The sequence below is a fragment of the Bufo gargarizans genome, chromosome 6 (assembly GCF_014858855.1).
Source record: "Bufo gargarizans isolate SCDJY-AF-19 chromosome 6, ASM1485885v1, whole genome shotgun sequence".
NCBI lineage: Eukaryota > Metazoa > Chordata > Amphibia > Anura > Bufonidae > Bufo > Bufo gargarizans.
In genome coordinates this window covers 3411842-3483930 of record NC_058085.1, presented here as the reverse complement: position 1 = coordinate 3483930, position 72089 = coordinate 3411842, and positions in this window count along the sequence as shown.

Sequence of the window (72089 nt, the reverse complement as noted above, 5' to 3'; positions counted from 1 at the left end):
TCCTATTGAGACTAGACTCTCCAGCAAACCAGTTTTAGACCTACTCGATGTAGAAGGCTGTATCTTATCTGATACTCTTCTTATGGAATCTCTGGGCCTTTCTTCTTCCAATAACTTACTCCTCAACTATGTAAAAAAAGAACTCCGCTTTTGGGCAAAGACATTAGACGCACAAAGACCCTCAGAATGGTTCGATAGCCTAATAACTTCCGCTAAGTATCCTCCCAAACTTATATCTACATCGTACAAAAAAATAAACCTTCCTTTAGTGGATGTCAAACCTGCTTTTATTGGTACATGGGAAAAGGACTTGAAGAGAACTTTTTCTCATAAAGAAACTATTAAACTATGTTCCATCCCTCATAAACTCTCTCGCTGTGTACGGGTACAGGAAAATGGATATAAGGTACTTTCTAGGTGGTACAAGACGCCAGACAAGATTTCCTTGTTCTATCCTAATGTACCAGATAACTGCTGGAGATGTGAAGCTTCGAAAGGCACGTTCATCCACATCTGGTGGGAATGTCCCAAGATTAATGAATGGTGGAAAAACATCTTCCAAATTAGTAACAAAATATGCAAATCTGCTATTGCATGCGCCCCTGAAACCGCGTTACTTTCATTTGGTATCCGAGGCAGAGACATACATAAAATGTCCTTGTTTTCTTCGATGATTTCAGCAGCTCGCCTACTGATTCCTTATCACTGGCGTTCAACTGAAACCCCGAAGATTGAAAATTGGATCAATAAAGTCGATCAGATCTATCGCCTAGAAGAACTTTCCCACTGGGAACTAAATACCAGACACACATTCTTATCCATCTGGTCCCTCTGGAAAGAATACAGACATTTCACATAGTATCCAAAATCTACAATACTCAGCATTTCAAAAAAAAAACAAAAAAAAAACATGACTGAACATACCTTCCCTTTTACCCCGTTCCCCCTTTCTCCCTCTTTCCCTCCCTCCTTCCACTGTTTTTGAACTGTTTAACTATATGTACTAATTGTACTACTTGATACATCATCAGTGGTACTTTAAGGATCCTTTTACTGTCCATAGGATTGTAATCTACTGATTCTCTTTTGTGTACTGCTTAAATAAAACAATAAAAAATTGTTAAAAAAAAAAAAAAAAAAAAAAAAAAGAAGGGGGGCTACTGTCATGCCCTGCTCTGACTATGTGCGGAGGTCGGACAGAATAGCAGCACATGTTTAGTGTTTGTTTTGGAGTCGTGCTGGATCCGCCTCCCTTCAGGTGCACTGGGTGGGTTAATTAGTTTAAATAGCTCTCAATTCAAGTGCTCTGGGCGGGTTATAGAAAACAGTCTGGCCTTGGAAGCAAGGAAGGAAGGTTGTCTGTTCCAGCTTAGAAAAGATAAGTGTGGTTTCAGTTTTTGTTGTTTGCTGTCTAGGTTGTGTTTGTGTCATCTCTCCCATCCAGGTTCTGTGCGAGCAGGCTGCTCCTATTTCCCCTTCTCACCATCTCAGGGAATCTAGGGTGTTTTAGCCCAGGCACGGGGACACATCATTCCTACCACCAAGGTCTGAATGTGGGCTGAGCAGTGCAGGGAGAGAAGTCAGGGATTAGTTAGGAGATGACCCTTCCCCTGCTTCTCGCCTAGAGCCTGGTTGTCGGTTTATCTGTGTGTCTGAATGCTCGTCCGCCGTGACACTCTCCTACCGTGCCCGCTTACCCTATCTACCAGAGTGAAACCCCACAGCACTAACACATCACAAAAGGCTTTACAAGAAATAACTGCACCGCAGAACGGCAAATGTATTTTTTTCTTTTTGCACTAATACACGTCACAAAAGTGTATACAATAAATAACTGCAGCGCAGAACGGCAAATGTATTTTTTCTTTTTGCTCTAAAACACCCCACAAAAGCCTTTACAACAGATTACTACACCGCAGAGCTGAATTTCTTTTATTTTTGTGCTAATACACGTCACAAAAGGCTTAAATAGAATTAGCTGCACCGCAGAGCGGCAAATGAATTTTTTATTTTTCCACTAAAACACCTCAGAAAAGCCTTTACAACAGATTACTGCACCGCAGAATGGCAAATGTATTTTTTCTTTTTGTGCTAAAACACCCAGCCACAAAAGCCCTTACAACAGATTACTGCACCACAGAGTGGCAAACACCTCAGAAAAGCCTTTACAACAGATTGCTGCACCGCAGAATGGCAAATGTATTTTTTCTTTTTGCGCTAAAACACCCAGCCACAAAAGCCCTTACAACAAATTACTGTACCGCAGAGTGGCAAATGTATTTTTTCTTTTTGCGCTAATACACGTCACAAAAGGTTTTACAAGAAATAACTACACTGCTGAACTACAAATATATTTTTCCACTAAAACACCCCACTTAAGCCTTTACTACAGATTACTGCACAGCAGAGCGGCAAATTTATTTTTTCTTTTTCCGCTAAAACACCCCACAAAAGCCTTTACTACAGTTTACGGCTCCGCAGAGCGACAAATGTATTCTTTTATTTTTTCGCTAAAACACCCCACAAAAGCCTTTACTACAGATTACTGCACTGCAGTGCAGCAAATGTATATATATATATTTTTTCCGCTAAAACACCCCACAAAAGCCTTTACTACAGATAAGTGCACTGCACAAGGGCAAATAGGACATAGAAATATTTCCTTGTAATAACCCCTGTTAATGCATGTATTAAACAGCACTTGCACCCTAATAAGAATGATTTTCTGGAATTACATAGCTGTATAATGGCAATTTGGGTGCCCAGTCAGTGCTGCAAGGTCTAATAGGAATATTCCCATTACCCAGGCTGTCACCTCCCCGAATGAACCCTGTTCAACAGAAATGCAGTAGAATTATTCCTTCCTAGCCTTTCCCTACACCTTGAATAATCTTTCCTTGCACTTGTAAATCAGTTTTTTTTTAGCACAATGACGATTTCACTGTCCCTAGGGCCTGCAGACACGTCTCTCCTTGCACTAAGTATGCTGGTGAATGGTAGAATCTAAGAAGGCTGCTGTATTTATAGGGCTGTGACATCACAGGGCTGGCTGGCTGCTGATTGGCTGCATGCATGTCATTCTGGGTGATTCTGCCTTACCAGACTTCCTTTATCCATGTCCTCACACGTGCAGCAGCCCTTTTAGGAAAAATGCAATTTGTTACTACGAAGCGCGAGGAAATTCGCATTCGGTGCAAATTAAATTTTTCCTGAAATTTGTAACAAATCTCACTTTGTCAGCTTTGATTAGCTCATCTCTACTTGAGACTGTAGTTTGAGATCAAAGTGTAATAAGTGGGCTCTTAGGTAAACCATATTAATACTTAAAATTATAATACATTAATTTAATTTTTTTAAAGGGTGGCATATTGAAATGTCAGCTCATTATTTTGATAGACAAATCACATGTTTGAAACTTTGTTCCTTTGAGGTCAATGAGCACAACTATTTGAAGCAGTCATTAAAAAAAAGTCAAACCTAATTAAGTAGATTAAGATGAGCAGTGACATTTTCCTAGTCCCAAATGGCAGCAAAATATTATTCATAAGACATTTTTATATACAAACAAAACGTAGTAAATAAAACACAAGGCAGAAGATAAATTCTGTATGTTGTTCAAAATCAGTGACATAGAAGTAATAACAATAGAAAGTTGTCTTTTGAAGTGCAAGTCCTCATGAGTTATTGAACTGTACATGCCTCATGTCTACCTATGGACATAAGATAAACAAAGAACAAGTGAAATGTTTTCAAACTACTTAAAAAGATTGCACACATTTGGGGGTGTCCCCCTGCTGGTTCTTGGCTTCTTCACTTCCCCGGCCTCTGCTGCTCTGCAGGACTCAGTGGATGTAAATTTCCTGTTTGACATAGCTGAAGCCAATTGCTTGCTGCAGCCATGACCTGCTCCCTCAAATCATGAAAAATGGTTATGTGACAAGATGGGAGCAGGTCACACCTATGACCAGCGATTTGCTGCAGCAGCATCAAACAGGAAGTTTGCATACAGAAAGTGTAGCCAATGAATGAAGGAACCAGGAAACAGCACCAGGAAGCAGATAAGTATGCTTTTCTTCACAGAACTGCCCAGGGAGGAGGTGTGCCAACACCCCCTCCCCAAAAAAGAAGTTGCATCACCCCTTTAAATAGGTTCTCCACCAAAAATGTATTAGTACAAAAGTATGGTGGATGTAGTAACAGTTAGAGAAATGTCTGGTTTTAGTTCACACTTTGCCATGTAAATGTCAAGTCACATATTCTTTATCTAAAGCTACAAGATATGATGCATATAGTATACCTTCCCCCCCCCCAATATTATATATATATATATATATATATATATATATATATATATATATATATATTAGTTATTGCAAAAAAGAAATGTTCTAAATTTTAGGACATACTGTTTTAGATAATTGGGTCTGATCCTTGTTGCTCAATGCTAGTATACTGATGATCAATCGCTAGTTAAAAACGAATAATGTAAAAAAATGTGGGAAAAACTTAGATGATGTGGGTAGGGCCTCCTTGTCCCTACACATTTACCATAATTTACACAACACACCTAACCAAATAAAATAAAATAAATAGGAGTCATTCCTTACCTTTACCGTTAGCTTAACATCCAATATTTTGAGATGTCTGGTGTAAGATGACTAGCTTTCTTTTTAAACTATGATACTGCATCATGAGATATCTATCCTATATAAATCTATGAGCAGCCTTCCAGTCATCATGATGTGAATTGAACTCTGTCAAGTCTTGCTAGCATGTAATTATATAATAATATATTTTTTTTTTTCATGAGAAGTTGGAGTTTTCCCCAGAATTTCACTATCCTGTCCACATTATGGCCTAAACCTGCATCACGACACCATATCTAATTTTATTTGGGAAATTATAGCATGGTCATTGGAGTTCTACATAGAAATGTTACTATAGAACTGCAATGTGTTCACTGCTTGACATTAAATATGCATTATATGACAGTGTTATATGTATGCGGCTGTTAAGCTCTATATTATAGAAGAAACCATTCATTGCTGGAGATATTTTTGGCAGTATTACTCCTTTTCCATCCTTTAAATAAAAGCCATACAGCCCCACAGACATTTGCCTAGGCATATCCACAGACCATGTTCTTGCTCTGTTAGACACTATTATAGTAATCTATTTAATTCTAGTGTGTATTGTTGAAATTTGCAATTTATTAACTTTCAAGGGCACAGTCATCAGGAAATCAATAAAGCAAAAAAGCAGCAATGTACAGAATGGATAAGAACCCAGTAATTATTCATGATAAACTTTAGTGTTATAATGATTTTGCTGTTGCAGAATAATATTTCTAAAGCCTTGAAATGCAAGTTCTTATATTTCTCGGCTACAGTTAATCGTGTATATTTTATATTATATCATTTGAAATTCTTACAGTAAATGCCAATTTAAACACTATTTAAGTGTAGCATTTTAAATTCAATTTATATACGGTATGTTATGAATTGCCACCTGATTCAACCTGATGGAAAGCGTTCTTAGAAACTGGATAGGAAATATGTCCTATTTCAAGAATGCACATCATAAATATATTTTATAATCCTGCTGTGTATGATGAAATTAATAAAGTGTGGGGTTTTGCTGTCCCTTGTTTCATGTACCATTGATCTTCTCTAACAATGTAATCAATAACTTTCACTTTAGGTTCACGTCTTGCTGCCAGTAACAGGAATTTCATAGTAAAAGACTATTTGGAGCTTAAAAATCCAGTAAGACAGGATGCATTCAAGCATTCAAGGTTTTGTCTTTCATCATATTTTGATAAATTATATTGTAAAATAATAATAAAAATATAATAATCATCATCATCATCATTATCACCATCATATTTGAACATAGTTTCAATATAATTACCAGTTATTTTACAATATAAATTTCATGATCATTTTTATGCTTTGAATTGTATTTTAAGGTCAATAAACTACTTTGGAACATTTATGCATTGCATAGACTTAGGCTATGCTCATATTTGTGTTGTATGCTCATAGCCTCCCTAATGAATTCTCTTAGATTCTATGGGAGGAATAGGTTTGCATATAGTACTTTTCTTCTAGTCAACATGAGGAACACAATGACAAAACTCAATAACCTCATTGTAAGCCAATGGGCTTCATCGGACACCGATGGTATCATTATTTGATATGTCAATCACTGCATTGTAGCTTCAGATGTGAATATAACCATATATGTATGTACCATAGCTTGAACCATATTACTGTGCTTCATTACTAATTCATATCCCATGGGTTCCACCCAATTTAGTGAGTTAATCAATGAAGGACTTGTATAAGGTAACATATGAGTATATCAATTAAATTCTTAAAAACAATTTGATTAAAACAGGTAAATTACTGTAGTTTTCTAATTGTTGAGAGTTATGAATAGAATTAATGCAATATGGTTCAAGAAATCCAGCTCCACTTCGGTAAAGGAAATAGTTTAATTTACTTGCGGTAAAATCACATCCAGTTTATAGTTACAGAGTCGTTGTCTACACGTTTCGGGCTACTGAAGACAATTCACACCCTTACTCATGACATGACATTAAAAAGTGGTAGTATTTATAGAGGGACTGCACCTGTTTTCACAAATTGTGGTCACATGACTGCAGACACCCTCTAATACTTGCCATCTCCTTTATTCTTGTTGTTTTTTTTTATGGCCAGTATTTGTTTTATGCATTTTTGTACAGGCTTTTTTATTGTCTAGTATGTGGTTTCTATTTTTCTTTATTTTTCTTTTTTTCTTATGAGAAGCCTTTGTTCATAGGTGTGGCAAGTATTAGAGGGTGTCTGCAGTCATGTGACCACAATTAGTGAAAGCAGGTGAAGTCCCTCTATAAATACTACCACTTTTTAATGTTGTGTTGTGTCATGAGAAAGGGCATGAATTGTCTTCAGTAGCCCGAAACGCGTAGACAATGACTCTGTAACTGTAAACTGGATGTGATTTTACCGCAAGTAAATTAACTATTTCCTTTACCGAAATGGAGTTGGATTTCTTGAACCACATTGCATTACGTTACCCGGGCCTGACATGGGTTATCCGTGCTCACAGGTGAAGGTGGGGCAGATGAGAGCTGCTGAACTTTCCTTTTTTTCTACATTGAATTTGTTGGGACTGCGAGCACTCCTTGCCCCATATAAGCGGTTGTTCACAAGGGTGCGTCATGGCACATGTCTGGCTGCGTCCTCTGGAGGATGATGAGGATAGACTACAGCGAATGAATGCCATTTATGACACACCAGATAAATCCATCCAGTAGAATTTACAACTAACTGTGTCAATGTCTTCGCTTGAGAAATTAATGTCTAGAGAGCTCCGTACATGGTGGGATCTCACCTCATTGAAAAAGTACACAGATAAAGGGATGATTCCCAGAGGGCTCAGACTAAAGAAAAAAATAACCACTATATATTCAGACATTTTTGTATAGGAGTGTATAGGCAATTTTATCTGAATGTTCCTTGAAACTAATGGACTTAATTATACGTAATGAAAGTCAAGCACTGGTGGAGTTCAGGGATAACATCAAGAAAACACAAGAAATCTTATATGTGCATATAAAAAATCCTGAATTCACCAAAATGGATAATAAATTAAAAGAATATCTGCAAAAAATGGAAGACAATCTTATAAAATTTAAACAGATGAAATATAATCGAGATTTGCTTGACTATGAGTCGAATCAAGTATATACATGGACGGATTCTAAACAACATACACCTTGTTCGATTTAAAAAAAGTTGTGCAACAAAAAGAATATAAAAAATTCTCAGAGGGTCTCATTTAGCTCGACAGACTTGGATTCTATCGACTCAGAACAGGAACCTGCTTCTTCTCTTGCACATATTCCTCAAGTAAAAGAGACTGATTCACACAAAGCGGCTTCAAAAAACGGAGGGCGGGTCGGAAACATAAAAAAAACGCAGGTATCCGGTGAGATACAAAAAGAACAGGATGAACTCCAAGTAATCAACTTGTCCGCCTCCACTTTATCATCAGATGATATCAATGTATTGAAAAGAGGACTAACTTTCTCTCCCACCTGCCAATTTGATTTAAATAGGACGCTCCTTGATGTTAACAGGCCGGCCCGCGCTCTCTCACTCTCCTGAGACATTTCCAGGTGAGTGATCTTGATGGTTGTGTTGCGGAGATGGGGATCGCGGATCACCCTGTAGCACCCACGAGTGAATCAACTCTGTGGCGGAACCCGCCTCGCCACTGGGCATTGGAGAGGCCTGGCTGGCCGCCTCCTACCTGCTGACTATGGCCCCTGGTGATTTGGTACGTTTGAATGCAATATTTGGGCATGTGGTATTTTATATTGCTGCTACTGGCCCTCTAATGGCCATCCGTGGACATGTCTGACTTTTAGGAACAATGCCCCTTTAAGACTGTGTAGCAGATTGCATTCAGGCTGTCTTAAATACTATGTATGTTATTATGTGTTCGGTTGAATTGTATATGTGTATGCCAGGGTTCAAGTTAGTCCATTACGTTTGATAATTGTATTTTGTGGATTGCGTCTGAGACAATGCTTATTGTGTTGGTTAATTACATCTCAGACAATGCTCATTGTGTTTTGTTTATTGCGTTACAGACAGAGGGAAGGGGATTTTGTGTACAATTGCTGGGAAGGTTTAAATACTGTAGATACATATGATTGGCTGTGGGTGGTACCTTGTTGGAAGATGTGTATAAATCAATGCTTGTGTTTAAATAAAGGGAGTTCCTGTTTTAAACCTCAAGGTGAAGTGTCGTCTCATTCTTGGGGGAGGATTTATGGTATGCTGTCCCAGTTTGACTGCTAGGAGTGAAAACCTATTCGTATGGTTCCTATTCAACTGCCTACAGCATTCATTGCTGGGAGAGGATTTATATGCTGGTTCGGTGATTGTGGTGTCTGCCAAAGTGCTTGGAAGCCTCAGGAAAACGCTAGGCGCATCCGTAAACGGAGGTACTCAGTCGGGGTGCCAGGTGATCCGTTACAAACTCTTTATGACAACATTAGCTCTCATAACACTGGAAATATGAGTTTTCTAGAAATGATGCATGCATGTGAGTTACAGGAGTCTAATACAGTCCTGGGTGATCTGGATTTGAATAATAGATCTGTGTATTTTCACACTGAAAATCTGGATTTTTATCACATTCAATCCAGATCCCCAGCACTGGATAGATACCAGGAGCTGGTAGAGCGAGATTTAGTCTCATTACATGATCAGACTAATGTGAATGGCACTAAAAATATTACCAAAAATGAGATGAAGGCCTTACAAAATATGAAATCGAGGGATGACATTGTCATCAAACAATCTGACAAAGGGGGTGGTGTTGTCGTATTAGATAGTGGTCTATACAAGACCCAAATTGAATCTATGCTGGGTGACACCACAGTTTATGTTACCCTCAGCGACAACCCCTGCCCTATTTTTAGAGGGAATTGAAAGATGTTTTGGATTTGGGAGTTAAATCAGGATTTCTGACTAACAGGGAATCTGAATACATATATGTCATATCCCCCGTTATCCCGGTATTCCATGCACTCCCCAAGACACATACAAATACTTTTCCACCTCCCCTCAGGCCTATTGTAGCAGGAATTGGGTCATTCTCAGAACAAATTTCCCAGTGGGTCGATTCTATACTTCAACCCCTGATACCGCGCATACAAGGTATCCTTAAAGACACGGCGTCCGTTTTACAAATAATTGAGAACATTGATTGGTCCTCAGATTATACGTGGATTAAAGCGGATGTTGTCTCTTTATATACTAACATCCCGCACGAACTGGCCATAAAATCACTAGCCTCGTTCCTTAATACCTATGGGAATATTACAGCAGGGCTGCAGGAATATGTACTTTTGCTGGTGGATTTTCTCCTCAAGCACACTTTTTTCATGTTTTTGCAGGTCTCGGGGGTGTCGATGGGGGCCAAGTTCTCTCCCTCCATAGCTAATATCTTCATGGCATGGTGGGAGAGGAGCTTTCTCCTCATCGACACCCATCCTTTTTGGTAATGCATTAGGTGGTATGGCCGTTACATTGATGACCTGATCCTTGTGATGTGACGGCCATAAGGCCTTTGGTTGCTACATCAATTCTTGTGTGGATACTATCTCTTTTAGTGTCCACCATGATTCACAGGAGATCTCTTTTCTGGATTTTTCCACCAAAAAAATTCACACGTGCACCTATAGAAAACCTCTGGCAGGGAACACGACCCTACATGCCACATCGTGTTATCCTAGATATGTTAAAGTGAACATACTGAGGGGTGAGATAATACGTGCAAGGAGGAGTTGCACGGATGATAAAAGCTTTGTGATTGAGGCTGAAAATATCGCCCATAGACTACATAAGTGAGCTTATGCTAGAAGTCAGGTTGAAGATGTAATACGGCAGGTGATTGAGATTGAAAGAAGGTCTCTGATCTATCCAGAACGGGAAGGTGTGCCTAGGGGGAATGAACTCTGTGGTATAGCTGCTGACAGAAACAAAATTAAAAGCAAAAACTCTAAAATCAATAGCAACAATAAAAGCAATTTGTTTGTTACACATATAGCACGGAGTTCACACAAATCTGTCATTTTGTCAAGAAGCATTTTCCTGTTCTTGCATATGATAAAGAATAGACAGACCTAGCTGCGGATGGGGTTAAATGTGCAGCCAGAAGAGCGCTTACCATCGCAAACTATGTCAGTCCGAGTCTGTTCTAGGACAAGACAAAATTGCAGCCTGTCTGGCTTACGACTAAAGGGAGTTATAGGTGCGGACACCACAGATGCATATGCTGCACCCACATGTCAATTTCTAACACTTTTGTCTCAGCTTCAAATGGCAGGATTTACCAAATAAAAACATACTTTAATTGTAATGCAACCTTTGCAGTTTACTTAATTACATGCAGACTGCATTATGTAGGTTGCACCACCAATGCCATCAAAAACCAGAATACGCAAACACATTTCTGATGTGCCCCACCATGGCAGTCGCAATGTATCTGCAGTAAGTCTGCATTTTGCTGTCTGCCATGGTGGTGACACATCAGATTTGGTGGCACAGGTCATACTGCCAAAAAGGGGAGGAGATTATAAAAGAAAGTTATTAAATAGAGAATCCTTTTGGATTTTCACATTGAACACGCGGCAACCTGATGGTCTGAACAGACGTCTAGATTTAATTTTGCAACAATAAACCTATATTGTCAGTGTTCTTGCATCCCCTAATTTTCTCTCTCTAAGAACCAGGGGCGTTGCTAGGGTCTCAAAAGATCCATGGCACAAACCCCAATAAATATGTTGCCCCCCCCCCCCTGCACTTTGCTGTACTTGCTATACAGCAGCACTTACCTGTCACATCCAGGGCCTCCAGGTGACGTCTCCTCTCTGTCATCATCTTCTCTGTAGATCTTCTCCACTCGGTCCGGACACTTCTCTCAGCCGCCTCGTCTCTGCAGAGTGTGACACACAGACATCTTAGCTTCCTCACATTCTATCATTATCCCCCAACTGGAGTCCCCACAGTCTTATCCTGCTGCTTGCTACGCCTCCCCCCACCAGGGGTGTAGCTATAGGGGGTGCAGAGCTAGCAGTCGCTACCGGGCCCAGGAGCCTGAAGGGGCCGAAAGACACTTGTGCCACATAAGAAGACACACAAAGCACTGAGGGAAGGGGAGCCCAAGCTGAACTCTTGCACCGGGGCCCATGAGCCTTTAGTTACACCCCTGCCACCCCCCAATACCCCCAAATACTATCCTGAGGAAACATTACTTCCCCCCATAGTAATAGTGCTCCTCATAGTCCCACCAATAGTAATTCCCTTCTAGAATGCCCTCATTAGTAACACTGCCCCAACCGTGATAATGCTCCTCAACAACGCCCCCATTATTAGAAGAGCCCTCCCATATTAATAATACCCTCACAGAGTCCCCAGTAGAAATAAGGCCCCTATTGTTCCCCCGGTGGTAATAAAGCTCCCTACAGACCCCTCAGTAGTAATCAGGCCCCCATAGTGTGCTTAGTAGAAATAAGGCGGATCTATAAGACCCTCCTATAGAGCCCCCAGTAGTAATAAGACCGCCTATAATGTCTCCTGGATCTGCAGTGCCCCCTGCAGTTGTAATCCTCGCTCCACCATACAGTCCCATGTAAATAACATCACCTCCTCCCCAGCCGCCTCCAACGCACAATCCCATCTAAACATCACCCCCTAAGGCTACTTTCACACTTGCGTTCGTTGGGATCTGTCCTGTACTTGTACAGGACGGATCTGCACTGATAATACAAACAAATGCATCCGTTCAGGACCGATTCGTTTGTACTAGATTTGAATTTCTAAGTCTCAATACGGATCCGTCCTGACTTACATTGAAAGTCAATGGGGGACGGATCCTTTTACAATTGCACCATTTTGTGTCAATGCAAAGGGATCCGTCTCCATTAACTTACATTGTAAGTCAGGACGGATCCGTTTGGCTCCGCAAGGCCATGCGGACACAATAACGCTGCGTGCAGCATTTTGGGGTCCGTCTCCAAAACGGAACGGGGGGCCGTACGGAGCCTAACGAATGCATTCTGAATGGATCCGCATCCATTGAGAATGCATTAGGATTAAACTGATGCATTTGGGGCTGCTTGAGAGAGCCTTGAAACAGATCTCACAAGCAGATCCCAAAACGCAAGTGTGAACGTAGCCTAAACATTAATTCCCATGTACATAAACATCATTCCCCCCCACCATCCACTTTCCACATACAGTCCCATGTAAATGATATCACTCCCTCCCCCAGCCACCTCAAGCACACAGTTCCATGTCAATAACATCCCTCCCTTCAGCCCTAACATACATCCCAGTTAAATAACTACAACTCCCAGCATCTGCCTCTCCCTTAACTTACCTCTCCTCGTGTACAGACATCACCATTAGGCTCCTTCTCCTCTTCACTCCGGTCCAATCCTGCACTGGTCACATGATGGTGACATCATCCAGGTCATCCTATCACAGCCTGTTTTGCTGATCACATGACCTGTGATGTCACCACAGGTCCTTCACCTCTTCCTAGTGTAAGATTCAATTGTATTGCCGTTCTGTGTACGGCAATACAGTTGTATCTGGCAGGCAGGCAGGACATTCGGGGCATAGGACAAAACATTCGGGGCCCAGGCCCCGAATGTTTTAACCTAGCGACGCCCCTGCTAAGAACCATCTCCTTTATTCTTGTTGTTTTTTATGGCCAGTATATGTTTTATGCATTTTTTACAGGCTCTTTTATTGTCTAGTATGTGGTTTATATTTTTCTTTATTTTTCTTTTTTTCTTTTTTCTCATGAGAAGTCTTTGTTCATAGGTGTGGCAAGTATTAGAGGGTGTCTGCAGTCATGTGACCACAATTAGTGAAAACTGGTGCAGTCCCTCTATAAATACTACTGCTTTTTAATGTCGTGTTGTGTCATGAGTAAGGGCATGAATTGTCTTCAGTAGCCCGAAACGCGTAGACAACAACTCTGTAACTGTAAACTGGATGTGATTTTACCGCAAGTAAATTAAACTATTTCCTTTACCGAAGTGGAGCTGGATTTCTTGAACCATATTGCATTATGTTACCCGGGCCTGACACGGGTTCTCCGTGCTCACAGGTGAAGGTGGGGCAGGTGAGAGCTGCTGAACTTTCCTTTTTTTCTACTATGAATAGAATTACATCCTTCAAAATAATTGGACAAGCCTAAAGAGACAGCATACCTTTTTTTCACTAGTTTTTAAAACTAAACATTTCTTCAATAGTGGATTGATTGGCATAGTGCAATTAAAGAAGATAGGGTTCTTTTAGGTGGCCATTGCATGACAATAACAAGTGCTGATCGATAATAAAAAAAAAAAATATATATATAAGTCAATCAATGCTCATTTAAAGACCCTTCACATGGCTAGAAACAAATTGCATGGAAGAGAATGATTGTTACTTTGGTAGTTCATCTCCCATGCTGTTCATATTATGTTAGAAACAAATCGTCTGTTTACACGAAGAGATGCAATGCTGACCATGAGCTTTTTTATTTAGTTTCCACCAAAAAAGGGATCATTTTTGGATTGTTTCTTAACTAAAAAGTCTGACAAAGATAAGCTGTTTCTTACCACCAGTTAGTACCAGTTTACCCATGGCCACATATGTTACTTTGCCATTACTAATGCTTTCTTGACATCAAAGCGCTTGGATACAGTCCTAGAAAAACTGATATACCAACTTTTCAGGGCAGTTTGGAGAACTTTAGATTCAGTCAGAATAGAATCTTATATCTGATTCGACCACTCTATACCTGAAAACATTTTTTGGAAAACTTGGTCATCTCTACTAGCCATACACATTACATTGCTGGACACAAAGATTTTGGTAGAACTGGATGATCATCTAATGTGTATTCTGGCCTTCTTACTCTATACCAATAGCAGATGTTGGAGAAGAATGAATTTCAGCATGCCAGATTATTATTTTTTTGTTCTCGAAGAGATGAGCAACCACCAGAAGTGTGTGGCAGCGACTTATTTTCTTCTCCTCATTCAGAAAATCTATGACAACTCGTGTAAGTAAATATCTAACAGAATCAGATTAGATCATTCCAGACTGTCACACATGTATTTCCATGCTATTCCAAGACAGTTTTTTATGATGAGAAACTTAAACTGCAGTGGAAGTTGTACTCTACAATGGTTGCACTAGAGTCATACATTTTGATAGTTCTACTTGAGTACATTCATCTTATTTCTTACCTTGCATTTTAATTTAAAAATAAATTGCTTTTTCTGTATATATCATATATAGTCCTTGAATTATCATTAGTTCTCCATGAGTGAGAATACTGTGTGAGTCCCTGGGACCTGCTCTTCTTTGAACTGAACTCATGAGTATAGAGTGAAGCCAGAATCAGTTTGAAATTAATCCAGGTCAAAAGAATGATTAGCCTGTGGAAATAGCAAGTGTGTCACAGAATTCCTTGAATAGAAAACCAAATCCATGGGCTACTAAAGTGAAAATGTAAGAATTAAAACAAAGGAAATTGGGAGGCAAATAGTAGATGCATTACCATAGTGCATCTTGTAATGAAGCTCTTCATATGATTGTCTTTGGGGAGCTGAAAAAAGGCACAAACTACCCCAAACAGCAAGTTTTCTTCAATATTTAACATGTTCCATTATTCATTTTATTCTTATTGTCCATTAATATTAATATGTGAGAGTACAGAGCTGAGCACATGTAATGTACGCTGCTCAGAAGGTACAAATTGCAGAGGATTACAGACTGCAATGTAGTGCAGTATAATAAATATGTAGGTTCATTATAGGAGAACAGGCAAATTAGTTATTATTCTCACTCGCTGACTTCTGAAATTTAACAACCTCTATAAACTCAGGTAAAATGATATGCTAGAAACCGTACATGAATTTAAATTACTGAGGTCAATGCTGTCCATTTTTTATTTGAAATCAAATGCATTGTAACATTACTAGAGATAAGCAAATGTCTCCAAAATTCAATTCAGCGAGTTCACAGAATCTTCCGAAAAGATTTGATTTGATCCAAATTTATTTGAGGCGAATTACATTAAAAAAACAGCTATTTCCTGGCTGCAGAGAGCCTGTATAGTGGTGCAGAACACTGTGCCTTGCAGTAACACACATAGGGAGTCTGCTGTGGTAGTGAAACAATACTGTGAGTTAGTATGACACGCACATGACAGACGTCGCTCTTAGAATCACAGCATACTTCACTTATTTGGGCAGTCACGGGACCAAAACTGACCAAATAACTCAAGTGTGAACTCAGCCTTACAGGTCGATGTTAGCGCCAGGTATAAAGAACCGTGCAGAGGCCCGAGATCCTACTGTAGCGTGAAAGAGCATACTTATTTTAAACTGTCGTCAGCTGATTCCACAAAGATGTCTACAGAATCTGTTCTATTAAACGCATATACAAGTAGAGCCCCTCTGACAGACGTGGAGAGTGTGTCAGCAGTAAGTTTGAGTTGACTTTACTGATTATTTTGCCCTTCCTTTGATCCGTCAGAACATTAACCCCCCAAAAAAATGGATGCTGTCTTTTAAGCATACGCCTTCACTCAGTTAGCATTTGGTCAGTAATGCATTAGTATTGCTAAAGCCAAAAACAACAGGAGTGGATCCAAAACAGAGATGACACGTGAATGGAATATTTGCATGTCTTCTGTGTTTTGTACCCACTCCTGCTTTTGGCTACCAAATCAAAAGCCAATTGTGATGGAACCATACAGGCCTTACAGCTGCTACACAGACAGGATCCATTGTGCTTCTTGTTTTTCCTTCCTTATGGCAGATCAGAAGAAGGGTCAAATAAATAATGATGTAAAAAATAGTGGCCCAGTCATGGAGTGGAGAGGGTGGGAGAACAGCTTGAGAAGTCCACAGAGTGGCCCAATGACAGAGTGTTGAGGTAGCAGCAACATGAGGAGACCACAGTGTGGCCCAGTGACATAGTAGGGAGGTGGCAACAGCAGCAGAATGAGAAGACCACAGAAAGACCCATTTACATAGTGTTGAGGTGGCAGCAGCATGAGGAAGCCACAGAGCGAAACAGTGGCATAGTGTTAAGTTAGCAGCAGCATGAGGAGACAACAAAGTGGCAAGGTGACATAGTGTGGAGGTGGCAACAAATTGAGGAGGCCACAGAGTGTCCCAGTGACATAGTGTTGATTTAACAGCAGCATGAGGAGACCACAGAGTGGCAAAGTGACATAGTGCGGAGGTGGCAGCAGCAGCATGAGGAGGCCACAGAGTTGACACAATGACAGAGTGTGGAGGTGACAGCAGCATGAGGAGACCTGAGTGGTGAGGTGGCAGCAGCATCAGGAGACCACAGAGTGACCCGGTGACAAAGTAGGGAGGTGGGTGGCAATAAAAGTACCAGCTAATGATGGTGGGTGAAAGAAGCACTTGGCATCAGATTTGTGGCATCAGGCGGGTGGCAGCATCAGAATAGTAGCTGAGGCAGGTAGCTAGAAGAAACTGGTCTCTTTTGTCAAGGTTTGGGTGAGGCAGCATGGATGAGTTAATCTAATGCCTCAGGCATTGGTGGGTGGAAATCCTGGCTGATCCACGCCTGATTCATCTTCACAAAGGTCAGTCTCTACACATTTTGGGTGGACAGGCAAGTTCTTCTTGGGGTAACTGTGGCCCCCGCTGCACTAAACACCCACTCTGATGCCACACTACTGACCAGGCAGGACAGCTTTTCTAGGGGAAACTCCGACAGTTGTGGCCACAAATCCAGTTTGGATACCTACTAGTCCAGCGGATCTTCAATGTGGGGTGGCAGGGTACTGTCCAAGTATGCTACCACCTGCTGGTTGAGGTTGTGCTTCAGGTCTAGCTGCTGCTGCTGGTGAGTAGTTTATTCACTAGGTGGGTTAAGAAAACTGCTCATCAGTGACTATAGACGCAAGCTGCTGCTGATGGAGCTGGTACTGCTCCTACCCCCACACCCCACCACAGCAGTCATGACAGTGGAACAAAAGCACAGAGGGCCCTCACGGTCAGACCTGCGAGAGGATGGATGATGATGCAGATAGGCAGCGGCCAGCTGACTTTATGGGATGTCTCTATAGTAGTTCAGTTTATCCTCCCTCTCAGCGGGTGCAAAAAAGGCCCCCATTTTGGACCGGTAGTGAGGGTCCAACAAGGTGGAGAATGGTGACCATCTGCCGAATGGTGACAATTCGGCTGTCACTACCCAAGCAAGTGAGCATGCAGTGAACTATTTGCGCAAGTGACTCGGAGGGACTCCCTACCTTCATCTGCCTCATCTTCCTCATATCTCTCTTGCTCCTCTGGCTGCTCCTGCTCCTCCTCTCCTGTCACCTGTGTAGAAAAAACACCCATTTCGCTACACATTGCTTGTGCCCCAATTTCCTCTTCCTCCAGTTCAGCTCCCATAGGGCTCACGTGGCCGTGAGATGGAGGCTCCATGGCTGGAATTCCAATTGGTGGAAACATCACATATCAGCCTATGTTGGGGGACGCTGCTCTGCTGCTGCAGCTCAAGGATGGTGTGCTTGGCGGTGTACAAGTGGCTGAAGCGCATGCAGTTTTCTGACCATTTTTTGGATGTCTTGCATATGGGTTGAAGACTTCAGGAACCGCTTGACAGCCAGATTGAACACGTGCGCCATCCAGGGTGCATGGCTCAGCCATCCTTGACGCAGTGCCGACACCAAGTTTTTCTGGTTGTCGGTCACAATGGTTTAGATTTTGGGTTGTCGAGGAGAAAGCCAGGATTTGATTTCTTGATGAAGGACACACAGCAGTTTCTGCCCTGTGTGACTCAGTTTGCCCAAACAAACAAGGTGCAGAACAGAGTGACACTACAGAGGTATGCTGGAGGAGCACTGTGAATTGTCCCTGCAGTGGAGGCTGAGGACACTGTGGTGGATGAGGAGGCAGAGGTGGACATTGTCACAGGACCAACAGACTGGCCAAGTTGCTGGTTTAGCTGGGTAGAAACCTCATTTTCCCAGTGGGCCGTGAAGGACATATATTGTCTTTGACCGTAGTTACAGCTCCACATGTCAGCGCTGCCATGCACTTTGGCAGACACCGACAAGCTCAAGGACTGGCCCACATTCTGTTCTACATATTTGTGCAGGGCTAGTACTGCCTTTTTGGCAAATAAATGACTGTTTGGGACTCTCCACCTAGGCTTGACACAAGCCATCAGTTCTCTAAAAGGTGCACAGTAGAGATGAGTGAATCGAAGCTGATGAAGTTGAATTTGTTGCGAATTTCAGGAAAAGTTTGATTCACACCGAATGCTAATTTTCTTGCACTTCTGCTGCACGTGTGAACACATGGAGAAAGGAAGTCTGGGAATGTAGGATCACCCAGAATGACATGCATGCAGCCAATCAGCAGCCAGACAGCCCTTTGATGTCACAGCTGTATAAATACGGCAGCCATCTTAGATTATGCCATTCACCAGCGTACTTAGTGCAGGGAGAGACGTGTCTGCAGGTGCTAGGGACAGTGATATAAAAATCGTCATTGATCTAAAAAGATTTACAAGTATAGGGAAAGATTATTCAAGGTGTAGGGAAAAGATAGGGAGGAATCATTCCACTGCATTTCTGTTGAACAAGGTTCATTCGGGGAGGTGAAAGCCTGGTTAATAGGAACAATACTATTAAACCTTGCAGCACTGACTGGCGATTAGTGTTGGGTGCGAATATTCAAAGAGTGAATATTAATCGCATCAGCACTTTGAGAATTCACAAATATTTAGAATATAGTGATATATATTCGGAATTTCAGATTTTTTTTTTTCATCAGTAATGTCCCTTATTGCTTGTCGGCAAATGAGAAGTCTGCAATGTATTTGTCTGAGCTTAGCAACTTCCCTAGCTACCAATAGGAAAGTTGCCTACCCCTTACTATATAAGAACCTCCCCAACAGCCCTTGTATGCAGTATTTTGCAGATCTGAGAGAGACAGCAGTGTTATTGCTGTGCTTTCTGCTTTTCTGTGTCATTACATTAGATAGTTAGTTAGTTAGTTTATTATTCTATAATTAGCTTTTATATATATATATATATATATATATATATATATATATATAAAACAGATAGTTAGTGGGAGATAGTGTAGGTTAAATAGTGATACAATGCAGCTGATAGGTTCTGCTGTCCATACATACACAATCACAAATAAGTAGTCAGACCTGTAAAATGTGAAGTTGCATGTATTGCGCCAAAATATTAGCATCATTAGTGACGATTTAGCTATCGCAAATATATTGGAGCACTCTATCTGCATATAAAGCTATTGTAATGTTCTGCCGTGCCAACCATTTTCTCCAGTCTCAGGAAACATCTAGCAGCTTGAAAAATTTAGCTACAGTGACTAACACCTGTATTGCATGCGCATTATGCAAATTTCACATTGGGGATTTTTTGCGATTAAGAAAATAATCTCGGATTCGCTAATTCGTGAATATATGACAAATATTCTACCAAATATTTGTGAAATATCGCAAATTCAAATATTGTCCCTGCCGCTCATCACTACTGGCGATACAAATTGCCATTATACAGCTCTGTAATTACAGCAAACTGTTCTTATTAGGGTGCAAGTGCTGTTTAATACAGGCATTAACAGAGTATATTGCAAGGAAATATTTCAATGTTTTATTTGCCCTAGAGGTGCAGTTATATGTTCTAAAGCATTTTTTGGCTTTTATTAGTGTGAAAAAAAGGGCTTATTAGACATTGTGTGGTGAAGTATAAAAATTACAACTAGAGTTGAGCGAACCCGAACTGTAAAGTTCGGGTTCGTACTGAACATTAGGATTTTTGGAACCCGGACCCGAACCCGAACATTTCAGTAAAAGTTCGGGTTCAGGTTCGGTGTTCGGTGATTTCTCTGCGCTTTTTGAAAGACTGCAGAGCAGCCAATCAACAAGCGTTTGACTTTGTGCCCTAGTTAGAAGCCATCACAGCCATACCTACTAATGGCATGGCTGTCATTGCCCAGTGTAGCATGTAACCGAGCCTCTATATAAGCTGGAGTCACGTAGCGCTGCACGTCACTCTGCTGTGCTTAGTGTAGGGAGAGGATGCTGCTGGTGATTTCAGGGAGAGAATAGTAGAGATTAGAATCTTTGCTCAAAACGTGAATCTAACTCAGTGATCTACATAAATTGTGTTGTGTGGGTGCAGGGCACAATTTTTTTATCCTGACCTGAGTCCAGTGACGGAAAAAAAAATAACTTTTATAAGTCAATTAGGTGGGCAGCGGGGGCCATTTTATGCAAGCTCAATGCACCAGCACTGCATCTGAGCTTTTGGAACATTGAAATCCAAGCTTTAAAAACAGCACAAATAAACTGTTTTAAAAAAATCTAATTTTTTGGGCAATTTACAATATCTGATGCATTTGTAGGCTTAGTCAGTGTGCAATTTAAGCTAGAAATACAGCCATCATTTTCTGGGTTTTTAAAAACAAACTTTTTTACCAAAAAACACTATTTTCCAGATCTGCAAGTGTTAAATTCAAGTTTAATATATACAGCTTTCATATTCTGTTACAAAAAAAAAAAAAAACTTTTTGACAATATACAACATCTGGATTAGTCAGTGTGCAATTTAAGCTAGAAATACAGCCATAATTTTCTGGGTTTTTAAAAACACACTTTTTTGCAAAAAAAAAAAACTATTTTCCTGATCTGCAAGTGTTAAATTAAAGTTTAATATATACAACTTTCATATTGTGTTACCCCAAAAACTCTTTTTTTGGCAATATGCAACATCTGGATTAGACAGTGTGCAATTTTAGCTAGAAATACAGCCATCTTCTTCTGGGTTTTTAAAAACACACTTTTGTTTGCCAAAAAACACTATTTTCCAGATCTGCAAATGTTAAATTAAAGTTCAAAGGGAACCTGTCACCAGTTTTATGGTGTCCTAACTAAGGGCAACATAAATAAGTGACTGATTCTCTTAGCAAAATGCTGGGTCACTTTATTTAATTGACCCAGTCAATCTGCTAACATCTTGTATTAAAAAGCTCCAGCTTATAATGATGAGTCCTGAATATTCATGAGCTCCTGACTCTCGCCGCCTACCTGCTGCTGATTGACAGTTATTTTCCATATGAATCAGCAGCAGGTGGGCAGGGGAGTGGCTATAGCTCTGAATAAAAAAAACGCTGGATTCACTGACATCACGCTGGACTCAAATCAGCTCAATAGCATGCGGCATGTGGCATCTTTGTGTGTATATTATGAGATAACCATCTGTCGCACCAGTAAGTGAATACATCTAAGGCACTTTTTAGTAGTTAATGATTGTATATAATTAGTTAGATTATAATCAAATATCCACATGACAGGTTCCCTTTAATATATACAGCCTTCATATTCTGTTACCAAAAAACAAAAACACATTTTTGGCAATCTACAACATCTGGATTAGTCAGTGTGCAATTTAAAGAGGACCTTTCACCGATCCTCACATTGTGAACTAAGTATACAGACATGGAGAGCGGCGCCCCGGGGATCTCACTGCACTTACTATTATCCCTGGGAGCCGCTTCGTTCTCCCGCTATACCCTCCGGTATCTTCGTTCACTAAGTTATAGTAGGCGGAGTCTGCCCTTGTTCTGCTATAGCGCTGGCCAATCGCATCGCAGTGCTCACAGCCTGGGAGAAAATAACCTCCCAGGCTGTGAGCTCTGCACTGCGATTGGCCAGCGCTACAGCAGAACAAGGGCAGACTCCGCCTACCATAACTTAGTGACAGAAATCTCTGCCTACCATAACTTAGTGACCGAAGATACCGGAGGGCATAGCGGGAGAATGGAGTGGCGCCCAGGGATAACAGTAAGTGCAGTTAGATCCCCGGGCACCGCTCTCCATGTCTGTATACTTAGTTCACAATGTCAGGATCGGTGAAAGGTCCTCTTTATGCTAGAAATACAGCCATCATTTTCTGGGTTTTTAAAAACACACTTTTTTGCCAAAAAACACTATTTTCTTGATAAATTCAAGTTTAATATATACAGCTTTCATATTCTGTTACCCCAAAAACACTTTTTTTGGCAATATACAACATCTGGATTAGTCAGTATGCAATTTAAGCTAGAAATGCGGACATCATGTTCTTGATTTTAAAAAACACACTTTTTTTTTGCCAGATTCCACTATTTTTCTGGCCTTGCAGCATCAGCACGTGTGAAATTCCAGTGTTATATACTGCTTTCAAATTAAATTTTTAAACAAACACCCGTTTGGGCAAAAAAAATTTAGTTGGCAGCCTTTGCTGCAGATGTCATTGTGAGATACCGCATTGTTGCATACTGTCTTTCTATTCAGTTATTTTTAATAAAGCCATTTTGGGCAGAATTCTTTGATAGCGTCCTATTGTGGATCAGGGCATGTGAGATACACCCTTTAAATATAGGGGTTCTAGTCAGGTATTTGAAATACAGACATTTTGGGCAAACAAATTTATTTGTGGCCTAGTGTGGATCAGGGCATGTGAGATACACCCTGTATATACAGGGGTTCTATTCAGGTATTTGAAATACAGCCATTTTAGCCAAACAAAATTAAAAGAAGGCCTAGTCTGGTTCAGGGCGTGTGAGATACTCCCTTTAAATACAGGGGTTTCATTATTTTATTAATAAAACACTTTTTTTGTGCAAAACACAAAATCTTTTAGGCCTTGCAGCATCCTGACTTGATTGTGACATTGTGAGATACACCCTTTATATATTTGGGTTATATTCAGATATTTGAAATACCGCCATTTGGTGCACAAATCTTTAATTGAGGCCTAGTCTGGTTCAGGGCTTGGGAGATACACCCTTTAAATACAGGGCTTCTATTCAGGTATTTGAAATGCAGCCATTTTGTGCAAACAAATTTAATTAATGCCTAGTGTGGATCAGGCCGTGTGAGATACACCCTGTATATACAGGGCTTATATTCTTCTATTAATAAAACACCCTTTTTGGGGCAAAATACACAATTCTTCAGGCATTGCAACATCAAGACGTTTGAAATTGCAGGGTTTTATACTGCTATCATATTCAATTAAACTAACAACCGTTTGGGCAAAAAAAGTTAATTTGGCAGCCTTTGCTGCATATGTCATTGTGAGATACACCCTTTGTATATTTGGGTTATATTCAGATATTTGAAATACTGCCATTTAGGCCTATTGCACACGGCCGTTTTTTTTTCCCGTTTACTGGCCGTTTTTTGCGTTCCGTATACGGTCCGTATACGGAACCATTCATTTCAATGGTTCCGCAAAAAAAACGGAATGTACTCCGTATGCATTCCGTTTCCGTATTTCCGTTTTTCCGTTCCGTTTTAACATAGAACATGTCCTATTATTGCCCGCAAATCACAGTCCGTGGCTCCATTCAAGTCAATGGATCCGCAAAAAAAACGGAACACATACGGAAATGCATCCGTATGTCTTCCGTTTCCGTTCCGTTTTTTCCTGAACCATCTATTGAAAATGTTATGGCCAACCCAATTTTATCTATGTAATTACTGTATACTGTATATGCCATACGGAAAAACGGAACGGAAAAACGGAACAGAAACGGAAACACAACGGAAACAAAAAACGGAACAGCGGATCCATGAAAAACGGACCGCAAAACACTGAAAAAGCCATACGGTCGTGTGCAATAGGCCTTAGAGCACAAATCTTTAATTGAGGCCTAGTCTGGTTCAGGCCGTATGAGATACACCCTTTAACCCCTTAAGGACCAGGCTCATTTTCACCTTAAGGACCAGGCCATTTTTTGCAAATCTGACCAGTGTCACTTTAAGAGCTGATAACTTTAAAACGCTTTTACTTATACAGGCCATTCTGAGATTGTTTTTTCGTCACATATTGTACTTCATGACACTGGTAAAATAAAGTCAAAAAAATTAATTTTTTTGCATAATAAAATACCTAATTTACCAAAAATTAGGAAAAATTAGCAAATTTTAAAGTTTCAGTTTCTCTACTTCTGTAATACATAGTAATACCCCCAAAAATTGTGATGACTTAACATTCCCCATATGTCTACTTCATGTTTGAATTATTTTGGGAATGATATTTTATTTTTTGGGGATGTTACAAGGCTTAGAAGTTTAGAAGCAAATCTTGAAATTTTTCAGAAATTTACAAAAACCCAATTTTTAGGGACCACTACAGCTCTGAAGTCACTTTGCGAGGCTTACATAATAGAAACCGCCCAAAAATGACCCCATTCTAGAAACTACACCCCTCAAGGTATTCAAAACTGATTTTACAAACTCTGTTAACCCTTTAGGTGTTGCACAAGAGTTATTGGCAAATGGGGATGAAATTTGAGAATTTCATTTTTTTGCCTAATTTTCCATTTTAACCCATTTTTTCCACTAACAAAGCAAGGGTTAACAGCCAAATAAGACTGTATCTTTATTGCCCTGACTCTGCCGTTTACAGAAACACCCCATATGTGGCCGTAAACTACTGTACGGCCACACAGCGGCGCGTAGAGGGAAAGGTGCGCCGTATGGTTTTTGGAAGCCAGATTTTGCTGGACAGTTTTTTGGACACCATGTCCCATTTGAAGCCCCCTGATGCACCCCTAGAGTAGAAACTCCATAAAAGTGACCCCATCTAAGAAACTACACCCCTCAAGGTATTCAAAACTGATTTTACAAACTTTGTTAACCCTTTAGGTGTTGCACAAGATTTAATGGAAAATAGAGATACAATTTCAAAATTTCACTTTTCTGGCAGATTTTCCATTTTAATATTTTTTTTCCAGTTACAAAGCAAGGGTTAACAGCCAAACAAAACTCATTATTTATGGCCCTGATTCTGTACTTTACAGAAACACCTCATATGTGGTTGTAGACTGCTGTACGGGCACACGGCAGGGCGCAGAAGGAAAGGAATGCCACATGGTTTTTGGAAGGCAGATTTTGCTGGACTGGTTTTTTGACACCATGTCCCATTTGAAGCCCCCCTGTTGCACCCCTAGATTAGAAACTCCAAAAAAGTGACCCCATTTTAGAAAGTACGGAATAGGGTGGCAGTATTGTTGGTACTAGTTCAGGGTAGATATGATTTTTGGTTGCTCTATATTACACTTTTTGTGCGGCAAGGTAACAAGAAATAGCTTTTTTGGCACGTTTTTTTTTTTTGTTATTTACAACATTCATCTGACAGGTTAGATCACGTGGTAATTTTATAGAGCAGGTTGTCACGGACACGGCGATACCTAATATGTATACAATTTTTTTTATTTATGTAAGTTTTATACAATAACTTCATTTTTAAAACCAAAAAATTGTTTAGTGTCTCCATAGTCTGAGAGCCATAGTTTTTTCAGTTTTTGGGCGATTATCTTGAGTAGGGTCTAATTTTTTGCGGGATGAGATGACGGTTTGATTGGCACTATTTTGGGGTGCATATGACTTTTTGATCGCTTGCTATTACACTTTTTGTGACGTAAGATGGCAAAAAATTGCTTTTTTTACACAGTTTTTTTTTTTTTTGTTTACGGTGGTCACCTGAGGGGTTAGGTCATGTGATATTTATATAGAGCCGGTCGATACAGACGCGGAAATACCTAATATGTATACTTTATTTTTATTTATGTAAGTTTTACACAATGATTTTATTTTTGAAACAAAAAAAATGATGTTTTAGTGTTTCCATAGTCTAAGAGCCATAGTTTTTTCAGTTTTTGGGCGATTATCTTGAGTAGGGTCTCATTTTTTGCGGGATGAGATGACAGTTTGATTGGTACTATTTTGGCGTACATGCGACTTTTTTGATCACTTTTATTACCTTTTTTGGGAAGTAAGGTGGGCAAAATTTCAATTTTCTCATAGTTTTTATTTTTTTATTTTTATGGCGTTCACTGTGCGGGGAAAGTAACATGACCATTTTATAGATCAGGTCGTTATGGACGCGGCGATACCAAACATGTGTAGTTTATTTTATTTTTTTAATTTTTATTCAGTGATAAATGTTTTTTTTTTTTTATCTTAACTTTTTTCACTTATTTTTTTTATTTTTTGACCCAGACCCACTTGGTTCTTGAAGATCCAGTGGGTCTGATGTCTGTAAAATACAGTACAGAACCTATATAGGGTTCTGCACTGTATTTTACTTACACTGAACAGATCTATGCTTTCAGCACAGATCTGTTCAGCACCATGGACAGCACATGGGAACCTTCCCCGTCTGCTCAGTTATGGTCAGAACTGCGCAGACGGGGAAGGGTAAGGACGGGGCTCTGGGGGGGCGGGCTGGGGGCTCTCTCCCTCTCCCATCGGGGGGCTGCAAAGGCACAGCAGCCCCCCGATCGGAGAGGGAGGGAGCTCCCTCTTACTGTTAACCTTTTCCATACAGTGGTCCGTACGGACCGCTGTATGGAAAGGGTTAAACGGCTGACATCGCATCAACGATGTCAGCCGTTTATACCAGGGTGCCAGCAATGTGCTGGCACCCTGGTATACCCACTGTACACCAACGATTACGCAATAGGAGGTGGGCGGGGGATCGCGATCCCGCCAGCCGCACCGCCCGCCTCCCGCAACGCCCCCACCGCCTGCGACACCCCCCCTGCACCACCCGCCGCCATCAAATCATGCAGGGGTGCAGGGGGGGGGGTGTACTATATTGATTTTAGGCACTCTAAAGTTTCTGATCCCCGCGGTCAGGGACCGCGGGGATCAGAAACTGCAAAAAGCGCAGCAACCCGCAGGTCTGAATTGACCTGCGGTTTGCTGCGATCGCCGACACGGGGGGGTCACATGACCCCCCCTGGCGTTTTAACAGGATGCCGGCTGAATGATTTCAGCCGGCATCCTGTTCAAATTAACCCCTGCGGCGCCGGAATGCCGATTTTAAAGTCAGGACGTACCGGTACGTCCTTGGTCCTTAAGGACTCGGGAAATAGGGCGTACCGGTACGTCCTATGTCCTTAAGGGGTTAAATACAGGGGTTTGATTCAGGTATTTGAAATACAGCCATTTTGGGCAAACAAATTTATTTGAGGCCTAGTCTGGTTTAGGCCATGTGAGATCCACCCTTTAAATACAGAGGTTTGATTCAGGTATTTGAAATACAGCCATTTTGGGCAAACAAATTTAATTGAGGCCTAGTCTGGTTCAGGCCATGTGAGATACACCCTTTAAATACAGGGGTTTGATTCAGGTACTTTAAATACAGTCATTTTGGCAAACAAATTTAATTGAGGCCTAGTCTGGTTCAGGCCGTGTGAGATACACCCTTTAAATACAGGGGTTTGATTGAGGTATTTGAAATAACACCATTTTGGGCAAACAAAAATAAATTGAGGCCTAGTCTGGTTCAGGCCATGTGAGATACACCCTTTAAATACAGGGGTTTGATTCAGGTATTTGAAATACAGCCACTTTGGGCAAACAAATTTAATTGAGGCCTAGTCTGGTTCAGGCCCTGTGAAATAAACCTTTTAAATACAGGGCTTCTATTCAGGTATTTGAAATACAGCCATTTTGGGTAAACAAATTTAATTGAGGACTAGTCTGGTTCAGGCCCTGTGAAATAAACCTTTTAAATACAGGGCTTCTATTCAGGTATTTGAAATACAGCCATTTTGGGTAAACAAATTTAATTGAGGACTAGTCTGGTTCAGGACGTGTGAGATACACCCTGTACATACTGTCGTTCTATTCTACTATTAATTAAACACCCATTTAGGGCAAGATCCTAAATTTGAGAAATATGAGGAGAGCATCAAATAAGGGACGTGGCCCAGTTCATGATGCTGCTGGTGGAGCTCCTGTTGCAGGGAGAGGACGTGGTCGATCTGTGCCAGCTATAAGCAGAAGTGATAACCCTTCCACAGGTGCGAGTAGGCGACAGAACCTGCAGCGGTATTTGGTCGGGCCTAATGCTGCTCTACGAATAGTGAGGCCAGAACAAGTACACGCGATAGTAGATTGGGTTGCTGACAGTGGATCCAGTTCCTTCAAATTGTCTCCTACCCAGTCTCCTGCTGAAAGACCACAGTTGCTGAAAGACCATGTTGCTGTAGGCCTCTTGATAGCCTCCCAGACCAGTTTTCTTCTCTTCTTTTCATATATTTTGGAGGGACGTCCAGTTCTTGGTAATGTCACTGTTGTGCCATATTTTCTTCTGTGTTCCATGGTATATCTAATGCCTTGGAAATTCTTTTGTACCCTTCTCCTGACTGATACCTTTTTTACAATGAGATCCCTCTGGTGCTTTGGAAGCTCTCTGTAGACCATGGCTTTTGCTATAATTATAATAATTACACAAAATGATACATTGTGCAGATGTAAAAATATATATACACACAAATCACTGCAGAAAATGCACCAAAATGATACGCAACTGACAATACTAGGAATTAGCTAGTATTGTCAGTTGCCTATCATTTTGGTGCATTTTCTGCAGGGATTTGTGTGTATATATATTTTTTCATCTGCACAATGTATCATTTTGTGTAAGATGTCCTTGTGGTGCATGCGGTCTGCACCGGCATCCTCCATTGTACACATTTTTTGTTGGGGTTTGCTGTTGTCTGCGGACCGCATGCGGAGGAATTGCTCACCCGGTTATAGACGTGCTACAGTGTCTGGGTTTGGAGCAATTCCACCCGTTTAGGCCACTTTTTTCAGTGAGTTTTTGTCTTTATGTATATGGAATGTGCCACTTAATTTTGTTGGTAACATTCTTTTGCATAAGGAGGTGTGGATGGTGATTTTATTTTTAAAACTTAACTTTTATTTAGGTATTTATATAGAATATAGTCCCTGAGTGTTCCTTAATGAAAAGAAAAAGAGGGTGTATGATGACACCAGGGATATGGGAAAGTGCGCTGCGACGCCTTAGATATATACAAGAAAAGATGTGCACAGCAGCACTTTACAGGCAACCAATGGTCCTACCATGTAAGTCAGGATCCTCTTGTCACCTTGAATGTTCAATGGCTTGAATAAGCTGAAATAAAGAGCGGTTATACCTGGATGAGGGGTAATGGTTAGAATATGGACCCTAGACAGCCCTAATATAGTGGTGCTGGCTCAGCCCTAACATCCTAACACGGAGCACCCGTTATGATAAGAACGACCCCGTCCGGAACCTTGCCCTTATTTGCTACTTGGCCCTATTGTGCGCTAGTGTAGCTAATCCCTACACGCATGTTTCGTTTACAGTACTCGTCAGAGGCCCTTTTGTAGCTACATCACGGCCTCCTGACACAACGCTGAGCTCCAGGACCTGAACCGGAACATCACCCAGGTTGGATCCTACAGACTGCCAGAATACCGTCAGGCAGAATTTGCGCCCAGGTACGCCAGTGGAGCCTGGACAAAGGGCCTCCGCTGCTAAGGTACCACTTGTGTCATACACAGCTAAAAGTAACTGTGTACAAATATATCTATATGTGTTGACTGTTGGCAAGAAAGTCAACACTATAGTTTTCAATATATTGCCCGATTGTATATGCCTAAAATCCCCTGACGAGTACTGTAAACGAAACATGCGTGTAGGGATTAGCTACACTAGGGCACAATAGGGCCAAGTAGCAAATAAGGGCAAGGTTCCGGACGGGGTCGTTCTTATCATAACGGGTGCTCCGTGTTAGGATGTTAGGGTTGAGCCAGCACCACTATATTAGGGCTGTCTAGGGTCCATATTCTAACCATTACCCCTCGTCCAGGTATAACCGCTCTTTATTTCAGCTTATTCAAGCCATTGAACATTCAAGGTGACAAGAGGATCCTGACTTACATGGTAGGACCATTGGTTGCCTGTAGAGTTGAGCGAACACCTGGATGTTCGGGTTCGAGAAGTTCGGCCGAACATCCCGGAAATGTTCGGGTTCGGGATCCGAACCCGATCCGAACTTCGTCCCGAACCCGAACCCCATTGAAGTCAATGGGGACCCGAACTTTTCGGCACTAAAACGGCTGTAAAACAGCCCAGGAAAGGGCTAGAGGGCTGCAAAAGGCAGCAACATGTAGGTAAATCCCCTGCAAACAAATGTGGATAGGGAAATTAATTAAAATAAAAATTAAATAAATAAAAATTAACCAAAATCAATTGGAGAGAGGTTCCATAGCAGAGAATCTGGCTTCCCGTCACCCACCACTGGAACAGTCCATTCTCAGATATTTAGGCCCCGGCACCCAGGCAGAGGAGAGAGGTCCCGTAACAGACAATCTGGCTTCATGTCAGCAGAGAATCAGTCTTCATGTCATAGCAGAGAATCAGGCTTCACGTCACCCACCACTGTAATAGTCCATTTTCATAAATTTAGGCCCAGCACCCAGGCAGAGGAGAGAGGTCCCGTAACAGACAATCTGGCTTCATGTCAGCAGAGAATCAGTCTTCATATCATAGCAGAGAATCTGGCTTCCCGTTACCCACCACTGGAACAGTCCATTCTCAGATATTTAGGCCCCGGCACCCAGGCAGAGGAGAGAGGTCCCGTAACAGACAATCTGGCTTCATGTCAGCAGAGAATCAGTCTTCATATCATAGCAGAGAATCAGGCTTCACGTCAGCCACCACTGCAACAGTCCATTGTCATAAATTCAGGCCCAGCACCCAGGCAGAGGAGAGAGGTCCCGTAACAGACAATCTGGCTTCATGTCAGCAGAGAATCAGTCTGCATGTCATAGCAGAGAATGAGGCTTCACGTCACCCACCACTGCAACAGTCCATTTTCATAAATTTAGGCCCAGCACCCAGGCAGAGGAGAGAGGTCCCGTAACAGAGGATCTGGCTTCATGTCACCAGAGAATCAGTCTGCATGTCATAGCAGAGAATCAGGCTTCACGTCACCCACCACTGCAACAGTCCATTTTCATAAATTTAGGCCCAGCACCCAGGCAGAGGAGAGAGGTCCCGTAACAGAGGATCTGGCTTCATGTCACCAGAGAATCAGTCTGCATGTCATAGCAGAGAATGAGGCTTCACGTCAGCCACCACTGCAACAATCCATTGGCATATATTTAGGCCTAGCACACAGGCAGAGGAGAGGTTCATTCAACTTTGGGTAGCCTTGCAATATAATGGTAAAATGAAAATAAAAATAGGATTGAATGAGGAAGTGCCCTGGAGTCCAATAATATATGGTTATGGGGAGGTAGTTAATGTCTAATCTGGACAAGGGACGGACAGGTCCTGTGGGATCCATGCCTGGTTCATTTTTATGAACGTCAGCTTGTCCACATTGGCTGTAGACAGGCGGCTGCGTTTGTCTGTAATGACGCCCCCTGCCGTGCTGAATACACGTTCAGACAAAACGCTGGCTGCCGGGCAGGCCAGCACCTCCAAGGCATAAAAGGCTAGCTCTGGCCACGTGGACAATTTAGAGACCCAGAAGTTGAATGGGGCCGAACCATCAGTCAGTACGTGGAGGGGTGTGCACACGTACTGTTCCACCATGTTAGTGAAATGTTGCCTCCTGCTAACACGTTGCGTATCAGGTGGTGGTGCAGTTAGCTGTGGCGTGTTGACAAAAGTTTTCCACATCTCTGCCATGCTAACCCTGCCCTCAGAGGAGCTGGCCGTGACACAGCTGCCTTGGCGACCTCTTGCTCCTCCTCTGCCTTGGCCTTGGGCTTCCACTTGTTCCCCTGTGACATTTGGGAATGCTCTCAGTAGCGCGTCTACCAACGTGCGCTTGTACTCGCGCATCTTCCTATCACGCTCCAGTGCAGGAAGTAAGGTGGGCACATTGTCTTTGTAGCGTGGATCCAGCAGGGTGGCAACCCAGTAGTCCGCACAGGTTAAAATGTGGGCAACTCTGCTGTCGTTGCGCAGGCACTGCAGCATGTAGTCGCTCATGTGTGCCAGGCTGCCCAGGGGTAAGGACAAGCTGTCCTCTGTGGGAGGCGTATCGTCATCGTCCTGCCTTTCCCCCCAGCCACGCACCAGTGATGGACCCGAGCTGCGTTGGGTGCCACCCCGCTGTGACCATGCTTCATCCTCATCCTCCTCCACCTCCTCCTCATCCTCGTCCTCCTCGTCCTCCAGTAGTGGGCCCTGGCTGGCCACATTTGTACCTGGCCTCTGCTGTTGCCAAAAACCTCCCTCTGAGTCACTTCGAAGAGACTGGCCTGAAAGTGCTAAAAATGACCCCTCTTCCTCCTCCTCCTCCTCCTCCTGGGCCACCTCCTCTTCCATCATCGCCCTAAGTGTTTTCTCAAGGAGACATAGAAGTGGTATTGTAACGCTGATAACGGTGTCATCGCCACTGGCCATGTTGGTGGAGTACTCGAAACAGCGCAACAGGGCACACAGGTCTCGCATGGAGGCCCAGTCATTGGTGGTGAAGTGGTGCTGTTCTGTAGTGCGACTGACCCGTGCGTGCTGCAGCTGAAACTCCACTATGGCCTGCTGCTGCTCGCACAGTCTGTCCAGCATGTGCAAGGTGGAGTTCCACCTGGTGGGCACGTCGCATATGAGGCGGTGAGCGGGAAGGCCGAAGTTACGCTGTAGCGCAGACAGGCGAGCAGCGGCAGGATGTGAACGCCGGAAGCGCGAACAGACGGCCCGCACTTTATGCAGCAGCTCTGACATGTCGGGGTAGTTGTGAATGAACTTCTGCACCACCAAATTCAGCACATGCGCCAAGCAAGGGATGTGCGTCAAATTGGCTAGTCCCAGAGCTGCAACGAGATTTCGCCCATTATCACACACCACCAGGCCGGGCTTGAGGCTCACCGGCAGCAACCACTCGTCGGTCTGTTGTTCAATACCCCGCCACAACTCCTGTGCGGTGTGGGGCCTGTCCCCCAAACATATGAGTTTCAGAATGGCCTGCTGACGTTTACCCCGGGCTGTGCTGAAGTTGGTGGTGAAGGTGTGTGGCTGACTGGATGAGCAGGTGGAAGAAGAGGAGGAGGAAGCCGAGAAGGAGGAGGTGGCAACAGGAGGCAAAGAATGTTGCCCTGCGATCCTTGGCGGCGGCAGGACGTGCGCCAAACAGCTCTCCGCCTGGGGCCCAGCTGCCACTACATTTACCCAGTGTGCAGTTAGGGAGATATAGCGTCCCTGGCCGTGCTTACTGGTCCACGTATCTGTGGTTAGGTGGACCTTGCTACAGATGGCGTTGCGCAGTGCACACTTGATTTTATCGGATACTTGGTTGTGCAGGGAAGGCACGGCTCTCTTGGAGAAGTAGTGCCGGCTGGGAACAACATACTGTGGGACAGCAAGCGACATGAGCTTTTTGAAGCTGTCTGTGTCCACCAGCCTAAATGACAGCATTTCATAGGCCAGTAGTTTAGAAATGCTGGCATTCAGGGCCAGGGATCGAGGGTGGCTAGGTGGGAATTTACGCTTTCTATCAAATGTTTGTGAGATGGAGAGCTGAACGCTGGCGTGTGACATGGTTGAGACGCTTGGTGACGGAGGTGGTGGTGGTGGTGTTGGTGGTACATCCCCTGTTTGCTGGGCGGCAGGTGCCAACGTTCCTCCAGAGGCGGAGGAAGAGGCCGAGGCGGCAGCAGCAGAATAGGCCGAGGCGGCAGCAGCAGAAGAGGTAGCAGGGGGAGCCTGAGTGACTTCCTTGGTTTTAAGGTGTTTACTCCACTGCAGTTCATGCTTTGCATGCAGGTGCCTGGTCATGCAGGTTGTGCTAAGGTTCAGAACGTTAATGCCTCGCTTCAGGCTCTGATGGCACAGCGTGCAAACCACTCGGGTCTTGTCGTCAGCACATTGTTTGAAGAAGTGCCATGCCAGGGAACTCCTTGAAGCTGCCTTTGGGGTGCTCGGTCCCAGATGGCGGCGGTCAGTAGCAGGCGGAGTCTCTTGGCGGCGGGTGTTCTGCTTTTGCCCACTGCTCCCTCTTTTGCTACGCTGTTGGCTCGGTCTCACCACTGCCTCTTCCTCCGAACTGTGAAAGTCAGTGGCACGACCTTCATTCCATGTGGGGTCTAGGACCTCATCGTCCCCTGCATCGTCTTCCACCCAGTCTTGATCCCTGACCTCCTGTTCAGTCTGCACACTGCAGAAAGACGCAGCAGTTGGCACCTGTGTTTCGTCATCATCAGAGACATGCTGAGGTGGTATTCCCATGTCCTCATCATCAGGAAACATAAGTGGTTGTGCGTCAGTGCATTCTATGTCTTTCACCGCTGGGGAAGGGCTAGGTGGATGCCCTTGGGAAACCCTGCCAGCGGAGTCTTCAAACAGCATAAGAGACTGCTGCATAACTTGAGGCTGAGACAGTTTCCCTGGTATGCATGGGGGTGATGTGACAGACTGATGGGGTTGGTTTTCAGGCGCCATCTGTGCGCTTTCTGCAGAAGACTGGGTGGGAGATAATGTGAACGTGCTGGATCCACTGTCGGCCACCCAATTGACTAATGCCTGTACCTGCTCAGGCCTTACCATCCTTAGAACGGCATTGGGCCCCACCATATATCGCTGTAAATTCTGGCGGCTACTGGGACCTGAGGTAGTTGGTACACTAGGACGTGTGGATGTGGCAGAACGGCCACGTCCTCTCCCAGCACCAGAGGGTCCACTAACACCACCACGACCATGTCCACGTCCGCGTCCCTTACTAGATGTTTTTCTCATTGTTATGGTTCACCACAACAACAAATATATTATTTGGCCCAATGTATTGTATTCAAATTCAGCGGGATATAAATTTGAGGCCTAGTATTTAGGCGCTGGGTGACCGGTATGGATTTAGTGACAGAATTAGACTTGGAAATGCACAGAAGCGTGTGTGTGAAGTTATTCTGAATGACCCTATGTGCACCTTCAATATTATATACCCTTTTAGGGATAGATTTCAAATAGCTCTGATATAGCAGAAACCACTAAATTATGAAATTGCTAAATTGGGAATTGTACTTCAACCCAGAACAAAAATGTGCTTTGACGGACACTAAATATCTTGCCCAGCAACAACAGTACAGCGGTGGGTAACGAGAGATTTAGAGGGATTTAAATTTGAGGCCTAGTATTTAGGCGCTGGGTGACCGGTATGGATTTAGTGACAGAATTAGACTTGGAAATGCACAGAAGCGTGTGTGTGAAGTTATTCTGAATGACCCAATGTGCACCTTGAATATTATATACCCTTTTTGGGATAGATTTCAAATAGCTCTGATATAGCAGGAACCACTAAATTATGAAATTGCTAAATTGGGAATTGTACTTCAACCCAGAACAAAAAATGTGCTTTGACGGGCACTAAATAACTTTCCCAGCTACAACAGGACAGCGGTAACGAGAGATTTAGAGGGATTTAAATTTGAGGCCTAGTATTTAGGCGCTGGGTCACCGGTATGGATTTAGTGACAGAATTAGACTTGGAAATGCACAGAAGCGTGTGTGTGAAGTTATTCTGAATGACCCTATGTGCACCTTCAATATTATATACCCTTTTAGGGATAGATTTCAAATAGCTCTGATATAGCAGAAACCACTAAATTATGAAATTGCTAAATTGGGAATTGTACTTCAACCCAGAACAAAAAATGTGCTTTGACGGACACTAAATATCTTGCCCAGCAACAACAGTACAGCGGTGGGTAACGAGAGATTTAGAGGGATTTAAATTTGAGGCCTAGTATTTAGGCGCTGGGTCACCGGTATGGATTTAGTGACAGAATTAGACTTGGAAATGCACAGAAGCGTGTGTGTGAAGTTATTCTGAATGACCCAATGTGCACCTTCAATATTATATACCCTTTTAGGGATAGATTTCAAATAGCTCTGATATAGCAGAAACCACTAAATTATGAAATTGCTAAATTGGGAATTGTACTTCAACCCAGAACAAAAAATGTGCTTTGACGGACACTAAATATCTTGCCCAGCAACAACAGTACAGCGGTAACGAGAGATTTAGAGGGATTTAAATTTGAGGCCTAGTATTTAGGCGCTGGGTGACAGGTATGGGTTTAGTGACAGAATTAGACTTGGAAATGCACAGAAGCGTGTGTGTGAAGTTATTCTGAATGACCCAATGTGCACCTTCAATATTATATACCCTTTTAGGGATAGATTTCAAATAGCTCTGATATAGCAGAAACCACTAAATTATGAAATTGCTAAATTGGGAATTGTACTTCAACCCAGAACAAAAAATGTGCTTTGACGGACACTAAATATCTTGCCCAGCAACAACAGTACAGCGGTAACGAGAGATTTAGAGGGATTTAAATTTGAGGCCTAGTATTTAGGCGCTGGGTGACAGGTATGGGTTTAGTGACAGAATTAGACTTGGAAATACACAGTAGCGGGTGTGTGTGAAGTTATTCTGAATGACCCAATGTGCACCTTCAATATTATATACCCTTTTTGGGATAGATTTCAAATAGCTCTGATATAGCAGGAACCACTAAATTATGAAATTGCTAAATTGGGAATTGTACTTCAACCCAGAACAAAAAATGTGCTTTGACGGACACTAAATATCTTGCCCAGCAACAACAGTACAGCGGTAACGAGAGATTTAGCGGGATATAAATTTGAGGCCTAGTATTTAGGCGCTGGGTCACCGGTATGGATTTAGTGACAGAATTAGACTTGGAAATGCACAGAAGCGTGTGTGTGAAGTTATTCTGAATGACCCTATGTGCACCTTCAATATTATATACCCTTTTAGGGATAGATTTCAAATAGCTCTGATATAGCAGAAACCACTAAATTATGAAATTGCTAAATTGGGAATTGTACTTCAACCCAGAACAAAAAATGTGCTTTGACGGACACTAAATATCTTGCCCAGCAACAACAGTACAGCGGTGGGTAACGAGAGATTTAGAGGGATTTAAATTTGAGGCCTAGTATTTAGGCGCTGGGTCACCGGTATGGATTTAGTGACAGAATTAGACTTGGAAATGCACAGAAGCGTGTGTGTGAAGTTATTCTGAATGACCCTATGTTCACCTTCAATATTATATACCCTTTTAGGGATAGATTTCAAATAGCTCTGATATAGCAGAAACCACTAAATTATGAAATTGCTAAATTGGGAATTGTACTTCAACCCAGAACAAAAAATGTGCTTTGACGGACACTAAATATCTTGCCCAGCAACAACAGTACAGCGGTGGGTAACGAGAGATTTAGAGGGATTTAAATTTGAGGCCTAGTATTTAGGCGCTGGGTCACCGGTATGGATTTAGTGACAGAATTAGACTTGGAAATGCACAGAAGCGTGTGTGTGAAGTTATTCTGAATGACCCAATGTGCACCTTCAATATTATATACCCTTTTAGGGATAGATTTCAAATAGCTCTGATATAGCAGAAACCACTAAATTATGAAATTGCTAAATTGGGAATTGTACTTCAACCCAGAACAAAAAATGTGCTTTGACGGACACTAAATATCTTGCCCAGCAACAACAGTACAGCGGTAACGAGAGATTTAGAGGGATTTAAATTTGAGGCCTAGTATTTAGGCGCTGGGTGACAGGTATGGGTTTAGTGACAGAATTAGACTTGGAAATACACAGTAGCGGGTGTGTGTGAAGTTATTCTGAATGACCCAATGTGCACCTTCAATATTATATACCCTTTTAGGGATAGATTCCAAATAGCTCTGATATAGCAGGAACCACTAAATTATGAAATTGCTAAATTGGGAATTGTACTTCAACCCAGAACAAAAAATGTGCTTTGACGGACACTAAATATCTTGCCCAGCAACAACAGTACAGCGGTAACGAGAGATTTAGAGGGATTTAAATTTGAGGCCTAGTATTTAGGCGCTGGGTGACAGGTATGGGTTTAGTGACAGAATTAGACTTGGAAATACACAGTAGCGGGTGTGTGTGAAGTTATTCTGAATGACCCAATGTGCACCTTCAATATTATATACCCTTTTTGGGATAGATTTCAAATAGCTCTGATATAGCAGGAACCACTAAATTATGAAATTGCTAAATTGGGAATTGTATTTCAACCCAGAACAAGAAATGTGCTTGAACGGACACTAAATAACTCGCCCAGCTACAGCACTAGGGACAGATTTAGCTGGATATAAATTTGAGGCCTAGTATTTAGGCGCTGGGTGACCGGTATGGATTTAGTGACAGAATTAGACTGGGATATGGCCAAAAAATAAACAGACTATTGCTGGTTAAATGCACTTGGTGTGACAGCTTCACCCTGATGTAGGCTTTAGCCAAAAAACAACCACACCATTGAGGGTTAAATGCACTTGGTGACAGGCGCAGCTTGCCCCTGATTTTGTATATGGCCAAAAAATGAACAGACTATTGCTGGTTAAATGCACTTGGTGTGACAGCTTCACCCTGATGTAGGCTTTAGCCAAAAAACAACCACACCATTGAGGGTTAAATGCACTTGGTGACAGGCGCAGCTTGCCCCTGATTTTGTATATGGCCAAAAATGAACAGACTATTGCTGGTTAAATGCACTTGGTGTCACAGCTTCACCCTGATGTAGGCTTTAGCCAAAAAACAACCACACCATTGAGGGTTAAATGCACTTGGTGACAGGCGCAGCTTGCCCCTGATTTTGTATATGGCCAAAAAATGAACAGACTATTGCTGGTTAAATGCACTTGGTGTGACAGCTTCACCCTGATGTAGGCTTTAGCCAAAAAACAACCACACCATTGAGGGTTAAATGCACTTGGTCGCAGCTTGTGCTGGCGCACCACAAGACACAAAATGGCCGCCGATCACCCCAGAAAAATGAGTTTGACAAACGGTCTGTGCAGCCTAAAAACAGTGAGCAATTGAGGATCAGCAGCTCAATGATCCACAGCTGCAGATCGATCAGTTAATCAAGTCCTTTGGAGGAGTTAATCTGCCTAATCTCGCCCTACTGTCGCAGCCGCAACCTCTCCCTACGCTAATCAGAGCAGAGTGACGGGCGGCGCTATGTGACTCCAGCTTAAATAGAGGCTGGGTCACATGGTGCTCTGGCCAATCACAGCCATGCCAATAGTAGGCATGGCTGTGATGGCCTCTTGGGGCAAGTAGTATGACGCTTGTTGATTGGCTGCTTTGCAGCCTTTCAAAAAGCGCCAAGAAAGCGTCACAAAAGCGCCAAGAAAGCGACGAACACCGAACCCGAACCCGGACTTTTACGAAAATGTCCGGGTTCGGGTCCGTGTCACGGACACCCCAAAATTCGGTACGAACCCGAACTATACAGTTCGAGTTCGCTCATCCCTAGTTGCCTGTAAAGTGCTGCTGTGCACATCTTTTCTTGTATATATCAAAGGCGTCGCAGCGCACTTTCCCATATCCCTGGTGTCATCATACACCCTCTTTTTCTTTTCATTAAGGAACACTCAGGGACTATATTCTATATAAATATCTAAATAAAAGTTAAGTTTTAAAAATAAAATCACCTTCCACACCTCCTTATACAAATATTTGAATTTCTGGTGATTAAGTCATCAACCAAATAGATAGCTCCCCTTAGCTATTTGTAACATTCTTTTGCACCTGGCAGCTTCTGTGTCACATGGTCTGCTGTGGGTGCGGCTCACAGCTTTATTTTACCTCACAATGCATTGGTGATATCACTATAGAGGCATGTGAGAGCCTGGCTGTGAGTTAATTTCTAGCATTGTTCAGACCCTGTTCACACACCACAGGCGTTTTAGTTGTAGGACCCCATGCGTGCTGAGACACCATGATGTGGTGCATGAGGGGCTCCGATATGTTCCTGACTGGAAGATATTGGCAAAGTTCTCAGCTTTTAACATCGGCTTGAGGAATTAGCTAGTGTTGTCAGTTGCGTATCATTTTGGTGCATTTTCTGCAGTGATTTGTGTGCACCAAGCAATCAGCACAAGTTAGAATGTGGGCAAATCGGCGGTCGTTGCAGAGACACTGCAGCATGTAATTGCTTATGTGTGCCAGGCTGCCCAGAGGCAAAGACAAGCTGTCCTCTGTGGGAGGTGTATCATCTGTGTCCTCTGTATCCTCCCAGCCAGGCATACGGTTCCTCTTCCTCCATCTCCTCATCCTCCACCTTGTCATCCTCCAGAACTGTGCCCTTGCTGGACAATTGTGTACCTGGCGTTTGTGGGTGCAGGAACCCACCCTCAGAGCCACTTGTGAATGGCTGGCCGGAAACCCTATGAAATGATCCCTCTTCCTCCTCCTCCTGTGCCACATCCTCTTCCATCATCAACAGAAGTATTTATTCAAGGAGGCATAGAAGTGAGATAGCAATGCTGAGAACGGCGTTATCGGCACTTGCCATGTTGGTGGAGTACTCGAAACAGTGCAACAAGGAACACAGGTCTCGCATGGAGGTCCAGTCATTGGTGGTGAAGTGGTGCTGTTCCGCAGAGTGACTCACCCATGCGTGCTGCAGCTGAAACTCTATTGCCTACTGCTACTCGCACAGTCTGTCCGGCATGTGCAAGGTGGAGTTGCACCTTGTGGGCACGTCGCATATGAGGCGGTGAGCGGGAAGGCCGAAGTTACGCTGCAGCTCAGACAGGCGAGCAGCAGCAGGGTGAGAACGCCAAAAGCGAGCATAAACGGCCTGCACTTTCTGATGCAGCTCTGACATATCTGGGTAATTTTTAAGGAACCTCTGCACCACCAAATTCAGCACATGCGAGAGGCAAGGGATGTGTGTCAAACTGGCTAGTCCCAGAGCTGCTATGAGATTTTGCCCATTATCGCACACACCACCAGGCCGGGCTTAAGGCTCACTGGCACCAACCACTCATCGGTCTGTTATTACATGCCCATACACAGCTCCTGCGCGGTGTGTGGTTTGTCCCCCAAATAGATACATTTTAAAACTGCCTGCTGTCGTTTACCCCTAGCTGTGCTGAAGTTGGTGGTGAAGGTGTTTTACGCTGACTGGATGAGGGGGCGGTAGAGGATGAGGAAGTGGAGTAGGAGGAGGAAGCAACAGGAGGCAAACTGAAGCACTCTGCAATTCTCGGTGGTGGAAGGACATGTGCCAAACTGCTATCTGCCTCAGGCCCAGCCGCCACTGCATTTACGCAGTGTGCTGTAAGGGTAGATATTATTTTTTAAAAAAATTTTTTCTTTTTTTTTAAGCAGCCCCGTGTTATAGGCAGGCCCAAATTGGCAAAAGGAGGGGCAACACATGCAGGAGGGAGCAGCAATGCCATAGCGTAAAAAGCTATCCCAGCAGAACCATATACCATAGTGGAGCACAATATATTACCCCAAAAGCTGCCCCTCTCTGGTGGCCATCAATATCTGCTATTTTCTGTTCTCCTCCTCCAGCTGTCTCTGATTAGGATATGGAGCAGGGGGGCTAGTGAGATGCGGGCCACAACAAGATGGCATGTTCACTGGCCAGGTACACGAGTACCCGATTCTCACAGTGTTTTTTTTTTTTTTTTTTTTAGAAATAGAAAAAAGGATGCAATTCCCCCCCAACCCCGATTCCCTAACCCCTCCCCTCCTACCTGTGATGCGTCAAAAAAATAAATAAATAAATAAATAAAAATAACTATCGCAACTAGTCAGGTCCTCCAACCAGCCCATATCTTAATCCACTTCTCCTCAGATTCCCTCTGTCTATACATGATTTTCTCATATTTTTTTACCTTATTAATTAAATTTATCCATGTATTTATATCTGGAGTATATCGGGCAAACCAGGTCCGACTGATCAGCACTCTGGCCAACATCAGTATCCTACTCAGGAGGATCTTTTGATACTTATGATTATTTATTTTGGAAAGATCATTAAGCACGAATACTTGTAATTCAAAGGGGATTCGAATTTTTAGTTTATACATAATACAATTATTTATAGCATTCCAATATTTTATGAGTTCAGGACAAGTCCATATCATATGAAGAAAATCCGCTCCTGCAGTGTCGCATTTGGGGCAGTTAGACGTGTCTCTTAATCCACACTTATTCATCCATAAAGGAGTAATATATAATCTATGGCAGATATAGAATTGTACTAAGACATGGTTAAAGTTCTGGGATAGTGAAGCTAAGTTCCCAAAAATATTCTCCCACCCTTCTAATTGTAAATTTGGACAATCCGCCTCCCACGTTCTTTGTCCTGGTGACTGTGTATCACTAAACCGTGCCTTAAGTAATAACTTATATATATTTGAAATTTTTATTCTAGACAATGTACCCCCTACCCAATCATTCAAAAAGGATAAATTATCTATATCCAACACCAGTTTATCGTCCAGACTGGATAGTACTGAGCGCAATTGAAAATACCTAAACCAGGAAAGGTTTTCTATATTATGTGTCATCTCTATAGATGGTTTAATATCTCTATCCTTAACTACCTGTGAAATATACAGAATTTTATTCTTCTGCCAAAATGTGTCGGCTGCAATATCATCTAGCCTTTGTAGATGCACATTATGCCAAAGAGGCGTAAATGTAAGTGAACCCTTAACCTTCACCCATGTCCTAGTTGTGGCCCACGCTTTCAGAAGTAATTTTATAGTCTCTCTGTAACCTCGCTCATAGCTCTTCAATAGCCCAGATTCAAACAGGGTAAAAATATTATTATGGGCGTGACTAGATACCAACTTCCCCAGCAGTGCGCTGTTCTCTGATTCATAACACCTCAATAACTGGGCTGCAATAAAATACCCTTTGAAGTAAGGGAGATTTAGGCCCCCACACTCCACTGATTTGTACAAATATTCCAACTTTATTCGAACTCGCTTTCTTCCCCATATCAAATCATTAATTATTCTTTCCATGAGTTTAAAATACTTATCTTGTATCCAAATAGGTGTATTCCTGAGCACATAAAGAAATTGTGGTAGTATCACCATTTTAACCAGTGAAACTCGGTCAGCTCTGGATAGGGGAAGTCTCAGCCAGATCCCTATTTTAGCTCTACTCCTTACCATTATGGGAATCAAGTTAAGTTGTGCAAAATTTTCAACCCGAGGTGATATAGTCAAACCCAAGTATTGAAAGGTGTCAACAATGTCCAACTGTGTCACAGGAACCTCTTTTTGTGGCAGGGGATCTATTGGCATGAAACTGGTCTTGGCCCAATTTATAAGAAGACCGGAAACCTCACCAAATGCTTTAACTATTTGAATAATCCTAGGAAGAGTAGTTTCCGTATGGTCTATAAAAAAAAGAACATCATCCGCATATAAGGAGATACGGTCTTGTGATCCTAGCGTACCAAATCCTTTAACCTGATCATCCTGCCTGATAGCCATCGCAAGGGGTTCGATATAAATATCGAATAACAGGGGAGATAATGGACAGCCCTGCCGCGTGCCTCTATATAAATCAATACTACTGCTCAGGATTCCATTAAGACTCAATTTTGCCCTTGGAGATCTATACAACAGCTTGAGAGTACCTATAAACTTTTCCCCAAAGCCCATCCTTGCCAGGACCTTCCAGAGGAAGCGCCACTCCACCCTGTCAAAGGCCTTGGAGGCATCCAATGACAGGATGGAGCGAGCGGTCCCCCCAGGGGCCTGAATATTAGAAAAAAGTCGATGTAGATTATGATGTGTGCCCTTGTTTTGAATAAAGCCACTCTGATCCGGATGGACAATAGAGGAAATAACCCTAGAAAGCCTTGTAGCCAGGACCCTCGCAAGAAGCTTTACATCTGCATTAAGCAGTGAGATTGGTCTATAGGATTCTAGATCTAAAGGGTCCTTGCCTTTTTTTGGAATTAGTGCTATTACAGCTTCCATCATTGAATCTGGCAGCTTCCCTTCCTCCATTGATTCAGAAAAGACTTCCAACAATCTAGGGAGAATACAGTCCCCGTATTTCCTATAGAATTCATATGGGAGTCCATCTGAACCAGGAGTAGAGTTGGCTGAGCATAATTTAATAGCTCCCTCAAGCTCCTGAATTGAGACCTCTAATTCAAGTGTTTTCTTTTGCGCCTCAGTAATAGTTGGAAAGACGATCCCATCAAGGTAGAAATCTATCTTATCATCTGTAATCTTAGATTCGGCTTTATATAAATCAAGGAAATAGTCAACAAAGGCCTTCTCTACCGGACCCTGTCTAGTGACTGTCCTACCATCAGTCAGTTGAACCTTATCTATATATTTTTTGGATTGTTGGTTTGAGATTACTCTGGACAAAAACCTACCGGGTCGACCTGCCTCCGTGAAGTATTTTTGCCCTTTAAAGAAAAGGCTCTGTTGGGCCTTGTCCAATAGAAAATTAGAGTATATTTGTGTTGCTCTTTGCATATTTTCCCTATTCTCCTCCGTCCTATTCATATAAAAGGATTCTGTCGCCAGTGATACACGTTCTTCTAAATTTTTCTGTTTTTTCCCATACTCCTTTCTAAGGTTCGCAATGTTACTAACCATCAATCCCCTCATATACGCCTTGAAGGTGTCCCACACCACTTGAATTTTTGCTGAGCCATAGTTATTATCCCAAAATCGGCCAATTTCATTTTGGATTATTTCATGTGTCTTTATAACTGATAGCCAATAAGGATTTAGTCTAAAAGGAGGTTTTTGTATGTATCTTTCCTGGGATAAGCAGAGTTCAAGTAGTAATGGAGAATGATCCGATATTGACCTCGTTTCATATTTCATTCGCTTTACCAGTTTCACATGTTTACTACTTATCAGTGCAAGATCTATTCTAGACATCGATTTACCTGCTTTACTAAAACATGAAAAAGCCCTTTTCCCCTGTCCTAGATATTCCCAAACATCTTCAAAACCAGCCTCCAGACAAAACCGTGCCAGGGGAGACCCCTGAACCAGACTATCACTCCTGACACTCGTAGAGACCCTATCACGTAGAGGATCAATGACACAGTTGAAATCACCAATAATCAGTGTTGGACATTCTGGCCATTTATCCATAAATAGTACCAAAGAATTAAGAACCGAAAAGGAAAATGGCGGTGGAATATAGACAAAGGCCAAAATGCATATCTTCCCCCTTAACCTACAATATAGAAAAATAAATCTCCCCTGATGGTCGACAGAGGATGCCTCGCAAACGAAATCAATAAGTCTGTGTATCAAAACAGTAACACCTCTTGAATAGTTGGAGAAAGTAGAATGATACGTGTGTGCAGCCCATCCCCTGTCGACCACCCTAGAGGTCTCTTCAGTGAGATGGGTCTCTAATAAGCATACTATTGCTGGTAAGTGGACCTGAATCAAGTCAAAAACCGCTTGTCTTTTGCCTCTATCCCCCAAACCGCGTATATTCCAGGCAACAATTCTAGTCGACATTATTAACAGCGGTTAAGTGGGATAAAGGGGAAAAAAAATAAATATTATATATATTTTGACGCACCACAGCCCAATCCCAATCCCCACCCCCCAGCCCCCCATACAGATAATCCACCACATTTGTGGTAGATTTCTCTCCTATGACCATCCCTCCCACACTCCCCCCCGCTCAATCACCCCTATTAGGAAGCGAAGAGAAAGAAATTTAGGGGTGTAGGCCCCTAATAACCATTATTGTTCCCACCACCTCCTAAAACAATTAAATCATAGATTATTTCGTTCAAGCCAGTCCGCGGCTTCTTCCGAGGTATCAAAAAATAAGATTTTGTCATTAAAGATAATCCGCAATTTTGCTGGGAACATAAGAGAATATTTAATATCCCTTTCTCTTAGCCTCTTTTTGACAGTCATAAATAAGCGTCTCTTTTCTTGTATGTCTTTTGAGAAATCTGGATAAAAAGCCAATCTATTACCATTATATACAACTGGTGAACATTCCCTCGCCCTTCTCAAAAGGATATCTTTGTCCCCCGTGGCCAATAGCTTGACGAGAAATGTCCGAGGTTGTCTCCCTGGAATTGGCTTACCCCCTGGGACCCGATGAGCTCTTTCTATCATAAAAAAAGCGGAAAAAGAATCTTTCCCAAAATTCTCAAAGATTAGCTTCTGTATGAATTGGGTTGGGTTCTTCTCTTCCGCACCCTCTGGAATCCCTATTATTCTCACATTATATCTTCGTGACCTATCCTCCAGGTCCACCACCTTTTTCTTCAGAAGATTACACTCTAATTTAAGTGCGGAGACTTCAGTGTTTATTTTTTTGGATTCTTTCTGTATCAGGGCAACGGAGCTCTCGAGGTTATTAACTCTGTCTCGCATTTTGGACAAGTCGTCTTTTATTAGTCCCACATCGACTTGGATAAACCCAAGTTGGGTTGTGACAGCCTGTATTAGATCCCCATTTTGTTTAACCGCTAGCAGTATTTCTTCTAGCGGAGAGGAGTTGTCATTAGGGATAACTTCCCCCATTATACCGTCTTCCTCTTCGGGGTATCTGACAGGTTTTTGTGATTCTATTACAGTCACCTCTGAGTCATCATTTTTTTTTGTGACAAGTTCCTTTTGTCCGCCCCTCGTATTAACCCTCGGAGATCTCAAGAACTGGTCTATTTTTGTTGTTTCAAAAGTTTTTGACCCCGATTTCTGACTTGAGAGGTCAGCCGAGCGCCTGCTAGCTTTTGGAGCCATAGTCTGTTGCTATTCTTTTCTTTTTTTTTTTTTTCTTTTTTTTTTTTCCTCCCTTCTTTTTCTTTTCCTCTTTTCTCCTTCCCTTCCCGTCTCCTCCTTTTTTTCTTCTTTTTTTCTCCTTTTCCTCCCTTTTTTTTTTTTTTTTTTTCCTTGTTTTTTTTCTCTCCTTTTATTTTTGTATCCTTCTTTTTTTTTTTTTTTTTTCCTCCTTTTTTTGTTCTCCTTTTCTTTTCTTTACTCCTCTCTTTCCCCCTTTTTTTTTTTCCCTTTCCCCCTGTCCCCCTTTCTCTTTTTTTTTTTTTCTTTCCTTTTCCTCTTTATACTCTTTCCGTTCTTCCACTTTCCACCTTATACTTTATGGTTTACTACTTTTTATGTTTGTAGCCACCAAATATGTTTTAAGATGGTAAAGTAGTTTTAGTTAATAGGTATCATCCAAGGGAGAGGACATATAGGAGACAAAAAAAAGGGGGGACAAAAGAGAAAAAAAAAAAGGAACAATCTCACCGGTTTTCAACCTTCCCCAGGATTGGAAAGTCCTAAGACACACCAGCAGCAAGAACGAAGAAACCGAATCTCCAGCAGCCTATCAAAAATAGAATTTATAGGGTTGATCCCAGTAGTGCAGAGAGGGAAGGGGGGATGGTCAACGAAATCTAGAGACACGAGGAGGAATTCGGATCTAGCAAGGAGATCATACAAAGCCCCCTGGAGAATCCTACAGCAACCCGTCAATCTCAGCACAGGGTTAGTCCCGATCACAGGGAGGTTAGATTAGGTTAGATTAGGTCATACAAGCCCCCTGAAAATCCAGCAGCAGCCCGTCAATCTCCCACAGGATTTGTCACAGTCACAGGGAGGTTAATCACGGCAATAACAGGGAGAAGGGGAAACAAATCAGTAAGAACTAATGACACGAGGGAGAGGTCAGATATATCTCGGACGATCAGGAAAAAGGTCCCAAATGAATTTCAGCAGCCCGTCCTGGGTCTTTTCAGCCGAGGAAGACACAGCACGGCTAATCACAACGGCACAGGGAGGAGGAGGGAGGGTCAGCAGGGACTGGAGACGAACTCCACATACATACAGCGATCCAGGCAGCACAGGACGAAACTCCAGATACTTTCAGCGATCCAGGCAGCACAGGACTAATCACAGCGGGACGGAGAGGAGGGGAGAGGATCGACAGAAGCCGAGAAGCTGAGAGCTGCAGACGAACTCCTCACAGGTTCAGCAGTCGGGGCAGCAGCACATGCCCCACAACCATAAGGGGGACACGGCCGGAGATCACCACACAGACGCCAAGGGATTCATGAGACGCCAGGAGATTCAGGGCAGCAGGACAGCCGAGCCACGGGGAGGCGGAGAGCGTGACGTACTCTGCCTATGTCATCGCGTCATCACCCCGGGAGATATAATGTCCCTGAACGTGCTTACTGGTCCACGTATCTGTAGTTAGGTGGACCTTGCCGCAGATGGTGTTGTGCAGTGCACACCTAATTTTGTCCCCCACTTGGTTGTGCAGGGAAGGGATGGCTCACCTGAAAAAGTAGTGGCGGCTGGGCAAGATGTACTGTGGGACAGCCATCGCCATAAGGCTTTTAAAACTTTCCGTCTCCACCAGACGGAATGACAGCATTTCAAAGGCCATTCATTTTGAAATGCTGGCATTCAGGGCAAGGTGGGTAGGGGGGGTACTTTCTCTTCTGCTCCAGTGTTTGGGAGATGGACAGCTGAACGCTTTTGTGGGACATTGTGGAGATGTTTGGTGACCCAGGTGGTGGTGTTTATGGCAGATCCTCTGTTTGCGGGGTGGCAGGTGCCACTGTCACTCCAGAGGTGGATGAAGAGGCCGAGACTTCATCAGAAGAGGAAGCAGGAGGAGCCAGAGACCTTTCTTTGTTTTTGAGGTGTCTACTCCACTGCAGTTCGTGCTTTGCACTTAGATGCCTGGTCATGCAGGTTGTGCTCAGGTTTATGCCTTGCTTCAGGCTATGATTGCACAGCCTGCAAACCACTTGTGTCTTGTCGTCAGCACATTGTCTAAAGAACTGCCATGCCAGGGAACTCCTTGGAGCTGGCTTTGGCGTGCTCGGTCACTTGCTGCATTGGGCAGTAGCAGGCGTTCTGTTAAGGGGACGGCCGCTCCGCTTTTGCACCCTGCTCCCTCTTCTGCTGTGCTGGTGGCTCTGTGCGACCACCGCCTCTTCCTCCTCCGAACTAGACAAGTCACTCACATGACCTTGATTCCATGTGGGGTCGAGGAACTTATCGTCCTCCACATCATCCTTTACTTAATTCCTTTTTAAAAAGGCTCCCAACTTGGCCAATCTGGTGGCCCCCTCCATCAAGAATGACACAGTAAACCCGAAAACATGTACCAAAAAGGGCTTTTTTCCCCTGTAGATTGTGTATCAATTGTAAAAGCACGAAACATCAGGTAAAACCAACATTTCAAATAAACACCCCACAAGAGAAATATATGATAAAGGACTACATTACCTGTCACACCAAGGGAGTAATTTACTACATCAAGTGCCCGTGTAACAAAATGTATGTGGGGCGAACTAAAAGAGAATTGAGAATTAGAATAAGAGAACATGTTAACAATATCAAAAAGAAATCAGATAATCATCCACTATCACGTCACTACACAGAACTCCACCAGGGGAAATTTTCAGGATCTTGTTTTGGTGGCATAGAAAAAGTGAAGCAAGATAGGAGGGGAGGCGACTATATTAAAATTATGTCCAGAGCCGAAAGCAAGTGGATTTTTAGATGCAACAGCCTAGCCCCCAATGGATTAAACCAGGAAATTGAATTGTTCGCCTTTCATTAACAAATAACCACCAACAAACATCTAGATATATAACATAAAATATATATGTATATATATATAAAAAATTATTATACTACAATCCAATAATGAACAATGTATATCACAAGAATAATTGCACAACCGCATATTGGATTACATAATCCATGAGGAAATTAACGCATCCAATATATTCATCACAAACCAGCACTTCTTACACTCTAAAAACAGTGTTTATCCGTTGCCATGGGAAACCAGACGAGCTATTTAAACCTCCGGCACATAGCAAGTAGACTGACCCTGACGAAGGAGCCCGCTTTGGCTTCGAAACGCGTAGGTCACAGTCTTTTGCCCCACGGAGGCCACCATACTCGTATCAGGTGACGTCACCGCCGGCGGTTTCCCGGGTAACGGACCAAGCTCCCTCGCGACGCGCGTGCTTCCGGCCGGGGCCGCGCTGCTGCAGATAGGAGAGCAAGAAGAACGCCGGGACTTGAAGGAATACCGAACGGAAGAAAGAAGAACAATATAGAAGAAGAAGAACAACAACTTAAGAAGAACACCGACATAAGGAACGCTTCAGACAACGAACTAACAAGGTACCTAGGATAGAGTTTTTACTAACATCCACCTCTGACTTGCCGCTTTATCCCCAGTGTTAACAACTTCAGTGTCTGCTCACCCCCAGCGACCGACCACACACCTTAACTGACAAGGACAGCCACTCACATCCTAACACAACTAGCTCACATAGCAAATTCATATGAAGAATTAGACTGACACCAAGCATAGTGTCAGCCTAATAGGACTAGCCGAATTGATTGTGTATCAGCGCTGATGTCATATATCCCCCACGGGTGATATATCTACCTCATACAATTTTTATTAGGGAGAACAATAGCTCCCTCAAGACATTCAGCAGCAGAGTCTCCCCCACAAAGGCAGACTGACACGTATCAATTCAACAGGAGCGCAGGAGGATCTCTATATTTTCCTTCATCCTTTACTTAGTCTTCACCCTTGACTTCCTTGTCGGTCTGCACACTTTCGAAAGCCACAGCAGTTGGCACCTGTGTTTCGTCATCATCCGAGACGTGCTGCGGTGGTCCTCCCATCTACTCATCTTGAAACATACGTGGTTGGGCATAGATGCACTCAATCTCTTCCAATTCTGGGGCAGGGCTATGTGGATGGCCCTGGGAAACCCTGCTAGCAGAGTCATCAAAAAGCAGAAGAGACTGCTGCATGACTTGAGGCTCATACTGCTTTGCTGATTTGCAAGGGGGTGAGGTAAAAGACTGATGGACATTGGCTGCAGGTGCCAACTCTGATCTTTCAGCAGGAGACTGGGTGGGATGCAATGTGAAGGAACTGGAGGCACTGTCAGCAACCTAATCTACTATCGCCTGTACTTGTTCTGGCCTCACTATTCGTAGAGCCGCATTAGGCCCGACCAAATAACGCTGAAGGTTCTGTCGCCTACTCGCACCTGAGGAAGGTTTTTCACTTGTGCGTGTAGCTGGCACAAATCGACCACGTCCTCTCCCTGCAACAGGACCTCTACCAGCAGCACCACGACCGGAGCCACGTCCCTTATTGGACGCTCTCCCCTTATTCTAGGATTTAGGATCTTGCCCAAAATGGGTGTTTTTTTTTATAGCCAAATATAACAGCAGTATCTAACGCATGCATTTCACACTGACAGATGCAGCAAAGGCTGCAAATTTAGTATTTGAGCCAAAAATGTGTGTTTTTTTAATAACAGAATATAACAGTAATATCTAACCCGTTTATTTCACACTGACAGATGCAGCAAGGGCTGCAAATTTAATATTGTGCCCAAACTGACTGTATTTTTAAACCCAGAAAATTATTGCAGTATTTTAAGCTTGTAGTTCACACTAACAAATGCAGCAAAGGCCACAGATGTAGGGTATTGCAAAAAATTGGTATTTTAATATTTTTTGGGAAACCCAAAATATAATTGTAGTATTTTAAGCTTCTATTTGACTGTCACAAATGCACATATGCTGTGCTTGTGCACTGAACTTGCATAAAATGGCCGCCGACGCCCGTCTAACTAACAGACGGATAAGTTATTTTTCTGTGTCAATGGGTTTAGGGCAGGGTAAAAAGATTGTGCACTGCACCCACACAACTAAATCTAGGTAGATCGCTGAGTTAACAAGCACTTCTGATTAAAGATTCTTTCCTCTTCTCTCCTTCACAGCAGCAGCATCCTATCCCTACACTAATCAGAGCAGAGTGACTCCAGCTTATATAGAGGCTGGGTCACATGCTGCACTGGCCAATCATTGCCATGCCATTAGTAAGCATGGCTGTGATGGCTTCTAAGGGCACACAAGTTAAATGCTTGTTGATTGGCTGCTCTGCAGTCTTTTAAAAAGCGCCATTAACTTGCCAAACACCGAACCCAATCTTTTACTGAAAAGTTCGGGTTCGGGTCCGGAGTCCAAAAATCCTAAAGTTCGGTTAGAACCCAAACTTTATAGTTTGGGTTCGCTCAACCCTAGTAAGCATCATTAGGCATGTCAATGAACAGAACATGGTGCATTTCTAAATTTAGGGAGTCTGTCAGATTCCTAGTTACTTCCAAAGTAAGAATATTTCCTTACACCATGTGTGCCATATAATAAACATGATGGCGACTGAGGAAGAAGCATTGTGCTTCGAAACACGTCTGGTATCCTGCAGTATTGCCACCCTTCAGATCGCAAAACAGATTTTGGAGACAAGAATAAACAGACACCTGCCAATCTCTCTAAGATAGGCATCAACCCGAGGACTCGCATTTACCCGAGGACTCACATTGAACCCGCTCTTTTATAAACTCCAAGCTGCCGCTCCCGCCCATGTGGGACGCCACGTCACGGGCAGGTAGAGCAGGGCCGGCGAACAACACAGCAGCAGAACGGGTAATGTATCATTAGGGTGCATCTGCATCAAGCACCTGTCTGCTCTCCTTCTTTATTAAAGTTTGCAACATATTTTATCGGCATAGCTACATACAGGAGTGAACACCTGACCTGTATTGCCACAAAGTTAGAAATATAGGGGTAGGTCATATGTTTATCCTGCTACATATGTGCTTACAATTTACTCCCAGCAAATATGGCACATCAATTGCTTCCGTCTGCAATCATCCTCACCTGTAACTATCTTTAGCTACAACAGCTCCCCCTACTGGACAACAACGTTAAACCAAAGACTGTAGCAGCATTGACTATGTGAACTTTGTCTAGTTTTTGTCTAGTCTCTTATTTCTCACCTCAAGTAATTCTAAAAGATTTTTGTCCCCTTTTTTCTATTTCTTTATATACATTTTTTATATCTTTTTTTATAGTTAATATTTTTTTCATTTATCTCATCTTTTCATCCTTATTTATTTATATATACTTTTTGTATCAACAACAAGTTTATAAATATCAATAAATGAATTAATTTTTAATAGCCACAATTATGATGTGATCATTATATACTATTTCATGAGCACAAATCACACCTAAAATACAATCTACCAACCCCTCCAACTGTGTAGTCATCAGGTAGTGCACCTACCCAAATTCATCAGTACGGTACAACTACCATCTCTGCCAACTGCACATATTTAACCCGGATATCGAGTGCCCCCCACATCTATATTTTTGCATTAATTATCCATATCATAAACATACTTTTCTTTTGAAAATTCTTGTTTAAAATTGCCCTTTTTATTTTGATGAAAATGTGTACTGTATGCATTATCACGTAACCATGCAATGCACCATTGCTCCACCGGCCAGCACCGCCCCCTCATAGTTTATTGACAGTGCTAGGCTTCCCCTGTGTTATTGTTCCCATTCCTGAAATTTTGCACCTGCGCTGATCAGTTTACGTTTGGTGCATGCACAGAACAGCCCTTGCACCTGGCCTTGCCTCTATTCACTATAGTGTGCATGCATCTAACGTAGCACAAACAAAGTAGACGTGAAATTTCAGCAAAACTTATGGGAAGGAAAATGTAAGGGTACTTTCACACTAGCGTTGTTAGAATCCAGCGGGCAGTTCTGTTATCGGAACTGCCTGCCGGATCCGGAAATCTGTATGCAAACTGATATCTTTTTTTTCTGGATTCGTTACACGTATTCATTTAAATTCCATATCCGTCTTTCCGGTATCATCTGGAATAACGGATCCGGTATTTAAATTTTTCAAAGCTAGAAAGAACTGTGAATGCACAGACCATAAAACCGGATCCGGCAATGCAGCAATGTTGCAATTTCCAAAACACTATATGCATGCAGCTATATAGTGTAGTGGTTAAAGTTCTGGGCTATGATGCAGAAGCTATGAGTTCAAATCGCATCACAAACTTTTTTCTGATATTTGCGGACTCTATACTGACAGGGGATGTCCCACTGGATTGGCGCATGGCATATGTGGTGCCAATATTCAAAAAGGGTCCAAAAACAGAGCCCTGAAACTATAGGCCGGTAAGTTAAACATCTGGTGTGAGCATCTCAACGGAAATAGGCAAATAACGCCATATCAGCATGGCTTCGTGAGGGATCGGTCATGTCAAACTAAGGCCACTTTCACACCTGTGTTAGGTGTGAATCCGTCTGGTATCTGCACAGACTGATCCGCACCTATAATGCAAACGCTTGTATCCGTTCAGAACGGATCAGTTTGCATTATTCTTTTAAAAAAAAAAGTCTAAGAAGTCAAAACGGATCTGTCCTGACTTACATTAAAAGTCAATAGGGGAAGGATCCGTTTTAAACTGCACCATATTGTGTCAGTGAAAACGAATCCGTCCCCATTGACTTACATTGTAAGTCAGGATGAATCCGTTTGGCTCAGCATCGCCAGGCGGACACCAAAACTCTGCAAGCAGGGTTTTGATGTCCGCATCCAGAGCAGAATGGAGGCGGAACGGAGCCAAACTGATGCATTCTGAACGGATCCTTATCTATTCAGAATGCATTTGGGCTGAACTGATCTGTTTTGAACCGTTTGTGAGATCCCTGAAACCGATCTCACAAACGGAATTCAAAACGCCAGTGTGAAAGTAGCCTAATTTAATCAGTTTCTACGAGGAGGTAAGTTCTAGACTTGACAGCGGCGAATCAATGGATGTCGTATATCTGGACTTCTCCAAGGCATTTGACACTGTACCGCATAAAAGGTTAGTATATAAAATGAGAATGCTCGGACTGGGAGAAAATGTCTGTATGTGGGTAAGTAACTGGCTCAGTGATAGAAAACAGAGGGTGGTTATTAACGGTACACACTCAGATTGGGTCACTGTCACTAGTGGAGTACCTCAGGGGTCAGTATTGGGCCCTATTCTCTTCAATATATTTATTAATGATCTTGTAGAAGGCTTGCATAGTAAAATATCAAATTTTGCAAATGACACTAAACTGTGTACAGTAATTAACACTGAAGAGGACACTATACAGCTACAGATGGATCTAGATAGATTGGAGGCTTGGGCAGATAAGTGGCAGATGAGGTTTAACACTGATAAATGTAAAGTTATGCACATGGGAAGGAATAATGCAAGTCACCCGTGATATGGTTCTGGATCTGACTCCAATAGTCAGTGATGTATTGTTGATGTATTGCTCCGAATGATATAAAATAATTGGCATACGTACGCCTTGAAAGAGAGATCACACACAGACTGTCACAGAGAAGTCAGTCAATGCAAGATGCTGCGTTTATTGAGATTACATGATATTTTATAACAAAAAAGAGGAACTTTATGACTCGGCTAATTTGATGATCTAATTGTCACATTACTAAGTCCCATGACAAGGTATCACATTATCACTCCATACTTTAGCAATGTCAGCACTATGTCAGCAATTTCAATATCATAAAGTGTTTAGTAAGGGATTATTAAGGGAGCTGGCTGCTACTTCAGGGGCCATCTTGTTTGTTAAGCAAACTGTTAGATATAATACAAGCAAGTATACATTTGATACTAGATATATAGATATATGATTCCACAACAGTCCCCCCTTGTAGACTTGATTGTAGACTTGATTGTAGACTTTCCCTAAACCTAGCGAATCCCCTGGCATACCATTCGTATCCTCTTCACCCACAGTGGCGACAACTTATCCCTTGTGAATAAGTTCCCGATTGAGCGGACTTCTGGTAATACCCTGGGATTCATTTGTCCCTAATTCTCATCATCTCTTGGATCTTCAGGTCTGGGTGGAGGAGCTTCATCCGCGGGAGTTGGAGAAGGCGGGGGTGTCGGGAATGTAGGGGGTGTCGGGAATGCAGGGACGACATCCACATCTATTGCGGTGCTAGCCATTTGTTCATAGAGAAGTAGTATGGCTTCCTCAGCAGGCTTCTTTCTGTTGGTGATACGGTTAATGCAGGAAACAACAAATTTGATAAATATGTAGATTACCATCAATATTAGGGCTATCTGTAATATTCCCTGAATTATTCCCATCGTCCATCCACTAATTCCCTTGAACCAGTTACTGGGATTAAGGAATGAGAAAGTGTCAGACCACCATGTTGACTTATCTGCACTGTGAGACTCTAGCCATTCATCACGTATCTCACTCATCTTTCCAAACCAGCTTTTACCTGTAGATTACCTTGTGGATCGATATAATGGCAGCATGCAGTACCTACTACCTGACACATACCTCCATCCTTTGCAGTCAAGTAGTCTAATACTAAAGTGTGTTGATTAGTGACTATGATGAGCTGATTCTGGACAACATTAGATGTATTCATCAGTTTCATAATTTCCCAAATCTGATCATCCAAGTAGTCGGTAGCCATTACTAGCTTGTCATATGTTTGTGTAAGCATAGGATAGATTAATAGAGTACTAAAGAACTTGTTGGCACCACTCATTTCCACAAGATGGGGTTTTCCATTTGGTCTAGGAATGTTATCTGCGGCTCTTTTATATAAGGTGTGTTTGGGGATAGCATTGACATTTAATTTTCCATGAGGCAGTGTAAAAGTGGCTGGTGTGAGCCTAGCAATTGTACATAAACCTTTGAAATCCGAAGGGAGCCATTTATATGCCCTGTGTCCACATACTAGGTATATATTTTTTGGGACCGAAACCACTGTACTATTGAACAAACGAGTGATTAAGTGGGCTAGTTTGATACCTTCTGCCAGTTTTTGACCCTTTTCTTGACCCTCTGTGGTTTCACTAGTCATCCCTATTGTCAAGTCCTTTACACTGCGCCGGGCGCAGGCCAGATCACCACTTGCTTCAGCATATATACCAATGCACTGTACTGGACTGTCTGGGTTGGAATCATTACAGCCTGATCTGTTATGGGAACTGAAAACCATACCATGGGTTTGTACCTGTAGGCAGTAACAGTGGGTCCAATTTGGGAAGCAGGATACATTGCTCCACATATAGTCATTCCAGGGCATATTGCTATTCTGAGCTGAGGGTCCTGTTCTGTTTATCATTAGCCATGGGGACCCATCCCATGCTACTACTATTAGGGAAGCTTTTATACAACACTTGATGATGTTTGACAAACTTATTGTCCCACCCGTCATCATCCATTTCCGCCGGGGGAGGAATGTATGCACTGGTGAGTGTCATCAGTGCTAGCAGATAAAAGAAAATCATTTTGTTATTTCTGAATCTGGCGGGTTCCTTATCCTTTTGCAGTGAGAGGCGTGGATCCAGGTGGATCTCCCTTCGAGCTTTACAGAAGTTGGAGTGGTCAGTAGTACTTGGTAAGGCCCCTCGAAGCGTGGTTCTAGGGTACTTCTGACGTGTTTCTTGACCACTACCCACTCTCCTGGTTTCAGAGTGTGGCTGCCTTCTAGGGAGTCAGGATCTGGAATGGAAGAAAAGACTTGCACATGGATGTTAGACAACTGTTTGCTCAAAGCTATCACATACTTTGCAACAGATTCATAATGCATTTGCAACTGTTGAGGGAAGTACAGCCCCATCCGGGGTCCCGATCCAAACAATATCTCATGTGGAGTCAGCTTATGGGGAGGTTTGGGAGTGTGTCTGACTGCAAAGAGTGCTATTGGTAAACACTGAACCCAATTGAGCCCTGTTTCCCTAGTCATTTTCAGCATTTTTGACTTTAATACCCCATTCAGTCTCTCGACTTTGCCGCTACTTTGGGGTCTGTAAGGGGTGTGGAATGCCAGGTGTGACCCTACCATCTTCCAGACCTCTTGGGTTAGGTTAGCAGTGAATGCTGGGCCCTGATCACTCTCAATGACCTCAGGTACCCCGTACCTACAGACAGTTTCCTGTATCAATTTTTTAGCAGTAGTTGTTGCTGTCTGATTCCTGACGGGGTAGGCTTCTGGCCACCCAGAGAACATGTCTACCACTACTAACACGTATTGAAACCCTTGGCACATTGGCATCTGGATATGATCAATCTGGATCCTCTGGAAGGGGTATAAGGCTTTTGGGAGACATTTTTTGGGCGTGGGCTCAGTCCTACCTGGATTGCATTGGGCACAGATTAAACATGACTGGACATATTTCACTAGTACAGGAGTGATTCCTGGGGCTACCCATATTTTATCGATGAGCTCTTTCATTATCGTCTTAGATTGATGAGTGGGCCCATGGGCCACAGAGGCTATTACAGGATAGAGTGCTCTAGGCAAGCACACTTTCTTCCCTTGTGTCCAAAGTCCGGATTCTTCTTCCAGGGCTGACTCCTTTAACCAGGTTTCCTTTTCTGAGCGGGTGGCTTGCTTCTGCATCTGTTTCAGTAGATCCCATGATATTTCTTGTTGCTTGACATCCGGTTGTGCTAACATGATTTTATCTGGCTGTGCTCTTTCCTCTTCCATTGCTGCCTGTTTGGCTGCTTGGTCCGCCAATGCATTTCCTTTGGCTTCTGGTGTGTCAGCACGGGTATGTGCCTTTACTTTGATTACTGCTACTTTGGTGGGCAGGAGTACTGCAGTCATCAAAGCCTCCACTGCTAAAGCATGTTTAATTGGGGTTCCTGCTGCTGTAATGTAATCTCTGGCCTTCCATATTATTCCGAAATCATGAACTACTCCAAAAGCATATCTGGAGTCTGTGTAGATGTTAGCAGTGGAGTCTTTTGCTATGAGGCAGGCCTCAGTAAGGGCTATGAGTTCAGCCTCTTGTGCTGACTGGTCTGGGCGCAATTGCCTTGCACACAGTACTTCATACTCACTAGTAACTGCCATGCCTGTATGGAATTTCCCTTTGTCATCGGCATACCTTGAACCGTCTACAAAGAGTGTCCAGTGTGGGTTTTGCAAAGGAGTATCCTGTATTGATGGTGGAGTTCCTACTTCAGCTTCCATCATTGTAATGCAATCATGTTCTTGTTCTTTGTAAAGAGAGTCGGTTGAGGCCCATAGTTCTTCTTCCTGAAGATCTTCTTCAGCACGTAGATCAATAAAATCTGCAGAATCTCCATCTGCAGTACACTCCCCCCTTGGGAGAGGAAGGAGTGCAGCAGGATTGAGGATGTGGCATCTCTGGATGGTGACATTATCTGGCAGAAGCAGGCTACACTGGAGCCTGAGGTGGCGTTGTGCAGTGAGGTGTTTAGGTTGTGTTTGTTGCAGGATAGCTGAGATGTCATGGGGAGCCATGATGGTGAGTGGGTGTCCCAGGACGATGTCAGCTGTAGCGTTCAGGAGAGAACTAGCAGCATGAACGGCCCTGACACAGGAAGGGGTGGCTCTGGCTACAGGGTCTAGACGTTTTGAGAAGTAGCCTAGAGGTCTACTACGACCCCCATGGCTCTGGGTGAGAACTCCAGTGGCATGACCCTGACGTTCCATGACATAAAGGCGAAAGGGAAGCTGATAGTTAGGGATGCCAAGAGCTGGGGCAGTGACAATGATTTGTTTGAGAGATTGGAATGCTTTTATGGCTTCTGCAGTCATTTGGAAAGGAACAGTAGCAATACGGGGTATGCAATCAAATAGTGGTTGCATTAGAACGGATGCATTAGGGATCCATGGTCTACAGTATGAAATGAGTCCCAGAAAGGTTTGCAGTTGGTGAGGGGTATCTGGCAGTGGGATGTCTGAGACTGCTTTCTTTCTGGCATCCGTAAGATGCTTACTGCCTTGAGAGATGCAGTGACCTAGGAAAACAACTTTTGGAAGACACAACTGTAATTTAGAACGTGAGACTCTGCATCCAGCATCCGCCAGGTAGGCAAGAAGTGAGGCAGATGAGTTCAGGCAGACGGGGTGTGAGTCAGCACAGAGGAGTAAATCATCCGACATATTGTAAGAGTTCCACCTCTGGGTGATCTGCTTGCCATGGTTGTAAGATGGATGCCATTGCTTTGCTAAAGCAGGAAGGACTATTATGAGCTCCTTGAGGCAACACCGTCCAGGTGTATTGTTTTCCATCATGTGTAAAAGCAAAGAGAAATTGGGAGTCTTCATGTAATGGGACAGAAAAAAGGCATTTGCTAGATCAATGACAGTAAAGATAGCAGCCACAGGAGGAATGCTAGCAAGCAAAGTGTGGGGATTTGGTACAATGGGGGTTTCAAAGACCGTAGCCTCATTAACTGCTCTGAGGTCTTGTACCATGCGATATACAGGAGGCTGTCCCTTCACACTCTTCTTTTTAATTGGGTATAAGGGAGTGTTACATGGTGAGGTGGTAATTTTAATAGCTCCATTTGCAAGAAGAGCCTGTATCTGGAGGGTGATAGCATCTCTCTGGGAAATGGAGAGAGGGTATTGTGCTTTATAAGGCAGTAAGTTAGGATTCTTCAAGGTTACAGTGACTGGTGGGACTTTGAGACGCCCAATGTCTTGGGGACCTTTGGTCCAAAGGGTATTAGGGATGAGGTGCAAAATGCTTTGCAGCGAATCCCCTTGTTCATGTGATTCAAGTGACTGGGATTTTAATGCCATTAGGAGGCAGGTTTCTTCAGGACTCAATGCCGTACCTAGAACAACTGTACCATTTTCCTTGAACTGGATGTTGGCACGTATTTTCTGAAGAAAATCTGAGCCTAATAGGTTATAAGGACATGTCTGGCTTACAACAAATTGTGACATTACTCCAGTGGGCAGATGTAACTGTGGAGATTGGCTTTGGGATTTAGTAGAGGGAGTAATCAAGAGAGGCTTAGTAACAGGGTTGTGCTGGGTGACCCCTTCTAAACCAGAGCAGGGTAAATGCATATCTGTGAGCCAGGAAGGGAGTATGGCGGTCTCACATAACACACTGCGGGCTGCACCAGTGTCTACAAGGAATGAGAGTTCCTTCCCTGCCACATCGAGGGTGATTCGAGGGGCGGGGCCTGCAGGAGGGGCAGAGACTGCCATACACGGGGTGTCCCCTCCCAGCAACACTGGTTTGCCAACGTCCTAGTGGGATGGAGCTGGCCATGGAGGAGGAGTTCCTCTTTGGCTCTGATCTGCTGGCCACAGATGTTTGGAGCGACAGTTTCTCTTAATGTGCCCTGGTTTGCCGCACCCATAACAGACACGGGGGCGGGGGTCTTTCCTCTCTTTCTTCTCCCGTCATGACTGCCATGACTGATATGCGGGATTTCTTTGTACTACTCTCCAGCCCTTTTGCAACTTGTTCTAAGATTTCCAATGTTAATGATTTCCATTCTGGGCGACAGGTTACAAGAGCTTTGTTCAGATCTGGCCTAAGGCCATCTACAAATGACCGTGCTAGGAGTCTTAAGTGCACAGGTTCATTTGGACTGAATCCCATATCTTTATAGTTTTGTTTAACTCTTTGTACAAACTTTTCTACTGACTCTGCTTTATCCTGCACCATGTCTTGCAGGGTCGTGGACTGCTCTGCTAGTCTGTCTTTCGCCCACTTATATAATTGCTGAATGAAATCACGGCCAGATTCTGAATCACGAGTGTCATAATTTGCTCCAGGGAGTTCTGGTTGGCGTATGTGATCCATTATAAGTGAAGAAAATTCACCAGTTTTATTTTGTACAATACTTTGCAAGTCTGACCAAGTACACCCGTAGGTTTGATAAACTTGTGCCAATTTTCTATAAAAGGGCATAGGGTGTGTATCTGGGTCAGGCATGAGGTTCACTATGGTGAACAACTGCTGGGGGGTAAAGGACACATACCTAGGTGGCCCGACTGGGCGAGTGTTCAAGTATATTTCCCTTAAGGCTTCAAGATTTCCTTGTCCTATGTTATGGATCTCTCTTTGCAGCTCTGTAATTTGGTTTTGAAAAGACTCATTCATTGCTCTTGCTGCACCCTGCTGACTACTTAGGGTAATATCAGAAAATTGTCCAAGGTGCGGTGGGGGGCTGCGATATCCCGGGGTTTGTGCTGCAGTACCAGGTGCATAGTCCACTGTCTGCTGTGAGTCTTCCCCTGCATCTTCCTTTTGTTTCTCCCCATCCTCATCTTCCTGATCTACAGCACCACTACCTCCTACCATTATATGAGCTGGAGCTATGGGCTGACTGGGTAGCATGTAGGTGCCGTCAGGATTTACAAGTGGGTATATAGCAGTGACTTGTGGCATGACAGAAAGAGCAGGGTTTGGGGAGATTACAAGTCCAGCCTTGGGCGTTGGCTGAGGACAAGATGGCGTCACTGCTGGGACTGGTGAGACGTGCTGGGGGGCTAAAAGAGCATGATTATGTGGGCGTGGAGCACCACAGGCTAAGCACGTATCACGGGGGGCAGGGTTCTGCTGACCACAATGTGTACAAGTCCAACTTCCCCTTTTTCTTTCAGCTGCGCCACTGTTATAGGGCGGTGGCTGTTCCTGTACTAAGACTGGGCCAGGCCGATAGTAATGGAGTCCTGATTTTTCATCAAACATTGCTTCTCCTTTTGTCTGTTCAAATTCTTTGCTACAGTCCAGCCATACCCTGACTGTATCTATCAACTTATCATCATTCAATTTGCCTCTTTTCTCAGTCAACAATGTCTGCCACACAGCAGAACACAACACACCTCCTTTTGCAATACCATAATTCTTTTCTAACTTGCTTAGTCCTTTGACATAACCTTTTCCTCTCCGGTCCGCCACGTACTGTTCAGGTGAACAATAGCCCTTCGGGACACTATTTCGGTTACCCATCTTTTCAAAACAACACGTTCTGGAGCCTTCAACACTTTCTGGAGCCTTCAACACTTTCTGGAGCCTTCAACACTTTCTGTCTCTGATAGTTGGATTAGCACAGACACTGACAAACAAACACCTTGAGCTTGAGATTAACACACCACTGGGTTATCAGCAAGCCGTCTCCTTCCCTTCTACTATTTCTTGGGGTTACACACCAGGGTTACCCCTCAATGTAGGCACTTTAGGAGACTTCTATTGTTCTGTCAGTCTATGCCTCTCCTTTCTCCCAGAGACCAGAGAAACCAACCATACACAAAAAAATAATAAAACACAATACATCAAGCTTATCAATACAATGGGGTTCTTACTTTCATGCCCCTGAGGATGCCTCACTGTCGGTGCACCCCTCCCTAGAACAAATATGGATAGACTAAGCCAAGGGACACAGAATAGGTAAGATGAATATATTTTCTCACCTCTTATTACGGGCCGCGGTCCCGGTGTCCGTTGGCTTGTCTCTCTGGGTCCAGTCTCTGGGGGTACGCCAGCAGGAGGTCCAATCCTCAGGCCCCACGTCGTTTGGCGCCAACTGATATGGTTCTGGATCTGACTCCAATAGTCAGTGATGTATTGTTGATGTATTGCTCCGAATGATATAAAATAATTGGCATACGTACGCCTTGAAAGAGAGATCACACACAGACTGTCACAGAGAAGTCAGTCAATGCAAGATGCTGCGTTTATTGAGATTACATGATATTTTATAACAAAAAAGAGGAACTTTATGACTCGGCTAATTTGATGATCTAATTGTCACATTACTAAGTCCCATGACAAGGTATCACATTATCACTCCATACTTTAGCAATGTCAGCACTATGTCAGCAATTTCAATATCATAAAGTGTTTAGTAAGGGATTATTAAGGGAGCTGGCTGCTACTTCAGGGGCCATCTTGTTTGTTAAGCAAACTGTTAGATATAATACAAGCAAGTATACATTTGATACTAGATATATAGATATATGATTCCACAACACCCGTACATACTAAATGGTAAAACACTCGGTAACACTGACATGGAAAAGGATCTAGGAATTTTAATAAACAGCAAACTGAGCTCCAAAAACCAGTGTCAGGCAGCTTCTGCCAAGGCCAATAAGATAATGGGTTGCCTCAAAAGGGGCATAGATGCCCATGATAAGAACATAGTCCTCCTTTGCTAGTCAGACCACACATGGAGTACTATGTACAGTTCTGGGCTCCTGTGAACAAGGCAGACATAGCAGAGCTGGAGAGGGTCCAGAGGAGGGCAACTAAAGTAATAACTGGAATGGGGCAACTACAGTACCCTGAAAGATTATCAACATTAGGGTTATTCACTTTTGAAAAAAGAAGAGTGAGGGGAGATCTAATTACTATGTATAAATATATCAGGGGTCAGTACAGAGATCTATCCCATCATCTATTTATCCCCAGGACTGTGACTGTGACAAGGGGACATCCTCTGCGTCTAGAGGAAAGAAGGTTTGTACACAAACATAGAAGAGGATTCTTTACGGTAAGAGCAGTGAGACTATGGAACTCTCTGCCTGAGGAGGTGGTAATGGTGAGTACAATAAAGAATTCAAGAGGAGCCTGGATGTATTTCTGGAGCGTAATAATATTACAGGCTATAGCTACTAGAGAGGGGTCGTTGATCCAGGGAGTTATTCTGATTGCCTGATTGGAGTCGGGAAGGAAGTTTTTATTCCCCTAAGGCCTAATGCACACGACCGTTGTGTGCATCCGTGGCCGTTGTGCCGTTTTCCGTTTTTTTTTCGCGGACCCATTGACTTTCAATGGGTCCGTGGAAAAATCGGAAAATGCACCGTTTTGCAGCCGAGACCGTGATCCGTGTATCCTGTCCGTCAAAAAAATAGGACCTGTCCTATTTTTTTGACGGACAACGGTTCATGGACCCATTCAAGTCAATGGGTCCGTGAAAGAACACGGATGCACACAAGATTGGCATCCGTGTCCGTGATCCGTGGCCGTAGGTTACTTTCATACAGACGGATCCGATGATCCGTCTGCATAAAAGCTTTTTCATAGCTGAGTTTTCACTTCGTGAAAACTCAGATCCGACAGTATATTCTAACACAGAGGCGTTCCCATGGTGATGGGAACGCTTCTAGTTAGAATATACAACGAACTGTGTACATGACTGCCCCTTGCAGCCTAGCAGCACCCGATCTCTTACAGGGGGCCGCGATCAGCACAATTAACCCCTCAGGTGCTGCACCTGAAGGGGTTAATTGTGCTATCATAGCCCCCTGTAAGAGATCCGGGGCTGCCAGGCAGCAGGGGGCAGACCCCCCTCCCTCCCCAGTTTAAATTTCATTGGTGGCCAGTGCGCCCCCCCTCCCTCCCTCTATTGTAATGATAACATTGGTGGCACAGTGTGCGCCCCCCCCCGGCCCCCTCCTCTCTCCCTCTATTGTAATAATAGCATTGGTGGCACAGTGTGCGCCCCCCTTCCTCCCTCTATTGTTTTAATACATTGGTGGCAGTGTGCGCCCCCCCCTCCTCCCTCTATTCTTTAAATACATTGGTGGCAGTGTGCGGCCTCCCCTCTCCCCCCCCACCCACCCCCAGATAATTGGTGGCAGCGGAGTTCCGATCGGAGTCCCAGTTTAATCGCTGGGGCTCCGATCAGTAACCATGGCAGCGAGGACGCTACTGCAGTCCTGGTTGCCATGGTTACTTAGCCTTAGCAATAGTAGAAGATTCATACTTACCTGCTGGCTGCTGCGATGTCTTTTTGTATATTCTAACCTGAAGCGTCCCCATCACCATGGGAACGCCTCTGTGTTAGAATATACTGTCGGATCTGAGTTTCACGATGTAGCTCATATCCGACAGTATTTTCTAACATAGAGGCGTTCCCATGGTGATGGGGACGCTTCAAGTTAAAATATACCATCGGATTGGAGAAAACTCCAATCCGATGGTATAAAAGAACTGCGGTAGTGTTCCGGAATTTGGGCCGGAAAAAATACCGCAGCAAGCTGCAATATTTTTATGATCAAATACCGTACAAGGGACAGAATGGAAGACATCCTGATGCCTACTGAATGGATTCCTTTCCATTCAGAATGCATTGGGACAAAACTGAAGTGTTTTTCTCCGGTATTGAGACCCTTTACTGGATTTCAATACTGGAAAAGAATAACGCTAGTTTTAAAGTACCCTAAGGTTATGTTTCTGTGGTCTGGTTCCGCATCCGAGACGCATTTTTCGCGGCTCAGGTGCAGACCCATTCACTTCAATGTTCTGTGGCCCCGCAAAAATTATAGATCATGTCCTATTCTTGTCTTTTTTGTGGACAAGAATAGGCATTTCTATAATGGTCCATCTGTTCCGTTCCACAAATTGCAGAAGGCACACAAGCGGCACCCGGATTTTGCAGATACGCAATTTGCAGATCGCAAAACATGGCACGTTCGTATGCAAGAGGCCTAAGAGAAAGAAAATTCCCTACTACTACCGGGTGCTGTTCTAAGCACCAGTGATGTGTTTAGCTTTCAAATTTTTCTTGGGGGGGGGGCACACTGGGGGCCAGGACAAAAGTAGGGGGGGCAGCTATAACAATGATACATTTACACAAGTACACTTAGAAATGCTGCGATACTTTACCCAATTCCTAAAACCGCAACAGGGAAGAAAAGTTCTGCTGTCTGTGGTTTAAAAAAAATCACTCAGATTTCAAAATGTCCTAGCTGCCTGTGGATGACACTTTTATAGGGAGGGGGATCTGTGGATGACACTTTTATAGGGAGGGGGATCTGTGGATGACCACTTTTATGGGGAGGGGGAATCTGTGGATGACACTGCTATGTTGTGTTGGAGCTGATGTTGTGTTTTATCCTAATGAGAAAGATTTCATAATAAGGATTTGGAGAAGGGGCAGAGGGGTCACAGAGCAGGGAGAGGCTGGTGCTGCTACTAGGGGGTCATACCATGGGTCCCCCCCAATGTGCCAGTAATAAGCCCCCCAATGTGCCAGTAATAAGCCCCCCCAATGTGCCAGTAATAAGCCCCCCCCAATGTGCCAGTAATAAGCCCCCCCAATTTGCCAGTAATAAGCCCCCCCAATATGCCAGTAACAAGAGCCCCCCTTATTGTGCCTGTAGAAATATTGTTAAAAAAAACAAAACAAAAAAAAAACACTTATACTTACCTCCATGTCAGCGATGCGATGCAGCCTCTTCCGGCCTGTGTCCCGCGCTGTATGGCTCAGGCGGCGCAATAACGTCATTGCGCCGCCTGCGCCGGCCTCTGATAGGCTGCCGGCCTAGTGCCTGCAGCCTATCAGAGGAAGGGGAAGGGACACGCCTCTCCCTCCCCTGCACCGCCGCTGGCACAGGCAGATTACTATGGAGATGAGCGCAATGGAAGCACTCATCTCCCTGTACCCGACTGCGGCAGTGCGTCGGCTCCCGGGGGGGGAGGTGGTTTAGTTGGGGGGGTACATGGGGGGGGCACAGCGTGATGTGGGGGGGCCGTGGCCCCCTCTGCCCCCCTGGCAACACCACTGCTAAGCACAAAGACTGATTTTAACCCCTTAACAATTGTGCTGTACTTTATCATAAACATACTATATAAAATGCCAACCTACAATACACCTACAACATAAATAAATTGTACAGTTATTCAATATGATCTTAAACAGCTATACCATAAAGTGCTCAAATAATGCTGTCATTTAGTTTCCATGCAATGCCTAAATAATGTCACAATATTGGCATAGTTCAACATAGCATTGAAATAATAGTCTAATATTAGCACATATAATGCATATGGCTACTTTTACATTAGCGTTAGCAGGGTTTGGCAGGCTGTTCCAGCAGGGCAACAGTCTGCCGGATTTGTATTAACGCTAGCCCATGTGTACCAACAGAAGTCAACTCGCTAATGTGAAAGTAGCCTAAGTGTGTCAAAAAACATGGAATACAGTGACCATCTGCCTTTCCTTCTGCCACAAATTCAGCTGTGCTCGGAATTAAATATAGCCAACAGGGTAATTTCTCAGATAAACTAGGAATTGGAAACCAAGCAAAAATACTAAATTTTCTTAACCAAACTATATAAAAAGAACTGCTTTGCTAGATCAGTATAAGGCCTCTATTTATTGTAAGATCTGCAAATGTGATTGTTAATAAAGTTGGTGCCTTAAACCTACGTTTGAAGTTGTTTTATGGATTCATAATTTTTTTTAAATGTCTATTTAGTTTAAATGTATTATGTGCAGATGATATACATTTAATTTTTTTACATATCAACACATTTGCTAGGATGGTTTATTATTGTTATTATCTTTTTTTTGCCATCTGTACAATAAATGCTGTCGATTTTACACTTTTCAGATCCTTTTTTTATCTCACCAAACTATGATATAGTGAATGAGTGCTTTAAGTCACATTTCTTCAGTTATGTTTTGGCCTTTAAAAAAGATGAAACTCTCTCAGGTCATGGATATGCTCATCGGTTTTATCAAGAACCTTGAACTGTGACGCTTCCGTTAATGACTTGTTTTCAGTTTATGAGCATGAGTGCTACTGGTTTTGCTATAGGAAAAGCATTATGTAGCAAATAAAAAGTCAGTTATTCTTGGGATTGATGCAATTTCGTCAGGAGAGGTTACAGAGAGGACTTGGATAGCTCCAAGTCAGTATTAAATGGCTATCAGAAACTTTCCTTCAAATATCTTAGTATTTTATTCTGTTTCCATGGTTCTTTCAAATAATGTTTTATTTTATTCTGTAGCCATGGTTGCCCTACTCTCCTACTCACTGTACCGTCATGGTATATTTGTCAAGCAGAATTCAGTATCCCATCCTTAAGAGATTTTTCATAGGCTTCTTGCAAACAGCTGTTTGGACCTATTATTGTGGACCAAGAGTTGTAATAGGGCACTCAAAGAACTAAACAGTTCAAAAGTGGTTACAATTTCACACAGGGGATTGTTTCATAAAAGTTAGGAGAGAACATCTATAAACAAATGGTACACAGCATTCCCTGCAACTCTGTATTAGTGTTGATCACAAATATACTAATTGCTAATTTTTATCTTGAATTTTCCAATTGCCGATTTTTGCAAATCAAGAAAATAATGACCGGAGATCACAAATTCTCGAATTCGCAAATATATGGCAAATATTCTCCAAAATATTCACGAAATATTGCAAATTTTAATATTGCCTCTGCCTCTCATCACTGCTCTGTATGCCCAAACCATGTACACACAACCTTATTCTGCTGCACACTAATATTGAATACTGCCCCCATGGAATATTTTAGGTCTACAGTCCTTCCAAATACATCTGATGTTAGAGAGAAGTATATGGAGATTTTTATGGACTTTTTCTACACTCAAAGTAATTATTCTACAAACCGGATTCCCAAAAAGTTGGGACACTACACAAATCGTGAATAAAAACTGAATGCAATTATGTGGAGGTGCCAACGTCTAATATTTTATTCAGAATAGAACATAAATCGCGGAACAAAAGTTTAAACTGAGAAAATGTACCATTTTAATGGAAAAATATGTTGAATCAGAATGTCATGGTGTCAACAATTCCCCAAAAAGTTGGGACAAGGCCATTTTCACCACTGTGTGACATCTCCCCTTCTTCTTACAACACTCAACAGACATCTGGGGACTGAGGAGACCAGTTTCTCAAGTTTAGAAATAGGAATGCTCTCCCATTCTTGTCTAATACAGGCCTCTAACTGTTCAATCGTCTTGGGCCTTCTTTGTTGCACCTTCCTCTTTATGATGCACCAAATGTTCTCTATAGGTGAAAGATCTGGACTGCAGACTGGCCATTTCAGTACCCAGATCCTTCTCCTATGCAGCCATGATGTTGTGATTGATGCAGAATGTGGTCTGGCATTATCTTGACATTATCGTGACTCGTCTGACCATAGAACAGTCTTCCATTTTGTCACACTCGACTTTAAATGATCCCTGGCCCAGTGAAAACGCCTGAGCTTGTGGATCTTGCTTAGAAATAGCTTCTTCTTTGCACTGTAGAGTTTCAGCTGGCAACGGCGGATGGCACGGTGGATTGTGTTCGCTGACAATGGTTTCTGGAAGTATTCCTGAGCCCATTCTGTGATTTCCTTTACAGTAGCATTCCTGTTTGTGGTGCAGTGTCATTTAAGGGCCCGGAGATCACGGGCATCCAGTATGGTTTTACGGCCTTGACCCTTACGCACAGAGATTGTTCCAGATTCTCTGAATCTTCGGATGATGTTATGCACAGTTGATGATGATAGATGCAACGTCTTTGCAATTTTTCGCTGGGTAACACCTTTCTGATATTGCTCCACTATCTTTCTGTGCAACATTGTGGGAATTGGTTATCCTCTACCCATCTTGGCTTCTGAGAGACACTGCCACTCTGAGAAGCTCTTTTTACACCCAATCATGTTGCCAATTGACCTAATTAGTGTTAATTGGTCTTCCAGCTCTTCATTATGCTCAAATTTACTTTTTCCAGCCTCTTATTGCTACTTGTCCCAACTTTTTGGGGATTTGTTGACACCCTGAAAATTTGAATCAACGTATTTTTCCTTTAAAATGATACATTTACTCAGATTAAACGTTTGATCTGTCATCTACGTTCTATTACAAATAAAATATTGCCATTTGCCATCTCCACATCATTGCATTCAGTTTTTATTCACAATTTGTTTAGTGTCCCAACTTTTTTAGAATCCAGTTCGTAGGTGAAAATACTACTTGGGGATGGACTTGCTTGCAGATTAGACAGTGGGCACTATATGTGCTATACAAAAGCAGTAAAGGTATGAAGAAGTATGCATTAATCTCTTAAAAGGACACTTCCACCACAAATGGGTATATTTAAAGGGAACCTGTCACCAGTTTTATGGTGTCCTAACTAAGGGCAACATAAATAAGTGACTGATTCTCTTAGCAAAATGCTGGGTAACTTTCTTTAATTGACCCAGTCAATCTGCCAACATCTTGTATTGAAAAGCTCCAGCTGATAATGATGCGTCCTGAATATTCATGAGCTCCTGACTCTCTCCGCCTACCTGCTGCTGATTGACAGTTATTGTCCATATGAATCAGCAGCAGGAGGGCAGGGGAGTGGCTATAGCTCTGAATTAAATATACGCTGGACTCAGTGACATCACGCTGGACTCAAATCAGCTCATTAGCATGCGGCATGTGGCATCTTTGTGTGTATATTATGAGGTAACCATCTGTCACACCAGAAAGTGAATACATCTAAGGTACTTTTTAGTAGTTAATGATTGTATATAATTAGTTAGAATTTAATCAAATATCCACATGACAGGTTCCCTTTAAGCTCAGTATTCATAGACAACAATTTTCCCATTCCCTCCTGCCTGGAGAGATATAGCTATATACTTCTATGAATTTAAAAGTAGGGGTGAATGAATGAATGAATCAATTAATTAATTAATGGCATTTGGGCTGTTTCACCTGCTTCCCTATTACATCATTAGATCACTATGCCAGCATTGAGGGGAGGGTAAGGGGGCTGGAAAGCTACAGTACTGTGCATGTTAATCCATTAATAAATGCAGAAGAAGATGGACCAGATTTTTGCCCACAGAAGACACACTAGAGAGAAAAATGTAATGTACATTAAAAACCTTAAAATATTTTATTTCATGTATATCACAATAATACTTTATTTGACATGTCCTCCCTATTCATTGAATATTTTTCATGAGGTGACCCCTTTAAATACATATATTGCCTTACTGCAACAGCTAACACAAAGTTTAAGACCTCCTAAACATACAGATTATTGTCAGTAAACTGGTGCTGCGAGGGGAAGATGTTACCTGCACCATGGTGCTCATTATTATAAGACATGTAAAAATCAGATGGCAGCTCTATTGGTCTTTTAATAGGCCTAGATAAAGATGCCCACAGAAGACCATTGTATTGATTAGTGTAATATGTGATACTCTGAGTCACTCACCCCCTTCTTCTCTGGCCACTATGATGGTGGTCTGATTCAGAAAGTTGAGTGAGGTTCTTTGCCATGCTAAAAGGCTAAACAAAGAGGAAATTAAAGAGCCAGGGGAGGAAGCAGAATTATG